Here is a 72,089-nt window from a genome sequence, read left to right on the forward strand (position 1 = left end):
TAGATCACCATTCCAAATTGTGTATGGAAGTAGCCCAAGGACTACACTAGAATTAAGGAAGATGGAGCAAGGGGAGAGGACAAGTGTCAAGGTAGAAGAATTTGTTGAAGATGTCAAGAGCCTACATGAGGAGGTCCATGCACACATTACCAAGATGAATCAACAGTATAAATCTAGGGTAGATCAGAGGAGGAGACATAAGGAGTTCCAAGTAGGGGATTTGGTTATGGTACACTTACAAAAGGAATGGTTTCCAGTGGCTACTTACAACAAGCTGAAGATGATGAAATTTGGCCCCTACAAAATTTTGAAGAAACATGACTCAGGAAATGCATATGAGGTGGAGTTCCCAGATGGGATTCACATTTCTCCTATCTTCAACATTGCAGACTTAACAGAATATCATGATGATGGTGCAGATGAGGGGTCGATGTTGGAGCCATGTCCAATTCCTACTTCTAAGAATGAGGAGATGAAGATATTCTGGATAGTCGTGTAGGTAGGAGTACCAAAAATAGGAAGTATGAAGAGTACCTGTTGAAGTGGAAAGGATGACCAATAGAGGACTCAACTTGGATATCAGCAACGGAGATTGCCCATTTGAGTTTTCCTCTACCATAAAGTGACAGGGTTACTTTTCAATCTACCCTAGGTGTCTGATGTAGGAGCATCCAGTGGTGTAAGGGCAACCCTATATCACCCAAAAATATGCTTAGAGATAGTTTTTGTTTAATGTGTTTTTATTTCTAGATACCCATTTGGGTTAAATAAAGTTTCCAACTCTCACAGTTCCACTATTAGTTTTCTAGGTTAGAGTTATTAAGCACCTTGGGATATGTGTAAATGTAGAAAAAATTTCTTTTGTAACTAAGCCAAAATTATGATGAGTTAGAGGGTTTAATTTGGAGGGATGATTATACTTGTAATTTAAAGCACTCTAGAAAAACAATCGGGTCAAAAGGTTTTACGGTTAGAAAGTTATTGCAGTTTTAATTTTTTTGGAGACCTCCTAAGAGTGCTTCAAAGTTAGATTTGGGGCACTAAATGGCCTCGTAAGGGGTTGAAAAATGGGGGTCAAGAAAAGCTGGTCCATTGGCTATAGAGCGCTTTGAGAGCTTTTCAAAAATGTAAACAATTCGTTAATTAGAGCCCTGGTTCAAAAGTTATGCCTCCCGAAAATTGGACTACCATTTCTGGATTCTTCTAAGTTTACACTGACTTCTAACATGACTTCTGGAACCTTCTTTTTTGGTGGTGGATTCCAACTAGCATATTCTAGAATGTATTCCTAACCCTAAACCATTTGGGGCTTATTTAAGAACACTTCTGGCATTGTAAAGGCAGTTCTCAGTGGAGTTAGAGAGAAGGTACTGTGTGGATAATTTCTTTCTCCAGAATCATACTACTGTAAGCCCATAGGGAATTTTTCATTGATAATAATATTTCCCTTTTCTTGTGTGTTCATTTTGGTCTTTGGTTGTGCCTCCATCATTGAGCTAGACATTTATATTCAAGTCATGGAATCTGCAAGAGACAGCTGGAATAAAGGACCTGAAAAAATTTTGGCTACTCATCAAACATGTTTTGATAAGTACAAGATAACCCCAGCAAACCCCAAGCCATAAGTGAAAAAAATAAGGGGGAAATATATTAAAGAGATTAATATCTACATGACATACATAAGAAAAGGGGAAATATAGAAGATGATGGAAATCTAAAACAAAATTATCAGATGGAATAGCATCAGAGTTTTCAAAGAAATTAAGGACATGTACATACTATATAGCAGAGATTAATTTTTTGCAGACTAAGCTACAATCTCAGGGGTAGTATTATTTTTGTAGGGGAAGTTATGTCATGAATACATGTTTTTGCCACTAATGTCAAAGGGGGAGATTGTTGATCTCTAAGCCTAATTTGCCTATTAGCTTCTAATACTTAGTCATTTCCAAGGCAGTGTTGGATGCTCATCACTATAACCAAGCCATCTAGACAAAGTTGAGCTACAAAGCACTTGTTTATTTGTCATCACATGTCAAGAAATTTAAAGTTTTTCTAGTGCCCCAATTGAGACTAAGCAAGTAGAAAACCAATTATTTCTGAGCGAATAGAATATGTTGAGTTTGTAGAAGTCAAGTGACAGCATGAATGTTAGTTATGACCAAGCATCAAAACATTCAAGTGTTGAGTAAACCAGTATTAACATATAGGTTTTTAATTGCAGAAACACTTGTGTAAATCATTCTAGCTGACCTCTACCTGACATTTAAGGATTGAAGAGATAATTAAGGAGGAGATTATATGCATTTTCAAATGGTATTAATCCCTAGTAAAGAAGATTAACCAATCAAAGAACTAGAACAGAAAATGGTAAAAGGATGAAATATGGATTGTTGATCCTAATCTAGAACTTTCAAGGATTATCTATTTAAGAAGAATTCCTACCCTAGAATCATAAGGAGGGGTATGTATGTGAGTGAAAGTGAAGTGAAAGGAGCAAACCAGCTAAGTATAGCGTGAAGGAGTTTAGACAATGCAACTAGAGAAATGAAGGATGGAACATATATATTAGATAAGGCGATTGGATTTTGATTTTGAAAAGAGGAGACCTGTAATAAGCTTCCAAAGAAAACTAAAGGGTTGGGTGAATCAGTTTTAACAAATTGAATCAGGGAAAATCTCTCAGTTGATTGCTTCTAATGTACCTATTTCAAATCTCCTAACAAAATCCTTACTTTATTGTAAGTATAAAATCCTTTAACAAGGTAAGACATAATAGTCTTAAATTCTTTTAACATAGAAGACCCCTCATTGGGTAGATCATCTGATATGATCAAAATTGTAACCCTAATAGGTTAACTTTGTTGTTACAATAGTGAAGATTTGTGGGTTTCATCCCCACCCTAGTTTTACCTTCATATTGAAGTATTTATGGGTAACCAATATCATTGTGTTATGAGTTGATGATTTTCATGGATGATTATGCTTGGATAGATTTTATTTCAGCATTACATGTTTATGTTTATATGGTATAAGATTTGAGATATGAGATGCATTAAGTGTGAATTGTTTTATCAGTGAAAAGTAATATAGATCCTGATTCACCCCCTCCCCCCTCTTAGTATCTTGTTTCCCATTAAAGATTTCCAACAAAGATACATAAATCCATGGAGGATCATGTTGATGATACATTAGCTAAATCATGGAAAAGGCTAACACATCTAATAGGCCTAGATTTTTTCATGAACCACATGGAGAAATTCAAATTGCACCACAATCCTAAGATGTGTGTGTTTAGAGTCACATCAAGAAATCGTCTTGGCTGTATCATCTCAGCTAAAGGCATTGAAGTAGATCTAGAAAAGCTTTAGGCCATAATAGAGATGTTACTGCTAAAAGCTTATAGGGATGGTTATATTCTTTTTGGAAATTCATTTTTCAAATAGTTAATAGAGCTTAGTCTTTTACAAAGACACTCTACAATGGAGAAAAATATATGGAATGGAGTATGTTATTAGAGCCTAAACTAGATCAAGTAGTATATTGCCAATCCATTGACACTTAGGCCACTAATTCAAGGAAATCTTCTCATCCTATATAGTTTAGCTACCTCATTATGGGTACTATTGGTCAATCACAATGAAAATAAAAAAGAGTATGTCATCTACTACATCAAAAAGATGTTGGTTTCTTATGAGATCAATTATAACAACAGCAAAATGATTTCCTTGTAGTCATGATCACTTCTCAAATGTTATGTCAATGTATGCTTTCACACACTTCACATTTGGTAGCTAAGATTGATCCTGTTAAGTACCTACTCAACAAAGTGACCTTTACTAGAAGGTTTAGAAAATAGATTATTATTCTATCCAAATTTGATATTTGTGTATATCAATCATGAGGCTATTAAATGAAAGGCTATTGTAGATTAGTTGGTTGATTTTTTCTACAAGATGGCACCCCTATGCAAATTGAATTCTTGAATCTTTTATCATGTACATCACATAATGTACTTGGAAGCTCTTCTTGAATGGATCCTACACACAACATGGCTCAAGTTGGGGTCCTCTTTGTCAGGCTATAATATACCTAAAGAGTATAAGTTAATTTTTCATTTTACCAATAACATTATTGAATGAGTTATTGATAAATGACTATAGAGTGGAAGATTGTGGAAATTTACATATATGGTTACTTTCATCTCATCATAAATTAAACAAATTATGAGTATCAAACTAAACATGAAAACCTTATGTTGTACAAATGGATGATCAACAACTTAAGGAAATAATCTATTTTTGTCACCTTCCGTCAAATCTTGAGGAATAAAAGAAAAGTTGTTGACATAGTGGCTACCTTAGCATCCCTCCTTCGACTACAAGAGAATGAATCCCTTTATGAGTTCCTAGTATAAGACCTACATTATCCCACCTATAATCCTACGTACTCCTACATAATTTTTGTTCTTATTGGCCATGATTCATCCAAATATACAAAAATCTACTCCTTCCTCTATGACCAAGTAATTCTTGACAACTTGTCTAGGAATGAAAAGTGGAAACTCTTTCAAAATACATCATAATACACCATCATTTCTTGTGACTTGTTTAGAAGAGGTGTACTCTACTTAGATGTTTACAATAAGAGGATTTTGAGAATGTGTTAACTAAAGTTTGTGAAGGTGTATGTGGTTCCCACTCAAATGGTCTCATGCTTGCTCAAAAATTGCTTAGAGTTGGTTACTATTGGCCAGACATATTTTCCAAAATATGCAAGTAGTGTTTGCATTGAAATATGATACATGATCCATCAAGGGACCTTATTCCTTTTATAAAAAACTAGCACTTTCAACAATGGGAATTTGACCTTGTAGGTCAAATATATCCCATCTTGTCTAGAGGGCACAAATACATAATCATGTCCATGGAGTACATGATTAAGTGGGTTTAAGTTATCCCACTCTTTGCAACAACTAGGAAGCAAGTGTCCATGTTCATACTCAACTACATCATATGTTGTTATGGCATGCCTTCCTCAATCATTACTGAAAATGGAGGAAAATTTAAGGATAAATATATATGGTGTAATTTCTTCAAGATCAAGAAATATTGGTGATAAATATATTACCCCCATGGAAATAGACAAGTTAAGGCATCTAAAAGGACCATTCTAAATATTTTGCATAGACAAGTTAGTAAGTCCAGATGACACTGTCACATCCAACTCAACCTTGCTTTATGGGTTTACAAAAAAAACATAAGGAAACCAATGGTAGAAATATAAGTGTCTTGTATCTATGAGGCCAAAGAGGTCTAGCCTATTAAGGTATAAATACCTTTTCTTCAAGTCTCCCTGAGAGGGCTTGTAATGGACATGGATTATTCCATATCTAGACTCTAGGAGCTTGAACTACTAGATGAATGTAGATAATCCACATTAAATCATCTTTTTGTCTACCAAAAGAGAATTTATAGAGGATATAACAAGAAGATACAACATAAACTTTCAAAGTTGGTGATCTGGAACTATGAGAGAATCCCAAGAATCAACAAAACTATTCTCAAAAGGGAAGTTTGAACCCAACTGGTCAGGTCCCCACATCATCACAAAAACATTTTTCTTATAAGCCCACTAACTCTCAAACCTAGAGGGAGAACACCTCCTGAAACCCATTAACATAATATACCAAAATAAGTTCTACGTCTAACATTCTTTTTCCAGGATTCTTCTATAGCATAAATTTCATGAAAAATACCAAAAACATCAAAACAAAGCCTTGAAAAAAAATATTCATAGTCAAAAACTAGCAAATAGGCACTTTGATGAATCAAAAAAATACAAAAATACAAAAATACAAAAAATTAAATAATCAAAAAAATTGAAAAAAAAAAGGGGGAAAAGAGCAAAACATTTGAAAAATTAAGAAAAGTGCCTTGATGAAAACCAGGTGAATAGGCTTCTTGGTAGAAAAAACAATAGTCATGTCAAGTAATGAAAACCTAGTAAATGTATACCACTTATAAACTTTGTACTCCATCTATTGAATCATAGATTCAACTATGACCTAGTTGACTATCACAACATTAATATGATATGGAATTGGTCTTCATCTAGGTCTTACTAGGGGGCAATTCCATTCCATGACTATCTCCAAAAAAAATAGGTGTTTCTCAACACCACCAAATTAGTGTTTCTCAACATTACCTAGGACCACCAGTATTTATTAAAACTTATCGGATAAACTATCTAAAATAACCAGGTTGATATCAAATCAAGTGTGTGTCTTGGCACTATTTACCTACCTTCTCTCTCAAGAACATGTCTCTAGAACACCTACATAAATTTCAACATAATGTTTATCTATAATTGTTGATTTATGCTTGATCATACCTCCTTCACAATAGGATGGACTATAAATCTTCTTTGTGTGTTGTCTATTCCTATTAAAAAATTTAGTACATTCACTCCTTAGTTTATTGAAGATGTCACTTGAATAGAGATTTGGGGGCATGGGGCATGATATTTTCTTTGACTTCTACTTGTGGATGTGGTTTTGACGATCTTACATGATTGATGTATCAAGTATCTATGATAAGATCTTTCATCATGATTGGGATGCCACATATAATTCAACTTCATGCACTTGAACATTTAAGTGATATTGGAGCCCTATCCTTGACTACTATTAGTGTGTTTGTTCAAAAAATTGTACTCATGATTTTCTTGGCTCTAAATGCCTTGAGGTTAGTGTAATCTTGAAATATCAACTAGAAACTTAATCAAGTTCATCTTGTCCTTATGACTTAATGTATACATTAGTTTCTACATTCTATCTAATATAGATTGTATTCATATCTTCATAGTTCCAGTGGCACCAGTGATGGTTGTATGATATTCTGATGTTCCAACACAAATCTTGATGTTGATACTAAAACAACAATGTGATGCAGGAGAATCCTAGGTTGCATTTCTATCCTACATGTTTTTCATGTTTCTCTATTGTTTGCAGTGCTTAGCATTATTAAGTTCCTATTGGTGTTGAGTTCTTAGTTTTTGTTGAGTTCTTTGTTAGTGTCGAGTTCTTAGTATGTGTCGACTTCCTATTGGTGTCGAATTCGTATATGTGCCAAGCATTGTCGAGTGCCAGTATTTACCTCTATTCTTCTTCAAATAAGTGCCTGGTTCTAATTTGAGCCGACTTTGCATGTATTTAATTTGGTATTTGTATTTAATATTTGTTGAGAGTCGACTTGTGGATTGGTTATGCATTTAATGTAAGGGTTTATTTAGTTGGTAATTTGTAACAAGCTAACTTGTGGTCATGCAAGTATTTAAAGCGATCTTGGGTAGAGTCTTAGGGAGGATTGTTTGATGAGGAAGAAGAGTCAGTAGGAGTTAGGAAGAAATTATAGTTTTGCCTAGAGAGTTAGAATGTGAACATCATCATTAAAGATCAATTCCGAATTGTATTGTTGGTCATAACCCAGAAGGCCTCACTGTTGGGCATGTACTTGGTGATTTGATGAATCAATAAATGTTTTTCTCTTCTATCTCCTTTGGTTGTTGTTCTTTGTGTTGTGTTTTTCATTGTGTTTACTCTTGCAAGTGGCTTTGGTAGTCAGGTGTGCCTTTGGCCCTAGTTCCCTTTAGTCTCATTGTGTCAGGTGGTATCAGAGCTGGAGATTAGTTCTTGTGGAGATTAGTTCTTGTGGAGATTGGATTCTCTAGAACCCTAAGTTGAGTTGGTTGTAGGGTAATAGATCTGAGGATTCGACCTACAACTTGCAGAGGGATATGATTTTAAAATAATTTGATTGTAAAGATGGTTTGAGGTAGAGGAAATGTTGATAATGTCGTATTGGATACATTGAGACAAATTCTAGCCAGATTAGATTTTGTAGAGATGGACTAGAGGAGAGGAGTACATCTTGACGATGTGAGTGATGATGAAGCAATAGCACCAAACCCTAATCCAAAACCTAAAGAAGATCAAGATGAGGCAAAATTGTTGAGAGTATTATCTAACCCACATTCAAAGCCTACTATAGAATTTGTTCCTTATGATAAAAAATTGGACACCAATGTTGTGTTGGATTGGATCTCTAATATGGAGAAGTCCTTTGAGAATGAAAACACCCCTAATAATAGGAAGGTGAAAATTGCAGTTACTAGGTTGAAGGGTTATGCCTCACTATGGTGGGAGCATTTGCAAACTGATAAACAAAGGACAAGAAAGGAGAACATCTGGACTTGGCTGAAAATGGTGAACAAGGTGAAGAACAAGTTCCTTCCTGTTGATTACCAAGTTATCTTGTTAACAAAGATGTAAAATTTGAGACAAAGGGACATGACTGTGAAGGAGTATATCAAGGAATTTTATAGATTGGACATCAGATCTAGAATGTGGATGATGATGTGGAGAAAATTGTAAGGTACATAAATGGATTGAGATTTGGGGTTCAAGATGAAATAAGTTTTGTGAAATTGGAAAGTGTGGAGGAAGCATATCTTGACGAAGAAGCATGAACAAAGACAAAGAGGTAGAGATGGTAGATTTCAGAGAGGCAAAGGTAGATCTTATGAAGAAGGTGGTAGATCTGATAATTTTGTGCAAGATAGGGCAAATATGAATGGAAGAATGATGATAAAGGCAAGACTAAGTGGAAAGGTGGTGATTCTTACCAAGGAGGTACTATTTCTTACCAAGGAAGAGGTAATTCTTATTCTAGAGGTGATTTTCATGATAATTGTTTCAAATGTGGTAAAGAAGGACATAGATCCTTTTGAGTGTAGATCCTCTAAAAATGGGCAAGGTAACACAAATGTTATGGTTCAAGGAGACACTGAGGGTTCACCAAGTGGACTTGAGGTTGAAGAAAATATGATGGTGAGAAGAACCTTATGTAATAAGTGAAGTGATGAGGAACATGTTCTAAGGAGAAGTCTTGTCAAGACTAGATGTAAGATGGCTGGAAAATGTTGCAAGGTGATCATTGACAGTGGGAGTTCTACAAATTTGGCATCAGAAGAGTTGGTTATAAAGTTACAGTTGTAGAGGCTGAAGCATCCTAAACCCTATCATGGTTCATGAACCAAAGATGAGCATAAGATATTGGTAAGTGAACAATGTATTGTGAAGTTCAAGATTGGACATTATTTTGATGAAGTTTTGTGCAATATTATACCCATGGATTGTTGTCATATTTTGTTGGGTAGACCTTGGAAATATGATAGATATTCTATACATGATGGAAGGTTGAATCAATATACTCTTTGTGTGAATGGAAGAAAATAAATATTGTTGCCTTTGATTGAAAGTCCTAATGAGGTTAATTGTACTACTGTGAGAATTTGCATTGTTAATGGGAAACAATTTGAAAATGAAGTGAAGAAGAATCAAGTATATTGTACTATGATTCCTAAAAGGCTGAGATGTACCAATAGTAGTCGAGTGACATAAAATAGCGGTGACCAAGTAATAGCTAGTAATGACCGAGCAGTAGAAATTAGTAGAGGTCGAGTACCAACAGAAATTGAAAATTATTGAATGAGTATAGAGATATTGTTGCAGAAGATATTCTCGATGGTTTACTGCCAGTAAGAAGTATGTCATTGTATGGACCTAATTCATGGAGCTAGTTTGTCGAATAAAGCACCATATAGATTGACACCTACGAAAAATGAAGAACTCAACTGAAAAGTGCATGAGTTGTTGCAGAAAGGTTTGATCAGAGAAAGTTTGAGTCCATATGTTGTACCTGTTGTATTAGCACCTAAGAAGAATGGAGAATGGAGAATGTGTATTAATTCCAGAGCTATTAACAAGATCACAGTGAAATATAGGTTTCCTATGTCGAGAATGGATGACATAATGAATTGTTTGAGTGGAGCAAATTATTTTACCAAGATTGATTTGAAGAGCGGTTATCATCATATCAGAATCAAAGAAGGTAATGAATGGAAGACTACTTTCAAGGAAAAAGATGGTTTGTATGAATGGTTAGTAATGCCTTTTGGTTTGACTAATGCAACTAGTACTTTCATGAGGTTGATTAATGAGGTCCTAAAGAGATGTTTGGGTAAGTTTGTGATTGTTTATTTGGATGATATTTTGACATTCAGTAAGACTAAGGAAGAAAATGTTGAGCATGTCAAACAAGTATTGCAAAGATTAAAAAGGGAGAAGTTGATGATAAACTTGAAAACTGTTTCTTTTATGCAAGAGGAAATTGTGTATTAACTAATGGTTTGAGAATGGACCCTGAGAAGGTTAAGGTAATTTTAGAATGGCCTACACTTGAGAATGTGAGTGAGGTAAAATCATTTCATGGTTTGGCTAGTTTTTACATGAAGTTTATAAAGAATTTCAATATGTTTGTAATGTTATGACTAAGACAATTAGAGGAGATAAAAAGGATTTCACGTGGACGCATGGAGCTAATAAGAGTTTTGAGAGTTTAGAAAAAAAAGGTTCTTGAGTTACCTATATTGGCTTTGCCTAATTTCAATAAGGTATTTCAAGTTGAATGTGATGCAAGTGGTAGTGCAATAGGAGTTGTACTGAGTCAAAAAGGTAAACCTGTTGCTTTATTTAGTGAGAAGTTGAATGATGCTAGAAGGAAGTATTATGTGTATGATCAAGAGTTTTATGCAATTATTCAAGCCTTGAAGAAGTGGAGACATTATTTGATTCCTAAGGAGTTTGTGTTGTATACTAATCATAAAAGCTTTACAGTACTTGGGAAGTCAACATAAATTGAATCAGAGACATATGAAGTGGATCACATACTTGCAGAGTTTCACATTTGTGATTAAGCATAAAAGTGGAGTCACTAATTGAGTTGTCAATGCATTAAATAGAAGACATTCTTTATTGACCAAGATGAAGGTTGAAGTTCTTGGCTTTGATGAAATGAAAGTGTTATATGATATTGACCCTGATTTTTCAAAGGCATGGAGAGAGTGTAGAGCACCAAATCTATTAGATCACATGAGTAAGTCTAAAGAGTATTTTATTCAAGAAGGTATGTTGTTCAAAGGAATTTAGTTGTGTATCCCTGTAAGTTCTATGAGAGTTAATTTGACTAAGGAAAAGCATAGTGTTGGATTGGTTGGATATTTCAAAATTGATAAGATGTTGAGTTTGTTGAAGAAGAAGTATTATTGGCCACAAATGTATAAGGATGCTTAGAAGTTTGTAAAGAGTTGTGGAGTTTGTCAAGTTGCAAAAGGAGTAAGATAGAATATTGGTTTGTATACACCTATTTTTGTTCTTGAGAAACTTTGGAGTGACATTAGTATGGATTTTATTTTTAACTAAGACAGTAAAGGGGTATGATTCTATATTTTTTGTTGTGGATAGATTTTCTAAGATGGCTATTTCATACCATGTAAGAAGACATCATATGTTGAGCATGTTGCTGAAATTTTTTTCAAAGAGATTATTAGATTGCATGGATTACCAAAAAGTATTATTTCTGACAGAGACAGTAAGTTTATTGGTTACTTTTGGAGAACTTTACGGAAGAAGATGGGTACTGAGTTGAAGTTTAGTTCTACATTCCATCCATAGACAAATGGACACACAGAGGTTGTAAATAGAAGCTTGGATAATTTGTTGAGATGTTTAGTTGGAGATAAACCACATAATTGGGAGTCGGTGTTGGCTCAAGCTAAGTTTGCATATAATAATTTTGTGAATAGGAGTACAGGGAAAACACATTTTGAGATTGTTACTAGAATGCAGCCTAGAGGAATATTAGATTTTAGGGATGTTGCTGGTGAAGAAAAGAGAAGTGTTGTAGGGGAAGAATTTGTTGATTTTATGGATTCTTTGCATACGAAAGTGAAGTTGAGGTTGGAACAAAGTAATTAGAAGTATAAGGAGAATGTTGATAACTCTAGAAGACATGATGATTTTGAAGTTGGTGATGAGGTGATGGTTCATTTGAAGAAATATAGATTTCCTAGTGGAACATATAGTAAGCTAAAGATGAAGAAGTTTCAACCTTGTAAGATCTTGAGGAAATTTCACAGTGGTAATGCTTATGAAGTTAATTTACCTAATAACATTGTTAATGTTTTATAGTGTTAGTCAGATAAAAGATATAGTGTTAACCTAAAGGACATCTCCTTGATTAAATGTTATTGTAGATATAGATATAGATATATATAGATTGCATAGATACATATATTAAATATATTGATATGTAATCACAAACAAATATATGACTTATATGTTGGTTTATCATCATGTGGTCCCTTCCCTTGATTTAGCAGATGTCCTTATCATCTTTCTGAAATTCATTAACCACCGCTGGCATGTGTGCAAGTCTTATTCCACGTGATTGTGACAAGCTATCTTCACGGGCTCCTCCTTACTATGTATTGATAGCTTAATGTTATCGGGTATGTTAACCCATCCTTACTTTAGCAAGATCCTTTAACGCATTTAAAAAAAAGTCTTCATCATTATCATGTTAAGGTTGACCATTATCGGTTTAATTGCATTGCATGTGATCTTGGTAGGCCTATGCCTATGTCTATGCCTTTATCCTTCTTAAGTAGTCATCTTAACATATCGAGATATGTCTATGTTCGGATGTAAACTATTGTTAATGGGCAACATTAACAATTGGTTTCATGCTAGTAGGTTGCATTCAATGAGATGTGCCCCTTGGTAAAGGTTATGTTCATATCCCCCTTCAAATATATTTATAGGAGTAAGAACCCGCCTTTGAAACACACATAATATAAAAGTGCTATTACAAAGTGGGGTTCTAAGTGTAAGGTTTTTAGTTCATACAAAATCTAATTTATAAATCTAATCAAACTTTAACATGGTATGAGAGCGCACCGATTAAATAAATCTAATCTAAATTGTCTCTTAAACCGGCTCTTTTTGGTATGTATATTTATACAAGTCTCATAGGTTTAACCGACTAAGTTGACATTCAAATGTCAAATGAGTCTACATTCAAATATCAAATCATTTGATATTCAAAGTCAAATGAGTTGACTTTAAAATGTCAAATGAGTTGACATTTGCCAAATGAGTTGGCATTGAATAAACTGGGAAGTCAAATGAGTTGACATTCCAGAAACCATTTTAACATTAAGGTCTTATGTTATTCATATTGTGTATGAATCGTGTTCACCCTCCCTAGCTAAGAGGGAGTGTTAATGTTTTATAGCATCAGTCGGATAAAACATATCAAGATCTGTCTATGTTCGGATGTAAACCATTGTCAATGGGCAGTATTAACGATTGGTTTCATGCCGATAGGTTGCATTTAATGAGATGTGTCCCTTGGTTAAAGTTATGTTCATATATATATATATATATATATATATATATATATATATATATATATATATATATAGGAGTAAGAACCCACCTTTGAAACACACATAATATAAAAGTGCTATTACAAAGTGGGGTTCTAAGTGTAAGGTTTTTAGTTCACACAAAATCTAAATTTATAAATCTAATCAAACTTTAACAGACATAGATATATCTCCTATATTCAATGTTGTTGATTTGTATAAGTATCATGAGTCAGATGATGAAGTTGCTATATTAGATGATTACCCTAAGAAGCAGATTGAAGAGGTTGAACAAATATTGGAGCAGAGAGTTGGTAAAAGCACAAGAGGAAAAGATTACTGAGTATTTGGTGAAGTGAAAGAACAGACCAGTTGAAGATACTACATGGATTTCTCAATCTGATTTGGATTCAGCACAGGTTGTGACACTTGCATGATACAGGAGAATCATTTCTTTCAACCTTGATTGTCTGATGCAAGAGCATCTCGGTTGCATTGCTATCCTGCATGTTTTTCATGTTTCTCTATTGTTACCAAGTTGCAGTGCTTGCATTGTCGAGTTCCTGCAGGTGTCGAGTTCTTAATTGTTGTCGAGTTCTTTCTTGGTGTCGAGTTCATGTATGTGTTGAGCATTGTTGAGTGCCAGTATTTACCTTGGTCCTTCTTTGATTGAGTTGTTTGTGTCTAGTTCCAATTTGAGCCAACTTTGTGTGTATTTAATTTGGTATTTGTATTTAACATTTGTTGAGAGTCGACTTGTGGCTTGGTTATGCATTTAATGAAAGGGTTTATTTAGTTGATAATTTGAAACAAGTTGACTTGTGGTCGTGCAAGTATTTAAAGGGGTCTTGGGTAATGTCTTAGGGAGGATTGTTCGATGAGGAAGAAGAGTCGGTAGCAATTAGGAGGAAAGGATAGTTTTTACTGAAGAGTTAGAATGCAAAGATCATCATTGAAGATCAAAGTCTGAATTGTATTGTTGGTCATAACTCGAAAGGCCTTATAGTCGGGCGTGTACTTGGTAATTTAATGAATCAATAAGTGTTTTGCTTTTCTATCTCCTTTGGTTGTTATTCTTCGTGTTGTGTTTTCTGTTGTGTTTACTCTTGCAGGTGGCTTTGGTAGCTGGGTGTGCCTTTGGCCCTAGTTCCCTTTAGCCTTCTTCCATCACAATAAGACTAGTCCCAAAGTTAGCATTTTCACTTTTATCCTAGGCTTGCATACTAGTCTTTGCATATTGCATGAACTAAGGTATGCCTTCATCTTGGCACATTGAACCAAATGTGAATCTTGTCACCTCTAAGCATTCAACTACATTAATCACCTCTCAATTCCTATCCAATCAAATCTTTCATTGAATCTTCAACCCCGTCTCCTTGATTTGCAAATCAAGGGGATAGTCATCATATCATTACATCATCTATCAAGTGCTAATTTTTTTAATTATTTGCACAATATCATATCATATCTCATTAAATGTCATAAGTACAATAATGATCAAATAAGTGTTATATACATACATCACATGGTACTAGAAAGGAAAGAATATGTCTATAAACATTACATATGTAGAAAAGAGAGGTACAAAAATTAAGGTACATCTATAGCATATACAAAGAATACAAACAAATAGGTACACAAGAACACAATGAATCAAATTGAGACATCTCATATATATAATCAAATAAGTAAAAGGTACAATAAGACCCAAAATCTCAATATTGTCAAAAATGTCTTGAGTATATCTAATATATCATGTATACATAATGATACCAAAAATTAAGATACAAATTATCAAAATCCCAAATATAAACTACAAAATAGGATCTCATGACTTGCTGCATCCCACTTGATTAGGAAGTGGGAGAGGAGCATGTACTCTTTTAGGTGTCGGTATTGTGCCTCCAGACTGAGATAGGAAGCTAGGAATATGAGGGAGATCTCTATCATTGAGGTACCACTACAATATAAGTATCATTATAATATGTTGCTCAAGCACCATGATGTTGCACCTTTTGGTGAGCCTAATCTCTCTCGTGAATCTATATACACTCTCATTGATCTTTCTCCCTTACGAAATCATTAATCCATTAATTATGTAGAGCTATCATAATCTGTGCTTGATCCAACTTTACTCAGTGTCTAGATCTTCTACCTTTGTCAAGCAATTATATAGGATGTGGGCTACTTGTGTTCTCTTCTACTTCTTATCCATTGGTGAATCCTCGGCCCTCTATAATTATGGACCTCTCTCTATGTGGTGCAATACTAGTTTCTCCCCCATCTCCTTAAGGGCATCATCATCCATCACTATAACTATCCCAATGGAGCCTAGTGCCCTGATGTCATCATGTTTTCATTATTGTCTCTATATGGGAACCAAATTATTACTAGCTCCTAATGTTCATCCTTTATATTTTTTGTGGGAGCATCCCTCTTAACACTATCCACCTCCACCTCTTCCTCTACCTCCACCTTTACCTCTTGCGGCATCATAATGTTGGGGCACCCTTTCTACAAGATCCCTAAAGCTCAAGAATGGATGACTATGTAGATATCTCTAATACTCAATTATCATCCTATTATCTAAGACATCTAGTAGGTAATCCCAATGTATTGGTTGTAGTGCCTTCATCTCCTATAAATCCTCTTCATAGGATAGTATGGATCCCCATCCTAGAGCCTCCTCATTAGCATATCTAGCATGTTGTAATATTTCTATAAGGATTCAAATGTGTAATTTTTTTAGTCAAATTCATCAACCCATAGTTGACATCTACTTAGCATATCTATCATTGAGTGCATACTTTTTGTTTACACCCTGTTGTCTCCCAAACTATCGCCATACCTGGGTGATAAATATCTCTACCAAACCAAAATGCTTTCCTACCAAGGACCTACTACAAACCATGTAAGATAGATCCATCTTATCTCCTCCCAACTACTTTGTCTAAACATATGGATGTCATATCACTAAGGTCAAATCATCTAAATTATGCCTCTAATATGGGGTCTTCCACAACTAGGGTTGATGAATATAATTTGTATGTCTATCAATCTATGATTGCAAGTTAAATAAGTGTGAAATTTGTGTGGCACACATAATAATACTAATACCAAAAGTTGCTCATACTTATAATACTAGATGAAATGAATAACTTGATGGTCAGTTTGCTTCTTTACTACCTTCTCAACCAAGCCTTCCTCGAACACATAAACCCCCAATCAGGGGACCATGTGAATACAATCTTATTGTTCTCTTTAGATTAGGAATGGTAATATGCACAAGAGGATCCCAAGAGACACGAGGTTCTATATTTGTTTTCTCTTTTCCTTGGGTTGCTTCTATTTCAATTGAGATTGTAGTCATTCAAGAGTTGCAAAATCATTAGATGCGTCCTAATGTGGTGAAAAAGAAAGAGAGCATTCAAGTTGATTATCTTCTTTCTTTACTATTTTTCCACCTAGATCTCATATCTCTTAATCTAGCTTAGATTCAATTAGTTATTCGTTTAAAGTATCAAGCCTTATTTTACCATTATTGCACAAAAAGAAAATGCATTAAATAAATAATTCATCCAATTTTAGTATCTTTAAGCTTTCCTCAAACTTATGACATATTAGTTTTTTGCACATCATAAATATCATCTTTGGAGAAATCCCTAAGCCTTATTATATGAATTTGTTGAATCACGTTGAGCTTTTGAGATCATATGAATCTTGCAAAAACTCAATAAAGGTTTGGATGTATCCTAACTTCAAAAAAATTGTAACTAATCTTGCAAAATCAGATTTTTCGAGTCATTTTTTTTAACTCAACCCTGAATCAAGGTTTGAACTCCAAGGTCCAAACAAAGTTACGAAAAAATAATTTTACGAAGATTAATTAAGTTGGATTAATTTTCGTAACATTTATTCCGCAATGAAATGCTACCTTCACCTTCTGCTACTTTGCAATACATGCGAGCAATGGTGCTAGGTATTTGCTCGTACAGACAAGATAAAATCAGTAGTATGCCTACCTTAATGTAATATTAACCTCGTCTACATGGTTGAATACTGGGCCCATGCACACATTACAGTGTTTACATCTGATGACACTGCAAAAAAGTGGACTTGCTCCCGAGGAGCTTGTTCCAACGCACTGAGAATGTGATATCATGAAATGTTTGGTTCGTGATCAATTAACTCCTCAACTCCTTTAGCATTAACGCAGACAAAGCGGTTACGTACAACACACTGGGAATTACGACACTAAAAAATATTGTCTCTGGCCGTCGCATCTTATTAAAGAGATGCTGCACAACCAGAAGATAAGACTCCAAGAAATTTGATGGAACCATATATTGTAGCCCTCCATGTAGTGGTCTTCAATTTGCAAGGTGACCCAGTTTCCAAAGGTATCTAGACTGCAAACCATTCAAACTATTATTCCTTCTGCATTAGACTTCTTGCCTACAGGCACTTGAAACAATCTAATGCTGAAAATTCCAACGGTCATTTTCAAATCCCCAAAACTGTATTCCGTGGAATCCAGATAATAAGCGATTCCATGAAGAGAGATTATTGCGAGAGAAAATTAAAAATAAGAGCGATGGGAAAACACGAGGGAGCACAAGAATGAAAAAAGTCATAAAGACAAATATTTATGTGAAGACATTACCATCGAACTATACTTCATCAGAGACAACTTAACCGGGAAAAAGTCACTCGAGGATGCACCACTAACTGCCATGTAACTTTTTCCCTTATGTGATGGTCAGGGATCCCTTACTCCATCAGCAATTGTTTTGCACATACAATATCTCTGATAGATTCAGGAGTTGTTTTTCACATTTAATCTCTGATAAAATTCATTGTACATTAATACTTATTAATAAATATTCAAATTCAAATTATGGCGAACTTACAGAACTAGCAGAATTATTAATAGTTGAGACAAAAATGAAATGAAAATGTCCATGATTACGATGTGTAGACAAGAAAGAATTTGCATTTGATTTAGATAGAGTTCTATGCATCTTTCGCCATTTAACACAAAAATAATGAGCGTAATAAACAAATTTAAACCATCGATCACCCAACAATACAAATCAAATCAGGGTAAGTTTTTTATTTCACCGTAGCTTTTTAACAGGGAGTATAGCTAAAAATATTAAAACAACCACTGGAACCAAATATCGTATAGAACATTTCACAGACTGAAAACCACAGTTCATTAAATACGCTTGCTTTTCATGCACATTTGATTGACATCAGAATTCAAAGGTCAATTCATAACATCTCACAAAAGTGATACGGAGGTTCTATTCATGGGATTTAATCCAATTCAGTAACACCTGCATTTACTTGAGTGCATCCTGTGTCAAGAAAAGGAGGATTCTATATGATAGTCCCACTTTCCATATTTGTGTTAGGTTCTACATCTCCTGGCCTGAATGTGGGTAAACCTGAAGTATATACATAAAACAATATGTTAGTATTTACAAGGTAATGCACAATATATTGGCTACCAATTATTTCCAAGATGGATCACTCAGGGTAACAAATGTGGACTGGATTCTGCAATGAGCAGGTCTGTAGTCTGTACACTGGCAAAGGTTTTTGTACAATCAGACACATGCAACATGTAGAAGCTCCAAAAATAAATTGAATTTTCCTTTGATTAAACAACAAAGATTACAATCACTGCAAAACCACTGCTGTTGTAGCTATCAAAACACTTTCCGACTTCCACCACTACTTTCAAGCATTCCTTGTTTATTTGCAAGACGGCGTTTATATCGCTTCAAAACCGAAGCCAAATTTTCTTTTCCTTTGGGAAAAGCAACGTCTCCAGCAGCAGTCCCTGTACGCCCCTTGCGCGAAGCCACTGCTGATTCCACATCTTTGATTATTTCTAAAAATACACTTGCACTTGCACCCTTCCCCTGGACATTACCAGATCGCGTCTGGGAGATGCTCTGACATGTATTGGCAGACCTTCCAGACATATCTGCAGGAAATGGCATATCGAGGCAAAAACATCGAGGAAGCACATGTCGAGGCCTGAAAAATGCACTGTCTAGAATTCCCTGCAAAAATTATTAAATGGCCAAAATAAGTCCTACAAAAAACCTCTTATCATGAAGACAGAGAAAAGTATAGCAAACATCTTACAACAAAGATTCATCACTATATATTTTCCCGTGTTCAATGGCACATTTTCTTCAATGGCTCATTGCATCTCAGACAATTTGGAATGTACTCAAAGTTACAATCATACTATTTTTAAATCGCATTGTATCTACATTTTATTGTATAGAAAGAAGCAAATTACTTAAAAAGTGAATATTAATTCTTTAACAAGGATTGTGACTAAATACGATTAAAAGAAATGCATTGCAGCTAAAAACTCAAGATAATATTTTCTTCCAAGTGTTGTATAATTAAGTGCTTTCAATAGGTTTCAATAGTTTCCTTCAGCAAATTACTATGTTCCATTCAATTTCAGAAGGTAGGTCAGGAAGACTGGACCAAAACTTGGGGACAGGGAATGGCAGTGCAAATGTAATATAGTACTTGAAAAATCAGTCATTAAAAAATGTAAAAGAAATTGCAATCAAAAATAAATATAATTTATCAATTGAAATTTGAAATACTCTATAGTTCTTAACAACACCCATTGATGTCATGCAACTTAGAAGGTACATAGTTATTCTAAAGCATATAATCATGCACCGACTAAACTGAGGTTCATTTAGATGCTGTACATATTTTAATTATGTTAATTACTAATATATATTATCTTACAAACATATCATTAGAATAAATGCATCATCAAAAGTATCCATTTTTAGTATTAAATCATCAGCATTTACAATTGTTTGATTTGTGCAGTTACAATTGTTGTCAACTTTGAGTTAAAGAGCATATAGTGCTGGGTGCATGTCATTATTGATGAACCCAAAAAGTAATGAGATCGGTTTAATGATTGTCTGCAACAGAAGCTTTAAGTGTTAAGGAAGACATTATACATCAAAAAAGGCAATGTACCATGTAACATATAGGAGAGGAAAGAGATCTGCTCAATTGCTGAACAAAAATCACCCAAAAAATTATTTATATATTTTTTAAATAATTTAGAGGCCTGTTGGGGTGCGAGAACTTTCAACCATCCCTGCAACAATCAATTGGAGCCCAGGAATTCCCTAGCCATCCCAGGGATGGCTGGGAGTTCTCAAGTTGTCCCCTACTTGGTGGAGTGTATTTTGTTCCCATCCCCATGTCTTAGGGGAGTCCTTGTCTAAGAAACACCATAATTTTGAGGGGAGGGGTGGGGGCTGATGAATCCCTGTTGAATACTAACAAATTATAAGAAACATAAACACAAGCAATGTATGAACAACAGTATTTAAGGTTCACAAGTTTTTCCACTAGCAATAATATTTTATTTGACGTACTTTTGGCATCAGATATACATAAGCAGACTTGGTTACCCAAATATTAGCAGGACATTATAGAACAGTGAAATAAAGCAGTACCGCAATGCGATTAAAATAAAATAGCCAGCAACTCAAAGCCAACAAAGTAACTCTGTAAATGTCATCTTACATGGAAAAAACACAAATATGCATATAGACAAACCTGTAGACGATTCAAAACATATGTGTACTTGCCCCACAGTTCTGGCCTGCTCTCCATAAGAGACAACTCCAGGATCCTGTGAATACACCAAACACCAAAACTAACAACAAGGCCTGATTCCCATACACAACCCTCACCACAATGAGGAACTGAAGATTCGGTACTACTGGAATCATATATATGGTTCAGACACTGATTCTGAGCATCACTGTTGTACAGTCTGTAAGATTCAGAGACATCCGCATCACGAAGGAATATTTCCCTAGAAGCAACTAAACCAATAAGCTCCTCATCTAATCCACCATTCTGATGGAATCCGAATAACCATTCTGATCCATCCAACTTGAGAAGTTTTGCAATACAGAGGCGAAGATTTTGAAGCATCTCAACCTCAGAATCCACAGAAGGTATGGTTCTGGTTGAAATATTCCTAGAATTTGAACTTCTATCAGAATCATAAAGCCCTCCACTTCCAGTCCGCGGCATACCAAATAGCTGTTCAAAAGGTTGTCTTGACCACAGAGAGTTATTTTCTGCATTTGAATTTGACTGAAGTGAGAAAGCATCTTTGTGAAGCTGGGATGGAGAAAGCTCATCAAAGGCCAAAGGAGTTTGTCTATCCCAGGGATCTTTTCCATAATTATAAGGTGCAGTACGAGAAACTGGCATCTGCTTGAAGCCTCTCCTATGAGATGGATTTCCTAGACCATACCTCATATCCAGTTCCCCTGTGAGCCTGCTTACTAAAGGATTCCATTGATCTCCTTTTTGGCCTATGAGAGGATTGCATTGAGATATGCCACGATCATATATATCTGGCAGACTATGGTACTTCTTTGTTTGGCTTGTATGTGAAGAATTTTCATGTGATCTTAGCAATGATCTGCTAGAGATGGACTTGTCATAAGCCGATTGCGCTCCCTGTAAAGCATGTGATTTGTATCCAGTGTTTGGAATGTGTGATCCCCAGAATTCATCAATTCCAGATCCAACTGTCACATTATTCATAGAATTGTCAACACATGTTGGATAGCAAGATCCAGCTCCAGCCTGGGGTTCAGAATTAGAACATATTGTATCATCACCTTCCATTAGAGTTCCACTTTGACCCATATAGGATGCCATTTGATAGCCATGTATGGTAACTGGTTGGTAATCAACTTCTTTACGATAAGCTGGAAGATGCAAACTTGAGTAGCGTCTCTCACTTAAAGATGGGATCGCTTGGCTTGTACAGGGATCTTGTGAAAGTGTAGGAGGCCAAGCTGCTGATGAAACCCCACGCATGCTATTTCCCATAGATGAATGCATACCACTAAAGTGCTCACCTCTTTGCATGCAGGAGTCTGCATGACTTGAGCACTCACTCATGTTGCCTTTTTGCCAAAGCATCCTTTGTTGTTCACGGATATAATTGGGTTCTCTTGCAAGTGGTACACTTGAACTGACATTTTCCCTAGGCTGGCTAGCCTTCATACCCAAGGCCAAATCCAACCTCTTCAATATTGCCTGCTTTGTCGGCTTTCCGTGGAAGTCAAATAACTTTCCCCAGAACTCATCCAGAATAGACGCAAACTGTCGCCTTGCTGCACGACCCAGCCCAGATAATCTTGAAAGGCTACCATTTCCACTGCCCCCGTCATCACTCCTACCACCAACACTTCTACCCGATCCAGGTTCTTCATAAGTCACTGATGATACACTTTCAGATATATCCATAAGGACATCTTCATGTTCCCACACATCATCATCATCATCCTTTTCCAGCTCTATATCAGCTTCCATCTCAACTTCTTTGAAAGTAGACATCTCTGAAGCCCCTGTTGAAGATTTGACCACATTTGACAAAATTTCAGTTGACAGACTGTCTGAGGTGGCTCCAAGTATCTTCACGGAAGATGATTCAATTCCAACAGAATTTGAGGATGCTGAAGAATCAGGCAATAGAAATTCTGTGTTACTTCTCGCATCAGACGGTTGGAGCAAATCTATCTTTGGAACATGCTCTGAAGAAGAAATTCTACCCTCTAGGACTGGAGCAACATTTTCCTCAGAAGAGATCCTAAAATCTGTCTCAACCAAAGGCTCATCACTTCTGGATTCCTTATTCACTGACAACTCAAGTGCCCGTGAGACGTCTTCAGATTTTGTAGCCTCTGTGTCTGTATGCTTTAAACTAAGATGCTCAAAGTGTTCATGCAAAATTATTGATTCATCACTTGAAGGGTGATTCTCTGGTTTTTCATTTGCAGACTTTAATGGTGTTGTAATAAGCCATAACATAAGCACAAATGACATACCAGCAACCATAAGAACAAGCGTGAAAGGAACCACTCTGCCAGTTCCAATATTCCATCTCAAAGACCAAATCCAGTCACTATCCCAAAAACACATCTCTAAGACAAGAGATAGATTAAGGATAAGCATAAAAAAGAATGATAACCAGGCCATGACTTCTACTGCAAAAGGCACTCTGTGGGTGCCCATTATTGAACTTGATGATGCCACTCTAAATAGAGGTATGACAGCAGATGGAAGCTGCATAGCTAACATGACCTGAGAGAATATCAGCAGCTGATAAATACCTGCTGCATCTGTATTCCAAATGCAAAGCATGGCCAGCACAACAGCACCTACTTTGATTAAAACACGGTGAACCAAAATACGTGGATGAACACCAAGAAAACCTTCCAAAGCAACTTGTGCCCCAACGGTTCCAGTTACTGTGGACAACTGGCTGGCACAATATATGCCTACAAAAAATACTACAAGAGGAATTGGACTTTTGAATACCTGCTACATTACAAGAAGAAATGTCATGGATTACTTCTTTTTTTTAAAGGCTAATCCAGATACTAGCAAATATACAACATCACTTCTGCTCAAAACATTAGTAATACATGAAGGCCAAACACAACATTACTTTGTGTGTGACAGAATATAATTGCAAAGTTATATAAAATAGCCGCAATGCAATTAACAGGGGAAAGAAAACTAAGTTCATAATAATAAGATTTGTGTGAATGGTTCAAAATATTGTCTTTACTTCATGAAATAGAAAGGAATTCAGATATTTTTAGAGGGCCTTTTACCCTAGTGCAAACATTTTGATTTTACACCTTTCGCAATAAGGGAAAGGTGGGTTGGATATCGTGCAACATGTATAAAGAAGCCTTACAGCGTAGTGTACTGGAGTGTTATCGGGTAAGGAAGAGATAAATGTTTAAACAGGCATATTCTTCACAAGGAAAGATCACATAATAATAGTATGGTACAAAAATTGTTCCTGCTATGGAGTCTGGTGAAAGAAAATATACTGATAATTAATGTACAAGAATAAGCCAATACAACAAATAATAACTACATGTAGAAGGCTTGTTCTCCAACCTTGAAAAAGATGAATTCTACTTATCTTTCGAAATCCAGCTTAGAATATGTATGAACTGGCACCTTGCAACGGATCATACACGGAAGCAAGATGATCTAGACCCTTTCAGTACCATCTCTGACTTCAAATTTTAAAGCCATAAAGCAGTATTTGTTAATTTTTGCTGACAAACCCTATTTCTCTAGGCACATCTTCATAAATGTCTCTGAACAGTGAAAACATTTAGAGATTATTGTTGAAATCCTAAACATAACATTAAACAACCATGGGATAGATAGTAGACCAAGCAACCCCAACAAGAATTCAATCTTTAAATATGCTTGTAAGTGGAACTAGAAAACTATTCCTCATCCTCTTATAACCAAAATTACAGCACAGTTAGCTGCTTCAATGACTTATTAAAATAGGTGTGTTAGATTAATGAGCTGTGAACCACGGCTGGCACAAAGACACAATTACATTTATAACCTAGGTCACAAGATTCCTCTTTCATGTTCAAGTTCAATGAAGATGAAATTCAGAACAAGTACATCAAGTGGTAAAATTTGTGATTAAATTTGAATAATTAAAATCATAAATTGTTAGTTTTACACTGACAAGAGTTCCCTTACTAAGGAGTAATAGTTCAACTAAATTCATTTATGGTAGAGATTAGGTCTATCACCATCAAACAAATATTGATCATACGATGTTCAATATCTACATGACATGTTAATGGGCCCTTGGTCTACCGGTTAAGTGGAAAGGTTCTTAAAGAGCCCAACAGGGATCAAGTCTCACTGAGTGCGTGGCTTCGACATTGAAAAGGATGAAGCCAAAATCATGTCCTAGGTGAGTTTGGTAGAATGGACAAGGATCCCCAATGTGCCTCGAACACATCCCCAACTGCGCAAACCATAAGTCCACAAATCCAAGCCTAATGCTCCTGCATACAAGATTGCTCGCTACCCTAGGATGCTCTTGCATCATTAAGTTGGTGTTGGTGGCTTGGTTGGCTAGTATAGGCCGACTAAGGGATTTGACATTTGTCATAGTTTAGGATCGGTGTTACAGGGGGGACTCGTCTCCCCCCCAGGAGACATGTCTTTGAGAAGGAGACGTGTCTCTGGAGACATTAAAAAAGGTTGGAGATTTCATCACTAAGTCTCACGAAGTCTCTGAGTCTTTGAATCCAAAAAGTGAAGTCTTCCCGGAGTTCCCTGATTTAAAGATAAATGAAAAATATAATATTAATTTATTTTATGTATTTTGGCCCTCATTTTAATGTTCTTTAATGCAAAAATTACTACCAATGCTACTTTAAATGATTTAATCATTTCACTATTTTATTCAATAACTTAAAAAATATTAGAAAAACTTCTAATTTTATTTTTTTTATTCCAAAATGTGCCAGAATCATGTCCCTGTACACTCCCCTCCTTGGATGATCATGTGTTAGTTTGAGTTGGCATGGCATGAAGAGGTTACACATGGAATCAAATTTGAGCTCTAGCAAATTGCAATCGAGAGTAGTGGTGGTATCAAGGTGAATTGTGGTTGGAGCTAATAGCTGATCTTGTGTTGCTCCTATTTATGTGATGCAGTGCAAGGGAGGAGAATCCCCAAAGGAGATGTCCTAGCCCCCAACAAACAACCACTTAGTGGAAGATAAACAATAACACAGAGATTTAGGATCCAAAACAATGCCAATTCTCATAATAGAACTATAAGATTTACATCCAACATGCCGGGTTGTAAGTCCTTCTAGGTTATAGCCAAATACGAAGCAATTACAATATCTTCCACTAAGTGGTTGTTTGTTGGGGGCTAGGACATCTCCTTTGGGGATTCTCCTCCCTTGCACTGCATCACATAAATAGGAGCAACACAAGATCAGCTATTAGATCCAACCACAATTCACCTTGATACCACCACTACTCTCGATTGCAATTTGCTAGAGCTCAAATTTGATTCCATGTGTAACCTCTTCATGCCATGCCAACTCAAACTAACACGTGATCATCCAAGGAGGGGAGTGTACAGGGACATGATTCTGGCACATTTTGGAATTAAAAAAATAAAATTAGAAGTTTTTCTAATATTTTTTAAGTCGCAAGCACCAAACTCTTAGCTAGCCCAGACCCACAATTTCGTAGAAACTCCAAGAAGACTCTAAACTTGTCCTCGCAAGCCACCAACCTTCTTGTTTTCCAAAACCACACTTAGCTACTAGCTCTGCTAAACTTCACTCCTCTCAGGTGATTCGTGCTAAACTGAATAATCTACTGATGTCTCAAGATAAGACAAGACCCTCTACTTATACTAAACCAAGCCATAGATCAGCCTAGCAAGTTACATTAAATAAACCCTCAAGCCACAAGTGGGCTTGGCAATAGACATTAAATATAGGAAATAACTAATATACTTAGGACAAGCCCTAAGTTTACAATGCCTAACTAGCTCATAGGACTAAATAAGAGTACGCGCTCTTAGACATAGGTCCACGAGCCATCCAACGATCCAAATCCAAGAGCTTACACACCAACTCCCACGGATCGAAGCACGTGAAAACAATCTCCAAAGTTTGTTTAGGAAATCAAAAATACACTACCCACAACCATCAAAAATGGCTATAACTCCAACACGATTAATCCAAACTTTATGTGCACTTACGACAAGGTTCCCCAATGTGCCACGAACACATCCCCAACTGTGCAAACTATAAGTCCACAAATCCAAGCCTAATGCTCCTACATATGGGATTGTTCACTACCCTATGATGCTCCTACATCGTTAAGTTGGTGTTGGTGGCTTGGTTGGCTACTATGGGCTGACTAAGGGCTTTGACATTTGTCATAGTTTAGGATCGATGTTACAAGGGGAACTCGTCCCCCTGCCCCAAGAGACATGTCTTGGAGAAGGAGACGAATCTCAGAGACTTTTTGCATCTCCAAAGACCTTAAAAAAGGTTGGAGACTTCATGACTAAGTCTCACAATCTCCGAATCTCTGAATCCAAAAATTGATGTCTCCCCGGAGTTTCCTAATTTAAAGATAAATTAAAAATATTATATTAATTTATTTTATATTTTTTGGCCCTCACTTTAATGTTTTTTAATGCAAATATTACTACCAATGCTACTTTAAATGATTTAATCATTTCAATGTTTTATTTAATAACTTAAGAAATATTAGAAACACTTTTAATTTTATTTTTTTTATTCCAAAATCCAACTCGACCAGCAATAATTAGAAATATTTAAAATTTTATTTAGATAATAACATGGAATCCAACATGGAGAGTGATGATTTTTTGGGCAGCATGATAGTTGAAGACCATGAGATGGATAGTCACAACCTTGGTGAGTAGATGATAGTATCGTCATCATACTAGATACTTAATAGATTTCTGATTTGTTTACAGTACTAAGTTTTCTCATTTTTATTTCCATATCAACGATTTAGCATCAAACTATATTTTTTTGAATTTAAAAATTTGAATATGTAATGATAATCTCAGCAATTATTACTCTGACATGACAATGATCATATACGGTATTCAGAAATCAGATATGACAATGAGATACAATAATGTGGTTATGTGAATTTTGAACTACTTGACTCTATATTAATGTGACATTACGAGTAGTATTTACCATAGTTGGAAAACTCTCACTCGTCAACAACTCGCCAAGCCCCAAAAAGTTCATTCAGGAAAAAATCGGCCAGTTTTTCAAAAAACACTCGAGAAAAGTTGGGAACCTAAAAAACCGCTTAACTTTAATTAAAAATACATTTTTTTAACAAAATTCAACAAGAAGATGCATGTAATGAGTTAATTAAAGAGAACACAAAAGAAACAAGTAGAGTTTAGATATATATAAATGCATAGTGGGTAAAAAATCACATTCTAGTCGCTGATGGTAGGAAGCAAAATAATAAATAGTTTGTGTCAAACTAGAAGTAAATACATCATTACAATCACATCCTCCTCTTCCCAACTCTACTAGCATACTATAATTCTCTATTTTATATAATTTATATAGGCTTTTTGCCTTTTTCTTTTAACCAAAAAAAAAAAGTTTAAATCTTAATTTTTTAAGATTTTTTTTTTAATTTAAATTTTTAAAAAGAGTTTTTTTGAGAAACTTGCCTATTTTTGGCAAAGACTCGGTGATTATTTGGTGATTTTTTCACAATAACTCGGCAATTTTTTCACCGGTCGACTCGCACTTAAATCTAGGAAAAACTCGTCAGTCAGAAAGACTCAACAATTAGTAGAAACTCGCCAATTTTTTGGCGATTATGCCAACTTTGGTATTTACTATAGTCTTATAGATTTACGGTTTTACTATATTGTATTTAGTATTAGACCCTTTAAACAATTTTAAAAAAAATTGTCGTCTCCAAGTATCTGTCTCCTATTTTTGAAATATAACCGTACCGATACCAGTACCAATACTGGCAACCTCCAAGTCTCCCCATCTCCCAATAACCTTGTTTAGGATGGATTGTGATGCTTTAGCTAGTGTTTGCCTCCTTGTGCATAGAAGCTTTAATGTTTTTACGCTTTACCTATAGTAGCTTATGTATCCCTACAAAACCCTTGCAAATAAATCAAAAAAATAGAATAAATGGATCAATGGATCAAAATTTAAAGAATTTATTTGAAATTTAAAATCTTGATTACATATTTTCGTATGCATCTGAGCATATAGAAAGAATCCTTATCCTATCCTGGTATTTGCTCTTTACTCTTTGGTAATTTCTCTTACGAAGATTAATAGAAATTAGAGCAAAATCATATCACCCCCGGCCAACCTGTGGAAGTAGGTGCATAATTGTCTTGTTAATTGGTCATCGTCCATATTCTCTGCAAATAAGAGGAACCATTCCTAGACAGGTTCCACTCAACTATCTTATGAACTTGTAAGTGGTGCTCCCACAACTCTACCCTCGTTCTATAGGGCTCTAAACACAAACCACTGGCTGATTAGAATATTAATTTGAATAGAGTATTATATAGACAAACATTTTGTATTTTCTGTAGTTTAGGTGTTACTACTAGTATGGTTTTTCTGGCTCTAGGTTTGGAGAATTTTGCTTGTGGTACTCTAGCGAGTGTTCATCTTCCCTTGCACATAGCTTTATTGTTTTTATAATCTACATATAGTAGCTTAGATATGTTTCCTCTACATAAATTAAAATATTGAATTTTAAAAATATTTAACATTTCAATGTTAAGATATGTTAAAATTTATATTTTTAAAATTTAGGTTATTAGATTAAAAAATGATAAAATCTTAATTTTAAAATATTAATATATTTAATAAAAACAATCATACTCCATTATGATCAAACACAAATCATAACTCCATAAAGAGGCAACACAAAATGTACAGGGTAGGGCCAGAACTTACAAAAGCACTGCTATGCCCTATAATTGTGGCTTCAGCAACTTCACCTGTTTTTTGGCTAGACTCTTGAGGTAGTCAGAGATTGAAATATCGCTGATATATCTGCAATAAGTTAACTTATCGCGATTTATCGTCCTCTCTGACAAACTACATTACATTCATGCAATTTATTTATCACAAAGAAACTTAAGTTCAAAAGCTATCGCACTACTCTACAAAACTTATCATCCACACCTGATATACATAGTCGACAGAGATAAGTTTGTACGAAATGCAAGCTTTGAAAAACGTCATAATCTAATATATATTTTTATTTTTGATAAAATAACATATTATATTTTCCCATTGGCTTAAGCTGCAACTTTGCAACTGATTATGAATTTGGCCCTGTCGCTGTTTGCAGCATATTTAATCTAAGTTATTGTATTCACTCGTTGACCCCCAAATTTGATAGTCGACTTAGTCCTCATTCAAAATCAATTTCAATCTGAAGCATATTTGATTTTTTCTGATGAATTCGTTGGAAAAGCGCTGGGCGGGATTCTAGTTGAATGACCGAGGAATTTGATCGACTTTTTCATTTTCCTATCGACTTGGAGACGAATGTTTGTGTTCAAGTAAATTTTATTGTTTGATTGGATTTTTTGGTGATGTGGATTTTTTGGTTTGACCCGAAACTGACCAAAGTGAGCACCCTCGTTAGTTTCAAGTCTGCTCATTCATTCGTGAGTAGCAACTTGGGCACGCCTTTCTTCTGCGAACAAATCCACTGATTTCTTCAACTTCTTTTGTAATATGTGTTTGTTCAAGTGGAAATCAAATGTGTAGCAATTCGCAACGAGCCAGAGGAGAGCAAACTTCACCTCATCAACTTGCATATCACCGTAGATTGGGCAGAGCTGAAGAATTCGCAGCGGCAACTTTCTGTCTAGTTTAGGTTTTTTTTAATACATTTTTGCTCTCAAGTTTAATATGTCTTAGAATTTTTTAAAGCTATATTTTTAGGTTTAATATTTTTTATAAAATTGAGTACTTTGTTTTTGTAAATAATGTTTGGAAAATTGACAATACTTCATTTAAATAAAAAAAATAAAAAATTAGCATTAAATTGTTTTAGACTTAATATTACTTATTTTCATTTAACATTAATATTTATTATTAAATTTAATTTAATATAATTTTAGTATATTTTAAATATTCAAAATAAATTTTGGTATATTATGTTTTTAAAATATAGTTTATAATCATTTTCACTTTGCTTTTAAAGTTAAAAATAAAAAATTTTAAAGTTTAAAAATAAAATATATATATTTTTTGTTTTAATGCTCTTTTTAACATTGAGAGATGTTTTAAATACTAACTATTATTTTTCTTTTAATACTTTTGGAGATATAAGGCAAATTTAATTTTGATACTATTAATACTTGTCGGATTTCATCTGAATGTCGAACACGAACTAGAATTCGAACCTTGTGACTTAGATTTGTGGTATAGTTGTTTTTTAAGTTTTTAACCACTAACGAAAAAGAACAATGAAATTAAATGCATTGAAGAATATGTGATATGGTAAAACATGTCAATCTTAGGAAATTAGGGTGAACCACAACCAAGTACACAAGCTTTATTTTCTGACATTACTATTTTTGAGCTGAAAATTTGATATGATTGTGTATTTTTACATTTTGTCATGCTATTCCAACTAAATCGTTAATATATGTGGTGCTGTATTTTGCTAAATTGCTCTAATATTAGCATAGTTGTGTATGAACTTATTTGCTGCAGCATATTTTTACATATATAAATATTTTTTAAAAAAACTTGTAGGGATGAACCAAACCCAAAAAAAAATTGAGTGAATTTTGAACCCCAATGTCAAACCCACATACGAACCAAAATCCACATGGGAAACTTAGTAATGATAGATAATGAGAGGAAAGAATTCAAAGAACAGATTTCTAATTAAATTTAGGCAATACATTTCTAATTAAATTTAAGAAATATTTCAAGTCTCATCCGACTTATCTCCGATATTTCCCAATATCTTTCATTTCACTCTAGGCAATAAATTGCCAATAACAATATTTTGAACTATGGTCTGCACTATCACAATGCCCCTCAGTAAAGTTACATGGCATCACCATAAGCCATATTCTTCTCCGTCATAAACATTCAAGCAATGGCCCATTATAAATTTACAATAGCATCAATGCATACCTCTAGAGTTACAATTCAGTTGTTCCCTGCTGATCATCCTTCCATCCATTTAGACTGCTCAAGATGCAAAATTTAACTTTATATCATTGTGTCTTGGATTATGTTGGAGGTAATAAAAGGTAGGTGCCCATTTGATATCTAACTTAACAATTTTGCATCCACGTATACACTAATACCCTTCTTCTAGTTAATTATGTAAATGATTTGATCCTCACTCGTAGTTCGGCATCTTTGATTCAGGGAATCAAACAAAATTTATGTCAGTCTTTTGATATGGCTGACCTTGGGCTCATGCATTATTACCCAAGTGTTGAGGTTTGACAACAACCTTATGGTATATTCATCTCCTAGTCCAAATATGTCAGGGCTTTGTTAGACAAATTTCATATGCAAAATTGCAAGCCTGCATCTACACCCATGGAGAAAGGTCTCAAGTTATCAGCCAAGTCTGATTCTCCTCCCATTGATGATAATACATACAGGCAACTAGTAGGCAACCTCATCTACCTCTTTGCTACTAGGGCTGATATCAGCTTCTCAGTCAGCTATATATCACGCTTTATGACAGCTCCTAAGGCTAATCATTGGATGGCAACAAAGCATGTGCTTCGTTATGTGAAGGGCACTTCAGATTATGGACTCCTTTACTCTCGAAGTTCTAATCCTAGACTCAGTGGGTTCACAGATTCAGATTGAACAAGCTCTGTTGACAATAAAAAATCAACTTCTTGATATGTATTCAGTTTGGGATCCGGTATCGTCAAATGGACCAGTAAGAAGCAACAGGGAGTTTCTCTCTCCTCTACTGGGGCTGAATACAGACGGACTGTTAAGGCAAGATGTGAAGTTGCTTGGCTTCATCAAATGCTTGGGGATATGCAAATGTCACCAGTAGGACCGACTACTCTGTTTGTTGATAACGAAGGCGTTATCAAGTTAGCCTGAAATCCAGTCTTCCATGAACGAACCAAGCATGTGGATGCTCACTGTCACTACATACGATAGCTGGTTGAAGACGAGACAATAGATTTGTAATATGTTCCTACCACAGATCAGACTGCAAGCATTCTCACCAAACCTCTTGATCATGATAAGTTTGTCAAATTCAGAGGACAACTTGGTGTTGTGGATAGATTAACCATTAAGAAAGGGTATTACGATAATAGATCATCGTCTATTACTAGTTAATGGTGATCTATTTGTAATCTATTGTAAATATTAGAATGTTTCTACTATTTAGTTAGTTTTAGTTATCTGCTGGCTTTTTTAGCTTTCTTTTAGCTAGAATAGAATGTTTCTATTCTTTACGATCGCTTTCCAAGGAAACATCATTTTATTCTTTTGTATATATAGACCTCTCGGTCTCTATTAAAAACAAGCAAATATTTTCCAATTACTTCGTAGTAGTGGGACAATCCCCTAGAGTTTCCCGGTCTTAGGGATGTCCACATTTCAGAAACATGGCCCTTTCCAGGGGAACACGTCTCCCTTGAACTGGGACTTCTAAATAGTGAACATGCTGAGAGGCAAATCAAAGCTGATAAAATATTTACAAGCGAAGCACATCAAAGGGTCATTAGCCAACACTAGTGGAACCTTCGAAAGAAAATAAGGATTTCTATATATTCAAAGAGTTCAGCAAACTGTTTTTGGATTCATATTAACAAACTTGTGTACTCAGGATCAACTGCCATGGAACTAAAATCCTAAAAAGTTTGGAAAAACTATTTGGCTATCACGCAGTCAGCTTCAGTGCACAGGAAAAATAAGCAAAAATCAATGTCAAAGACACAGGTCAGAAGTGACTAAAAAACATTGATAATTACTGGATCACGCAGCAGATAGAGTTAAAACACCTACAACACAATGATTTAAATTTTACTAGTGGGTTTAGAAGTACAAACTTAAAACAACAATTACAGCTCATGCTTCAAATAACATATATGAGCCTCCCAGCTAAATGCAACAATGTTGAAGGCCAAACAAACCTGTTCAATTAGTGGTTGTGCATCCTGATAAGTTAAAACTTCAAGCCCTGCAATATGAAATGTTGTTGCTGCAGAACTCAACAATGCAAGATTGACTAACAAAATTCCACTCAATGCGACTGCAATCTCCAAGAAATTGTAGTGACACAAAGTCCCAATGGGTATCGTTTCCAACTTTTGCTCCTGCAAAATATAACAGTGCCAAACCAGTGAGGAATTGAAAGGGTGGCATTAACTTTTAGCTTTTCAACATGACATAATTTTCAAATAAAATTTAATTCACTTAAATCAGAATTAAAACAAAAAATCCTTTCTATTACATTCCTAGTTCAATATACTTTCAATTTTATTTGTCAGAAGACATCTATCTCTAGAACTGTGAACCCATGACAAACCTGCTAGAGATTGTGGAAGGTTAACAGGCACTTCAATTTAAAAAATGTAACAGTGCACTCTCAGTCTGATAATTTTGCTTGGAAACTACACATACAGATAGGGCAATTAATTGTATCTGACATCAATACTGTTGGTACTCAGCTTGCCTAGTAAGATAAAGGGAATCCAGGAACTAAACACGTAGAGAGAGAGAGAATCAATTGTTGGACTAACCACCAAAGTTCCCCTTCAGAATTTGTGACATGGCTTAACTGCTTCCTGTGTTCAATAAGTTTAGTGGTTGTATTGGGCATTGACAGGTTGATCTTTTGGTGCAACAGCAACCCTAGCTTGTAACGTTAATCTCTATGAACAACCAAAGTTTGTCCATGGAACTTATAAGAACAACCCATAACAATAGAAAGCAAGTAAAAGATGAGCTCCGAAATCCACAATAAACAAGAGGGTACAAACTATTAATGTCCATGAATGAACAAAGTTTGTCTATGGAACTTAAAGAACAGCCCATAACAAAAAAAAAAATTATAAAAAATGGCCTCCAAAATCTACAAGAAACAAGAGGTTACAAACTAAAAACATGAAAAAGATAAAGGGAATCTGTTTACTACACGCATTGACAAAGAAATAGAGAGAGAGAGAGAGTGCATGAGCATTAATGTACATGAATGCCCAAAGTTGGTACATGGAAACTTGAAAGAACAACCCATAACGATAGAACACAAAAACAATATCCTAATAACACAAAAACAATATCCTATCTTTATATTATTAAATTGAAATATATAAAGGTAAAAGTGAGGCTACAGGAAAAGTTTCTCCCTCGGTTAACACAAAAAAATCATGATATGAGGAATCTTGTCAGCAATGCAGTTCAAGTGACTGATATAATCAGAACTGTTTATGTAATATAGCAGCATAACGCCAGGTTAGATAGACATCGTTATCAAACAAGACACACATATCAGAGTAGCTGAAGCCTGAAAATGCAACACAGAATGAAACTTGTTATTCATCACATTGAGACATGAGCTCTCCAATGAACTGCTAGAGACTTTGAGAAGTTGTTTTCTTGGATCTAGTTGTCCATTCATAGGCCAGGGGAACATATAGGAAACAATGGATCTGATGAAGACCCCTTTTGCCATGTTGGGATGATAGGTTGGCAGCATAGAAACCACTTTTTGCTACTTCAGTAGAGGCATGGTGTTTTCACTGATTTATTTTGCAATGCCCCTAGTAGTTGTGTGACGACACCCTTGATACCCTTGAAGGTGGTTACTTCTGACTAAAAACAGACTATAACTACATGGTTGAACCCAAAACACGTGAACACCAAATATGTCACACATAGAGACTTAAGTATCCACAAATTCTAGTATTTAATAAAATAATAAGAAAATCACATAAAACTTTTTCTGAGTAAATTAATGCTCAGATATCCATCAATCTCACAATCAGGAAATTGAATCGTACTTGAACAACAGAAGAATGAAGATAAAAATTGTGAGGCATGATGCTTGCACCAAGAAGGCCAACGCCCATATACAGACTTTCACGCCTCACTATAGGAAGCATTCCATTCATGATGAAAGCAACATTCTGCTCAGTGGATATAGTGTCAAGGACAAAGAAGATGAGCATCAATCCTGCTATTATTACAGCCAATACTTCTGCACGACGTTTTCCCTGCAAAATCCCCAACCATCAAGGGAAAATGGTCAGATTAGATAGAGTCATATACAAACTCACAGTTTTACACACCCACGCAGCTAGTTGAAATGATTGGCGTCAAATAGTATACCAAGTGTGGAAGAAGTATAGGAAAGAGAAATATATCAACTGTGCTCAATATTACACACGCACGCATATCCATATCCAATAGAAGATTGAACACAATAGCAGTTCCCAAAATCTGCCACATTTAGAAAAGAGATGTCATACATTAGCGAATAGTGAATTCAATTGGTAGTGACTTGGTAAAAAGTTCTATTTATCATTTCCTTGACCATTTATAACCTATTCTACTCATGATAACTAGTTGTAACTTGTAAGCATTAAAAGCTTTCTGAAACAACAGTTTACAGCTGCTAAGAATACAATGCTATCGACAAGACATTGCTCAAGTAGTGAGAGGATTGTACCATTGTCAAATTCAAAGCCAAAACCGATGCCTCGCATTGTAGCCACAGTAATAGACACACAGGTCGAGGATACTCTTCAGCACAGATCTTTTCCATGTGATATGCCAAAAGAAATGCACCAATTGTAAGACATACTTAAGCAAAAATTTAAAAAATCATAACAAAGAAATAAACCTGCATATATTAACACAAATTATTTGAAATTTAAGCCACCCAAAACAATAAATTTACTTGAATCATTTAGAACAAAACAGCAAAATTAAAGCCAGTTTCTTGTGCCTCAGTGGTTACATCAAAGTAATAATGGCCCAGAAGTTCACCAAAGATAAGCTTTCCTATAAAGTTACTAACGCTCACAAAAGCACATTGGCTTAAAATCTACATTTGCTAAGAAAATGCATCTGTGACAATATAAGAGGAAAGCAAATTTCTAGATCTCAATGCCAATAATTTTTACTCTACAGACTTCCAAATGATTAGGGAATGATATTTTTCCAAATAATTTTCATTCAGAAAAAACGCACTGCCAACAACTAAAAATATTTCATCCACATTTAATAGGAAATCATACAAAAGGCAAGTTCATCTACTAAATGAAAGTTAGATTTAGTCTGCCTGAACAAGAGATGAAAAAAATGTGATACTGATAAGTATTTATTCAAACTTCTACTACCTGCATTCACCTTTTTAAAATCAGAATATTCCATTCCTACATTAAACATAATTCCAATACATTAAGTTGCCACAAGCCCACAATAAATCATACTTAGCAGGCCTTTTGATAGAATACTATTCAGCCAATGAAATGAGCAACAATTATATAATCATATTTGTGAAAAGTCTGGATAAATGTAATGAAACAACAAATCACATATTACCAAAAGTTAACTATAATATCCACATCTTTCATAGCCAAATGTAACATACTAATATGTAATGAAATGTTAACGCAGTGGGGATCTCCCCATGCTATCCTATGAAAAGGAAACCATTGGAAATGTTTCTATTGTATCCCCCTTCCCGTTTCCTCTATGGACCTCACTCAAAAAATATAAGAAATTAAACATTAGAAGTTAGAACATCAGTAATCCAATGAAGAGAATTTTCTTAAATCATCCTCCTGTCCTATTCAAAAATGATAAAATAATATTGAATGTATCAAATCTATTAGATTGCCACAATCCATACAAATGCTATATCAGTTTCTGGATTTGATTGTGTAGAGTTTTTTGTCTTCAACTTTTCACATCAAACTACATGATCCATCACCAGGACGCAAGAGAGCAAAAGGAACATGTAGTGTGATCTGAAACATTGGTGCCAAACAAGTTAAAAACCCTACACAATCAAATCCAGAAATTGATATAGCAATATTGAGTGCATAGAAAGAAAAAAAATTACTTCACAAAAATCATCCTTCCTTTTAATCTCAAGCTTTGAAATTTTTAGCTTTGCCACAAACTTCAATTCATCTCGAGGTTAAAGGATAATATAAACCATAGTTTAAAAATTCAGTATTGGCAATATCTCAGCTGGCCCAAAAAATTTTAAAAACTCGGAATCGGCAAAAACTCGGCGAAAAATTCGGCAATAAATCGGCACTTTTATTGAACATTTGAAAATATACAATTTCTTAAAATATTCTTTAAAATGCATACATACACACCAAATTTGTACAACATATAATGATTTGAGATATCTAACCATATATCAAGCAAAGTTTTGAGTTAAACAATAATTCATAGCAACTAAAACTATTAAAATATATAATTATTAATTATTAATCTGTAAAAAAATACTGTTAACTTATTATAAACTAACGGTTTCTAAAAATGAAAATAAAACAATATTATAACACAGTAAATTTAAATTAAAATTACTTCAAATTTACTGTACATTAAATTTACAATAAATACTAAATACTAAATACTTAAAAATTATTATATTTAAAACTAAGTCTTAATTTTCTTAAAGACTTAAACAACTTTCTATGTAATGTAATTTATATATTTTGATTTTTTTTTAAATTTAGTATTACACAGTTTACTTTTTTAAATGTCAATTTTTCTTTAAAAAAAAGAAATCAAATTTTTAAATAATGCAGAAATTAAGTTTGCATAAAATTTACCAAATAGAATAAATTGTACCGGAAGTCATTCATGCACACAATAGAGAGTCGTATGTTGAATCGAAATTTAAACTAGAAGTCTTGTCGTCACAAGATGCGATCCAAGAGTGCAGAAGCAAGGTCATTGTCTTTGTCTAAGAGAATGCACGAAGCAAGGTCGTCCATGAGTGCAGTTGGCGCCGGTGGAATGAGGGCAAAAACACAACATAGCTACCGAGGTTCAAATGGAGCAAAATGTTGAAACAAAAATAAGTCGTTTCCTGTTGACCATGCAATCAATGAAAAATGGTGTCGTTATTTTGTTTTTAGTGTGACCTTAACCCCCAAAAATCGCAGCGAGTATTTGAAGTTATCGGCAATGATATATGGTGCATTTATTTCATTTACAAGGTGGACTCATGATTTTTGCGATACATTGCAATGTTTTGAAACTATGATATAAACCATACTCACAAAGAGACGGGGATACTTTTGAACAACAAGGACTGGTATTGGTACCAGTACGGCTAATTTTCAAAAATAGGATATATGGGTACTTCATGAGATGGAACTTTGAAATCAAGAATAGCAAATCAATTGGACAAGAAAAATAAATAGTATAGGCAATCTCTTGATAAGTAGGAGATATTTTCCACAGCAAGTCAAATTGTGATATTGCTATAAGATTAAACTGAGTAGGTTTTTAGTCAAACTCATTGACCCATGTTTTACGAGTAGTGATTCACAAGAATCCCTCTCTCATGAGAATAAATGGAACACTTAAAACTCATTGGATCTAGGTGATGCTCATAGAGGTGAAGCATCAAGACTTCCCAAGAGGTCACCCATACAAGTACTACTCTAGCTTGAGCGTGCTTAACTACGAAGTTTCCTCCATGGTTGAGCCCACTCTGCTTGCAACCTCATTTGCAAAACCTTCACCAAGTGTTGTCCCTTATGAACCATTCATTAGAAAGCCCCTTAACCTCATCAAGGGATAACTAGCTCATCAATTGATAACTAGGAGATAACTATAGGCTTTCTAATAAATGGTTCATAAGGGACAATACTTGGTGAAGGTTTGGTAAATGAGGTTGCAAGCAGAGTGTATTTAACCATGAAGGAAACTCAATAGTTAAGCGTGCTCAAATTGGACTAGTATTGGGATGGGTGACCTCCCGAGAAGTCTCGATGCTTCACCACTAAGAGCATCACCTAGATCTAATGAGTTTCAAGTGTTCCATCTATTCTCATGAGAGATGGATTTGTGTGAATCGCTATTCGTGAAACATGGGTCAATGAGTTTGACTCAAAAACTACACAGTTAAATCCTGATAGCAATATCACAATTTGACTTGTTGTGGAACATATCTCCTACTTATCAATTGATGAGCTTTAGGGGCTTCCAAATGAATGGTTCATAAGAGACAACTCTTGGTGAAGGTTTTGCAAATGAGGTTGCAAGCAAAGTGGGTTTAACCATGGATGAAACTCCGTAGTTAAGTGCACTCATGCTGGAGTAGTATTGGGATGGGTGACCTCCCAGGAAGTCTCGATGCTTCACCTTTGTGAGCATCAACTAGATCCAATGAGTTTCAAGTGTTCCATTTATTCTCGTGAGAGATGGATTCGTATGAATCACTACTCGTGAAACATGGGTCAATGAGCTTGACTCAAAAACAACACAGTTAAATCCTGATAGTAATCCAACAGAAATGCCTATTAACAGTTATAATTATAAAGGGACATTACATCTGATTAGAGCAGAATATAAAACCCTACAAATATTTAGATATTAATCCTTATAAAATATCACATAATTGAACCTGTTTAAGTGGATGCAATGATTTGGCAGGATGTCTTCAAGTGTTTTGACATTGGAGTCCAACATGCTACTTATCTTTTATGCTCTTTAAATTCATTGCAATGTTAGTTAAAGATGAATAACACATTTCAGTTTTAGATTCAAATTAGCTCCCTTTGTGTGTAGTCATTCAGAACCTCCTCTTTGAGAAGTTATTTACAGTTAGCTGATCATGATAACTTCGACAATTTAATATTTATGGATGGGTCATTATCAGATTTCCAAAATACTGGGAAATAATGCATTTAAGTTGAAGACTCTGACAGGTGAGAAAGTGCCATTGCTTGTTAATGAATACTTCCTCGAGCATTACTTCCAATAATAGGTTTCCTTCCCGAGAACTACCTTGTTAATAGTTGGTTTAGGTTTCCATTCTATTCCTGCTTTGGTTTGACATTTCAGTATTAGATTCAAAATGAATTAGCTCTCTGTGTTTAGTCATTCAGAACCTCCTCCTTGAGGTGTCAATTACAGTTAGGTGATCGTGATAAGTTTGACAATTTAATATTTATTATTTATGGATGGGTCCTTGTCAGACTTCCAAAATACTGGAAGATAATGCATTTAAGTCTAAGACTCTGACAGGTGAGAAAGTTCCATTGCCTGTAAATGAATTCTTCCTCAAGCATTACTTCCATCCATAGTTTTCCTTCAGAGGCCTACCTTGTACATAGTTGTTTTAGGTTTCCCTTCTATTCCTGCTTTGGTTTCCTGTTTTGGTTTTCTCATTTTGGTTCGTTCCCTTTTGGTTTTGTCTCTATTCCCTCTATGAGATTTTGGTTTGCTCTCATAGTTAGGTTGGTTTTGGTTTTGTTAGTTTGGGGTTGTACTTTTCATGAGCCGGTTAACTCAACTGGTCTTGATTTCTCTTCTTTTTAGTTTTCGTTGTTCCAAATAGACTCAAAGAATATGACATAAGTCCTCTTGCGATACCAGCTATCACATTTACCATGAGCATATCCAGCCTATAAGGAGTATCGGAAAATTTAATTACCCATGTGGTCTTACTTACTATCTAAGCATACCTTGTGAGGACTTACCCACTCCCCTTAGACAACACCAACCTATCCTCTTAAGGTGCTATAGCGATCGATTAAGCAATAGGATAGAGAATACTAATATCTCCTATATTATGGAATATATATTGTTAGCATGAATGTTGAGACTATTCTTTTGGGGAGTCCATTGGTATGTTTGGAGAGATAATTGAGTGCTTATGTACTGCATTCGTGACTTGGTTTGTCATTGATGTCAACATATTGGCTTTTTGAATGGAACAGTCAGAGTTGCAGAGAGAGTTTTGTTAAGCACACTCAGAGGATGTAGAGCTATGTTCTGCGGGGTTAGAGTCATGTTCGGCGATATGTCTTTATAATATATCTATGTTCGCACAAAGAGTTATGATGATTGTAGTGAGTTATGGCAATTTTACGGAAGACTGGTTGCAGGCACATGTGCAGGAAACAGTATGCTGGTAATAGAGTTGTATCTATTCAGCAAGGTTGAAGCTTGTTCAGCGGGCTTAGATTTCAGTTGGAGACATGCCCGTGGTGATGTTTCGAGGTAGCAGAATCAGAAGATTGTTCTATAATGGTCGTTGAAATGTAATGTGTCATATGTTCACTGTCAGGCTGACTGTTGTTATGAATGATGTATTATGTATTGTAATGTGTGGAACTTAATTGTTGTAATATCTTATGATGGTCCTATATTATTAATTGTACATTGGGGGAGCCTCAAGGCCAACTCAATTAGTGGTTTTAGGACTTTGTATAAAGGAAAGATGTTTTCCGTGGTTGTAATCATCATATGTATCATGTGTATGATCATCTTTTTATGCGAGTTTTGGATGTGAACTTGATGAGATCAGAGCAAAGGATGATGTGTTGAGAACTTCAAAGGAACTGTATTGACAAGATAAGTTGTTGCACTGGTCAGTTCACCCTTGGATATGTTATCCTGAGAATTGTTTAGTGAAGACAGTTGACTTCCTATTAGCTCCTCACAGGGTTGACGCAACTCCTAATAGGGTTGGAATCTTCTAGCAGGGATTCAAAGTCTCCTAACATGGACTACATGTACTAATTATATTTAATTGGCTCCTAAGAGAGTCTTATCCTTTCAAAAGGGACTTTTATATTAGTACATCATCTTGTGGGCATCACTCCTACCGGGGCTTTCCCGTTGATCAAGGGTTTCTCTAGTGAACATGTCTTGTGTCATTGTGCATGGTTATCATTTTATGCTTATGGCCTAAGTAGCCATATTCACTCAGAAATAATGAAATTCGATATTTGATTCGTTCCTAGTTCAAAGTCTGTTCAAATCCGACGCTTATTCGCCTGTTGCAGTCGAAATTGCCTGCGGATTCGTTGTTTTGAACCCTAGTCAAATTTCAAGTGACTATTGATCAAATTTGTGTGATGTGACGTAACCTAGGATGAATATGAACCGAATTTGAGTGCCATGTCGTTTTGTTGACTTTTCAAATTTGATTTTTAGTGCTTTTTGACATTGGTGAAACCTAAAACGACATCGTCAATGCATATTTGAACCCACGTTTGGGATTTCTGATTTTTCTCAACGGCAGTTTGTGATTTTTTATTTTTGACGACGGCAGGTTTGTGTTAATCGTTTGGTTCTTCAGTGGAAGCAAGGTTGTTTGGAGGCAAGGTTGTTTGCGTTCACTAAGTCGTGAGCCTCTACAATCAATTTCTATAGTCAGCCTCTAAACTGCTACAGGTATTACTATTTTAAATTTTTAATGTTTTGTTAAATTTTTATTTGTTTTTAAATTTTTTAATTTTATTTAATTTATTATAATCATGTTATAATATAGTCATACTGTATAGCAGTAAGCCTGCAAATTTATGATAAAAGTCAACACTAATTAGCAGAGAATTCAATTCTCTGCTAATTAGTGTTCAGTGTAATCTATTTAAAGTGTCTGTCATTATTTGTAGGTATAATATGACTATCACTGTTGTCTATAGGTATTTACTCTAATTAGTGTTCAGTGTTATCTATTTGAAATGCTTGTCGTTATCTATAGGTATAATACAACTATTATTGTTGTCTATAAGTATTTACTAATTACTATTATTGTATTAGTCTTTAGACTATTTCAATGTGTGTTCACTGTTATCTATTTGAAGTGCTTGCCATTATCTTCTCATTGTTGTAACTTGTTTTTTTTGTTTGTAGATTCTATAATGGTTGCAAGTGCTTCTATTGCCAATAACCCTCACTTTAAAATCAACAAATGGTCCCCGTTATGGAAATATGCGGAAATACTTCAACCAATGTCGGGTGGAGGAGGTTGTGTATAGATTTGCAACCATTACAAAGAGGAATCAAGTAGTTCCTATGGTAGAGTGAAAACACGTTTGTGCTTTATTCCTCAGAAAGGCATTAAATTTTGTACAGGGAAACCGAGAGTAAACAGAAAACTACCTAAAACCCTCCTTCCAAATCACATTGTGAACAAATACATTCAAGAACAAAAGCAAGCAGATGAAGTTGTTGGGAGGGCAAGTATTGCTCATCAGTTGCAAAGCAGTAGGCCTTTAAAGAAAAGGAAAATGTCATCTATGTCTTCAACTTTCGTTACCAATCAACCACCGACTGAGGGTCATCCATTCTTACGTTCTCCTCCACAACAACTTGTAAGTAAGAAAGCAATGGGACCATTGGAAGCACCATTTCAAAATGATGCTAGAGACATTGTCGATCAAGCCATAGCGAGATGTGTATATGCAAATGGATTATAATTTAATGTTGTTCGCTCACCATATTGGCAATACATGGTAAGAGCAGTTAATGATGCTCCAAAGGGGTTTAAAGGCCCTAGTTATGAGAAGATATGCACCACTTTACTTGATGACGAGGTGGCCCATATAGACATTGCCATGCTGCCCATCTAGGATTCATGGACCGAAACAGGTGTCACAATAGTATCAGATGGATGGAAAGATGCAAGGAACCTTCCTCTGGTGAATGTTATTGCAGTGTCTACAAAAGGTGCAGTATTTTGAGAGCTATGGATTGTGAAGGTCAAGGTAAAGGACGGTCCTTTCATTGCAAACATTCTCATCCAAGCCATTGAGCAAGTTGGCCTTTAAGATGTTGTTCAAGTAGTAACCGACAATGCAAAGAATTGTAGGGCTGCCGACTTATTGGTTAAGGAGCGGTACGAACACATTTTTTGGACACCTTGTTTTGTGCACTCACTCAACCTAATGCTGCAAAAAATTGGCACTAAGGTTGAGTGGATTAAAAATTTGTATAAAGAGGCACAAGATATCCAAATGTTTGTCACAAAATTTAGACAATTTTCAAAATTGGAGCTCTTGAAGGTAAGTTCAATTGTTTAAAATTTAAACACGTTTAGAAATCTAGTCACATTAGTTTAGTAAACTTTTTATGTTTTTAACTTTAAATAGATTAGTTGATTTTAAATTTTTAATCTACTATTCTTTTGAATCTTGATCTTAAAATAGGTTGCTGAGAACCGCTTCACCTCCAACACTATTGTTTTGAGACGCCTTATCAAAGTGAAAGAGGCATTGTCTAGAATGGTAACCAGTACTACTTGGAGTGTATGGAGGCAATCTAATAGTGAAAGGGCAATTGTCATTAAGGAAAGGAAAATACGAGACTCTTGGTGGGATCGTGCTAAGTACCTTCTGAAGTTCACTGAGGCTATATTGAGCATGATCCAATACACTGACATAGATAGGCCTTGCTTGGGTGAGGTATATGATGGCATTGACTCCATGATTGAAGATATTAGAGCCAACATAAATGAAAAAGAGCAAGACCCTAATGAAAAGTTCTTCAAGGAGCTAAAAGTAATCATGGAACAGAGATGGAATAAAATGACTACCCCTTTACATCTACTTGCCTTTGCATTGACCCCCAGGTTCTATAGCCAAGATGTCCTCAAGGGGAACAGCACTAGAGTTGCTCCATATAGAGATCCTGAAGTTGCTGAAGGGTACAAGGCAGCCGTCTGAAGACTCTCTCTAGAGCACCTACGATCAGCAATGAAGTCTGAATTTATGAGCTTTGCGAGCACCGATAATTGTGGTCTTGATGCTCTTGAAGACAAAAGCAATGGTGATGCTCATCAATGGTGGTACTTCCATGGACAAAAGTACTAACTCTTGCAGCCTGTTGCCATCAAAATTTTATCATAGGTAAGTTCTTTAATCTTAAGATTCTAGTATGTAATTTCTTGTTCATAAATATTCAAAACTCTTCACTCTCTAATTTCAAATTTGTAAATCTTGATAGGTTGCTAGTTCATCATCATTTGAGAGAAATTGGAGCACATATTCCTTTATCCACTCAATAAGACGCAACCTACTAAACTCTAAGAAGGCAAATAACTTGGTCTTTGTGCATTCTAACTTGAGGCTCACAACTCACAAAGAGAACACCTACAAAAAAGGGGAGGCAAAACAATGGGATGTTGAACTAGAGTCTACAGAGTTGGAAGCCCACTTTGATGCACTAGCAATTGATGATGGTCATGGTGAAAATAATGATGAGATACATAATGATGTTGAAGCTGATCTTGAAGCTACAGCTGAGACTACTGATGCTAGTGGCACTAATTGTGCTTCTAATCTACAACTTCCTAATGATGAGGAATTCTTTGATGATTTTTTATCACATGACTAATAGTGATTACTAATTACAGTGATTATTGATTAATAATGTTGGCATTATTGTTTTTGAATTGAAACATTGATATAGTGGTGTGTACGAACGAACCCAAAATGAACTGAACCCAGCCCAAAAAAAAAATCAAGCGAATGTCGAACCCGAATATCAAATCCACATACAAACTAGAATCCAAACCGGCAACTTAACTTATTGCATCTATTGGTTATATGTCTCAGATTTGATAAAGTTAATTTAACTTGTTTAAACTGCATAACTGAGAAACATAATCTTTTGTTGATGGATTGAAACATAATCTTTTGTTGATGGATTGAAACATAATCTTTTAAGTGTTGGACAGCTTGTTGATAAGGGATACTGGTTGCAATTCATAGAGAAGACTTGTATTATTAAAGACAAAAATGATAAATTGATTGGAACAGGTACAAGGACTAGAGGTAATGTATTTCAATTAAATTCTACTGAGATGACATGTTTGGTCGCTAAAGTTGATGACAATTGGTTATGGCATAAGAGATTTTGTCACATTATCTTTAACAACATTATAAAGATCAGTACAACACATGCAGTAAGAGATTCACCTAAGATTGTGAAACCTTCTAACATGGTTTGCAAAGAATGTGTGATGGCAAAAGAGGAGACGAATTCATTTCCAAGTAAGATATTTACTACATCAGTAAAGTTGGAGATTGGGCACATAGATTTGAGTGGTCCTACAAGAACTACAGCATTCTATGGTGAAAGGTACTTTATGCTTTTCATTGATAATTTTGCGAGGATGATGTGGGTAGCATTTCCTAGAGAGAAATAGCATTTCCTAAAGAGAAATCTGAAGCTTTTGAGAAATTCAAGTTATTCAGAAGTAGAGTAGAGAATGAATCAGAATTGAAGATAAAATGCTTAAGATCAAATAGAGGAGGAGAATTCATTTCAAATAAGTTTAACATCTTTTGTGAAGATAATAGAATTAAGAGACAACTTTCAGCTCCTAAGACACCACAACAAAATGGGATAGCAAAAAGAAGGAATAGATCAATTAGTGAGGCAGCTAGAGTTATGACATTTGAAAATAATGTCACATACTTTTTGGAGAGAAGCAATGAACACCGCAGTATATACAATAAAAAAAGTGCAGATCACACAAAGTGTGGTAAGACGCCCTATGAACTTTTGTTTGAACATACACATAATGTGAAATACTTTAGAGTCCTTGGAAGTAAGTGTTATATGAAAAGAGAAGATGATATTGGCAAATTTGATCCTAGAAGTGATGAAAGTATGTTTCTGGATATTCTTAAAAAAGCAAAGCATATAGATGTTTTAATCAGAGATTGAAGCCTATTGTTGAAAGTACTAATGTGAAAGTTGAATGTTTCTGAATATTCTTTAAAAAGCAAAGCATATAGATGTTTTGATCAGAGATTGAAGCCTATTGTTGAAAGTACTAATGTGAAAGTTGAATGAGAAGTTTAGAATTTAGGAAATGATACTTGATTATGATTCAGATGAGGATACTAATTAGAGGCCTAACAATCAGAATGTTTAGCAAGTACTATTTTATGAAACTAACAATGATTTGCAGGCAGAAGAACCAAGAGAGGAACCAAGAACTAAACCTAGGGCAAAAGTCAGAACAAAGCAAGGAACACCAGAGTATGCAAGGAATCGCCCTATGAGTCAAATCATTGGAAATGTAAAAAAGGAGTGATGACAAGAAATAAGGTAAGTGAAGAATTATGTTTGCTATCACATATCGAACCTAAGATTGACTACAGATGAAGCTTGTAAGGATGAGTTTTAGATAAAGGCTATGAAAGAAAACTTGAGCAAATTGAAAAGAACAAGACATGGGAATAAGTCCATAGACCTAGAGACAAGAACATTTTTAGAACTAAGTGGGTATTCATAAACAAGACAAATGAGCAAGGAGAAGTGGTAAGAAACTAAGTAAGGTTAGTAAGCAAAGGTTATTCACAACAAGAATGAAATGACTTTAAGGATACTTTTGCCCATGTCGGTAGACTTGAAGCAGTAAGAATGTTTTTGGCTTATGCATCTAACAAGAATTTCAAGGTATATCTTATGGATGTTAAGTCAACTTTTCTTAATGGAAAACTTGAGTAAGAGGTTTACATTGAACAACCTGATGGTTTTCCACTAACTGAAGATAAAGACATGGTTTGTAGACTAAGGAAAGCATTGCATGGATTGAAGCAAGCACCTAGAGCTTGGTATGCAAGATTGGATAAGCATTTGCAAAATTTGTGATTTAAAAAAGGTAATGCACAGAGTAACATGTACTTGAGAACAAATGTAGAAGGATTATTTAATATTGTAGTATTTGTTGATGACATTATCTTTGGAGGAAATGATGAACCTGGTGAGAAATTTTTAGAAGAAATGAAGAATGAATTTGAGATGAGCATGATTGGTGATATTTCTTGGGATTGCGAATAACTCAAGGATTTGTTGAAAAGGTTTGGTTTGGAGAAATCCAAATCAGTTGGAAAACCTATGGTTACAATATGCAAATTATAAAGTAAAGATGAGTCTCCTAGTGCAATACAAACAAGATACAGATCTATGATTGGAGGATTGCAATATTTGAGTCAGACATGACCAGAATACTGTAGAAACAAAATTGCATATCAAACAATTTACGGCAGAAGTAGAGTATGTTGCAGCAGAAAACATTTGTAATCAGATTATTTGGTTGAAGCAAATGTTGCAAGACATTGGTACCGAGTTCCCAAAACCTATTATCAATCATTGTGATAACACAAGTACAATTAGTATGTCAAAGAATCCAGTGTTACATTCAAAGACGAAGCACATTGCAATAAAGTATCACTTTTTGAGAGAGAAGGTAACAGAGAAGAAAATCAGATTGGAGTATGTTAGCACAAATAATTAAATAGCACACATATTTACTAAACCTTTGGGTAAGGACATTTTTGAGTGCTTGAAGGAGATGCTTAAGGTTATGCCCCAACCTTCTTCAAAGTGGTTGATGCAAGATTGCATCACTCCAATATATTCAGAGCTTTCTCTTACATCTGGACTGTATGCTTGTTGATACTTCCTTTGGAGGAGTAGTCACTTTTTGGACAGAATTACTGAGAACTCATTGACAATGTCATGTATAACAGTGTCTTTTAGCACTTGGCAAGCTTTTTTAGAACATTTTGTAGATGACTGAACTTTGAGAATTGGCATAATGACACCTTTGTCATTGATGTCAATAGAGGAGAGTAGTACATGAAAAACATTATACATGAATGGGGGAGAATAATTCATAAAGAACCTTATACACCTATGAAGGAGAGCAATGAATATTGATGTATGGGGGAGATTATTTGAAGATGATGAGTATTCAATTTCTGTTGATGTCAGTAAACACTTATTGATGTCAATAGGAAGTTTGGTATTCTTGACACTTGATGTTTTTTATCATGTTGTCATCAATGCCAAGGGGGAAATCATTAGCATGAATGCTGACACTATTCTTTTGGGGAGTCTATTGGTATGTTAGGAGAGATGATTGAGCGATTATGTGTTGCATTCATGATTTGGTTTGTCAGTGATGTCAACATATTGGCTTTCTAGATGGAACGGTCAAAGTTGTAGATAGAGTTTTGGTTGGCACAGTCATAGGATGCAAAGTTATGTTCTGCAGGGATCATGTTTGCTGATATGTCTATGATGTATCTATGTTCGCGAGAAGAGTTATGACGTTTGTAGTGAGTTATGGCAGTTTCATGGGAGACTGGTTGCAAGCCAGTGTGCAGGCAACAATATGCTAGTAATGAAGTTATATCTAGGTTGAAGTTTGTTCAGCGGGCTTGGATTTCGATTGGAGACATGTTCATGGTAATGTGTTCAAGGTAGCATAATCAAAAGATTATTTTGTTTTGGTTGCTGAAATGTAACATGTCATATGTTCACAGTCAAGCAAACTGTTGTTATGAATTGATGTATTCTGTATTGTAGCATGTGGAACTTAATTGTTTATCTTATGATAGTCCTATATTATTCAGTGTACATTTGGGAAGCCTTGAGGCTAACTCAGTGAGTTGTTTTAGGACTTGGTATAAAGGAAAAAAAATTTCCTTGGTTGTAATCATCAGATGTATCATGTGTATGATCATTGTATAATGCAAGCTTTGGATGCAACCTTGATGAGATCAGAGCAGAGGATGATTTTGATGATGTGTTGAGAACTTCAAAGGAACTATATTGGTAAAATAAGTTGTTGTATTGGTCAGTTCACCCTTGGATATGGTATCCTAAGAATTGTTTAGTGAAGATAGTTCTGAAGCAATTTGGATAGTGAGTTCAGTTGACTTCCTATTAACTCCTACTAGAGTTGAAGCAGCTCCTAACAAGGTCGGAATCTTCTAGAAGGGATTCAAAGTCTCCTAGCAGGGACTATATGTACTGATTGTATTTAGCTAACTCTTAACAAAGTCTTAACCTTTCACAAGGAACTTTTATATTAGCACATCATCTTGTGAGCATCATTTCCACCAAGGTTTTCCCTCTAATCAAGGGTTTCCCTAGTTATCATATCCTGTGCCATTGTGCATGGTTATCATCTTATGGTTGTTGCATCAGTTATATCTTTCAGATTTGATTAAGTTAATTTAAGTTGTTTAAAGTGCATAACTGATTATGCCCCCCCCCCCACCCCCCGCCTCTCAATTATATTGGTGGATTTTACTTTCTAACATAAATATATATATATATATATATAACAGTAGCAAAATGTAATATTCTACTTCCTAATAAATGAGAGACCAGTCATAGTCAGCCAAACCCTTATGTATTTGCTCGTGAAGGCTTTGCCCTTTTGTTTAGGGGCTTTTTAAGTAGGTTGGTGAGTGGATTAGGGGCAGAGGTGCCCTCATCCTTCTCGTTCCAAAATGATGTTCACACCATCTAATCAAGTGGTGTTAACTCCAAGACATTATCACCACTTATGTGGGATTTTGTTGATTTTAACTTGTGTGTCTTAGGGAGGATTAGAGATTTCTTATTACCTCATCCTTACTTGGTCCTTATTGCAAGAGTATGCATTCATGGGTTAGCACGCAATCATTGTTTGGGTGTCGCTTTCCACTCATAAGTTCATCATCAAGGTTTAATCCCACAATTCATAGTGCTAGCTTTCTTATATAAATGATGAGATCATTTGTGCAGTTAGTGTCCTTGTGTTGATGTGTGAACATGACAACACTTGTTAAAGGATGTCATAAAAGAGTTTGGACCATCTAATGCATGAAAGGGGTAAAGCATATAAAAGTGATAACCAATTTAACCCATATACCAGAGTTAGTTAGCACTGTGGTAGTTGGCTTTGTGTTGGAGGGCAATTACGAGAACATTTTCTAGAACCCATGTTGCGTTCACGCGCTGAACACATTGCAAAGATAGATTGGATGAAGACAATAATGACGAGTTAAAGATAGATAAATGTTCATTTACAGCTATCATACCTCATTTTCTCAAGACTTCTCAAAGGAATTCCTCAAGCTCTCATTGGTACAAGATACTAAGGCACAAGAACCTATATAGTTAATAGTGGCTAATCTAGAGCGTTGTACATGGCCAAATGCATGAATTAACCAAGGAAAAATGTGCAATAAAAGATCCCTTACAACAATTGTTGGTTCGCAATGAACTAAGAAATTGTTAAAACTATTGTCAATTGTCAATTTATTATTTTCTAACTTGCAAATTATGTTCATTCTTTATAAAGTCACTCACTTTGTTATTTCATTTTTTATTTTTTATTTTTATTTCTGGCAATTGTTTATGGATATGTTTGCCCATTCATGCCACTTGTTGTGTAAGATTAGGTTTCTAAGTAAAATGGGGAAACACATTTCATTATCACACAACAGTTTTAAGATAAATAATCAGTTTACTAAGTGTCAACTTATATTAGAAAGAAAATGCATCAGTCTCATGAAATAACAATGTAAAACTCAAAAAAAGACAGTAAACTAGGATGATATTAATACCTGTGCAAGATGTTTCCCAGTTACCAACCCAATGCGAGCAGCAAGGGATTGACATAAAATTGAAACTACATTGGAGAGAATCAGCAACCAAACAAGCTCAAACCCAAATCGTGACCCTCCCTCAATCACTGTTGCCCACTTTGCAAGATCAATATAACCCATTGAAATTAGAAATGCTGATCCTAGATACGGATAAATTCTGCCTGGAACACCTTCCATTAATGATGTGCTGACCATCTCAGTACTCATATTTATAAGCAATCCTTCATAACAAGTTGAACAGAATAACCCTTTGCTCAAAACCTACATTACCAACATATTACCATTGGTTTCAAGCAATGCTTTAACCTGGTTCTGAGCTGTAGAATACTACAAGAATCATCAAGCATATTCATTGCAAGAAACCATATAAGACTGTTCATTGACAAAAGTCTGTTGACTATTCACAGTCTCACATTTATGTCTGCCAAGAGTACTTGTCATCAGGAACAGAAGCATACCTATGCATGCCTTAGCACCCCAGGGAGATACAAAATACATTCAACTATATCTGATGGATGTATCCTCTGGAAAACAGATAATTACTCAGTATCTCACAGGATTGCAGTACTTAAATATACAGAAGATTTCCAGTCACAAATTTGTAGCATCAAAACCCAGTGCTACCTCCGGTAGTCATGGTGGTACATTAAACCAGGAATCAAAAGCTATAACCAATGACCAAGAAGGGAGAACTTCAAATTTAGATCTTTGTGAACCAGTACTCTTCTAATGTAGCACATTGAAAAGCTGGATCACCAACAGAAGGTCCACGTAATTCTGCCATCCTATACACTTTACATGTGCTACACTGAAATCCAGGCTCAATTTAATCTCAAGGAACCCTACAATCCACAGCTGCTCACCACAAACATGGATAATCCTATTGCCAAATCTGCCTGTATCCATGCATTCATTGAACCTGAACACATATAAATTACAGCAAACAGGTCAAATTAAACTCGTAAAGCCAGTTTTCCTGCCCCAAAAAACAAAAGTACAGTATTTAGATAAGACAAAAAGTCAAATTAAACTCAAAATACCAGCTTAATCCATGACTCGCTATTTTTCTCTTGTTCCAAGTACAATGCAGATTGAAACCCTAGTTGAAGTATCAAACATTATAGCATATCATTAAACCCTTAAATTCTGTGCATTTTACAACATAAAAAAAACAACCTAAAAAAATTAAAATCAGTTAGCTTAAAACATTGAAGGGCAATTTCTTCTACAATTATTAGAAATTTTATCTGGTTTCACTTACAGTACACACTGAAACACTACTTAAAAAGTCTAACTTATAATTCCATGACACCCTTTAAATTCTATACAGTTAACTTGTGGACATCATAACAAAAAGTAAACAGAAGCTTTTGAAATACAACATGCAGGTTAAAACAATCTCGAAAGACCAATTATTTCCATTAGACGAAGCTCAGATTAATCTTCAAAGAAAATTTCTTTCCACAACTGATATTTCCGAAGGGCCAGCTTTTCCCACAACAACGTGATTCTTGAAATAATTTTGAATGAAAGAATTACTACTACACAAGGGTCAATTAATTTCAAAAGCCCAATTCTTTTCAATGCTGACGTCCAGTTCTTTTCAATGCTGACAGATATTGAAAGACCAATTCTTTCTAGAACTGACGTATTTCTGGAAGGCCACTTCTTTCCACAACTAAGGTTTTTTTCAAATGGCCAATTCTTCACAGCTAACAGCTTCTTTAAACGTTTTTAAAATTAATCTCGGAAGGCAAATTCTTTCAACAACTACTGGATTGCTTTCTTGTTCACAGTTAAATGCACGGTCTATCCCTGGCTAGAGCATTCTAAACCTTTTCTCCTCCACAACTCCCCATAAAGGTGTGAAATTTTAGGGAAACAAATGAAGCAGACTCATATTTCTGAATGTCAATTTAGACTCGAAAAACAACATTTCGAAAGAATTGTATTTTGGTACTAACACTACAATACAGAGTGGAACCCTAGGAAGAACATCAAAAGTTACCAATTTAAGACTTCTACTTCAAATCCCACCGAAAATCTAAACAAGATTTAAGTTCGAAAACAAAAAGACAAGAGAATAAATTCAAAAGTCTATTATAGTACGTACCTTTCTTCTGCCAACAGCCGGGAAATTTGTACAAATTCAGTCCCAAACCCTTGGAATTCCTGCAACACGTATTTCAGTGCCTGAAAACCTTTTCCCAGACACTTTTCAAGCGTTTATCAATGCCTCATTAAAGGCAAACACATAAGTCGGTGATATACACACAGTATCTCCTGAGCAAATATATATACACAAAGTACCCCCTCTCTCTGTTGCTGCCTGAAACAAGTCGTCGCTCTGTGTAAATATAAAATAAGGGTTTTGCTCAACTCCGCCGAGCAAAAGAAGGCAAACTCACATGGGGAGCTAACGAATTCATTTATACGTGATGGATGGATATACATTGAGTATACATCCAGAATAGCGTTTGTATGTTTTAATTGAACGGCATATTTTTAGTGTATTATGTTTGGGCCCCACCGAGCCGATGCCCTCACGGGCCGCCCTCGCTATGCATGTGGAGAATTTTTTATGCTTTGGGTTTAATGTTAATTTTATGTTTTTTCAAACATAGTAATACTAGCACTTGTACTTCAAGGTCCAAGGGTTAAGGCCATTGCTAAATATCTATTGTTTATGGATTATGACACTTAGGTGCCCTTCACATTCAAATCATTTAACCAGCATTGTTTAAAATATAGTCAATCTAGGAATTTTGAATGTAACCATTCTTTACAAATATAAATGTTAAAAGTTATTCACTTTGAATTTTCTTTCAGTTATTACATTACACAGCTTTATTGTCCAAAATAAATAGTTGTCCAAATTAAAGGCAGAAACCTACAGTTGCCATGCCAAGATAAGAGTTATAGTTTGTTGGCAGCAGAGTCGTTTAGCTGCAGCCTTCCTGTTGTTCATCTCAGATTGGTTTTGACAATTGAGTGTCAACACACTTAAGCTTTTTACTAAGTTCATTCCGAGCTAGCGACAGATGTCGAGTATAATATATATAGATGCTGAGTTGCAATGAGTGTCGAGTCACTCATGTGTCGAGTAAATCAAGTGTTGAGTAAATAGACAGTGCCAATCAGTTCAAGTGCTAAGTGAACAGTAGATGCCAAGCAAGTTCAAGTGTCGAGCCAGACAAAATTATAGTAAGTGTCGAGCATCAGTATTAACAAGTGTCGAGTAACATAGAATGGACCTAGTTGTTTGTGATGGCACAAACAACTATGTAAACCATTTTTTAGCCGACTTATGGATAGATCTCGAAGCTTTGATGATAAGATCGAATCTATTTGGATTCCCTATGTGATCAACATGCAACCAATCAAAAAAATGGAAGGAATTGAGCAGGAAAAATGAATAAAACTCAATAGTAGATTCATACCTAACCCTAAGCCACCAAAGTCTTTTTAAAGGGAGACGAAGCCTCATAATTCAGAATGAGAGAAGAGTATGAATGAATGTATGTGAGGAGGTGATGCTAGCGAAGATTTGAAGGAAATGAAAGGGGTGAATTGATCAGTATACATTCAAGGTGACTTAGAAGAAGGACTGAATTGCAAAACAGAGGATCAAGAATAGAGCAATTTCATATCAAATCAGAAAGGATCAAGATGGACTGAACTGAGATATGAAATCAGCAATACCAGATTGTAAGTAGTCAAATCAAACATTCTATTGTACCTTCTAACAATTGTATCAGTAGGATGAAATCATTTATATTAAGGTTGACTTAACAGTCATAGTGAAATCTTTTAACAGGGTGACATTCCAAGTGAGTGTTCTAAAGTCCTTTAGCCAGGCACACTTTTAACAGGATGTTAAAATCCTTTTATAGGGTGGAATCTAACAATCCGTTGTAAGTCTTTAACAGAGCATGCCTTTCACAAGGCAGATCATGACGATGGTCAAACTATGTAACCTTAACAGGTGAACTTTATTGCTACAGTAGTGAAAAATTGTGGATGTCATCTCCACCCTAGTTTTACCTTCTTATTGGAGGGTTTTTGGGTAATCATATTTGGTGTCAAGTATTTATGTGAATGCATTTACTTTACATGTTATTTCAATATGTTTATGCATCATTCTTTTAAAGTTAAAAGTTTTATTGGTTAGAGATTAGTACTTCTGATTCCCCCCCCCTCATAAGTATACATTTTCCATTTGTATTTCCAACAATTGGTATTAGAGTTGGGTTCTCATCAGGAGAAGCCTTACAGCTTGGAGAAAAGATCTTGAGATGGAAGTTTACAAGTTGGGAAAGACCGTTGAGAATCAAGAGATTGAGATACAACTCTTACTACAACAACTAAATGAAGCCAGAGATGCATTGAGAAGTTCACTAAAGAAAAGGAAAGAGATTGCTATAGCAAAAAATGACACACAATATAGAGAGATTGACACCACAAAATTATTTGCAGATGGTAAATCCTGTGAATTCGATGCAACAATTACAGATCTCATGGATACGAACAGAGCACAAGCTAAAGAGATTAGAAATCTCGAGTTGGAACAAGAATCACAAGCTATATTGCTATGTGAGGTAACTGAGCAAAAGAAGAAAGCTATAGAAGACAAAGCCATGATTGAAGAAGGCAAAAGAATTTTGGAAAACATATTGGTAAAGAAGTCAACTGAGCTATCCAGGATCTCAAACATGCAATTGGACACCCTAAGATAAATGATGAGTGCCCATCATGAGTTGAATGTCAAGGACATTGAGATAACTACGTTGAAGTTACAGAATGAGCAATTGTAGAGTGACCTAAAAAGAGAAAAGGAGTTTGTTGAAAGTTTCAACAAGCCAAATGAAGCCATCAAGTACTTTGAGCAACTACTGAATTCCCCTAAATCCAGTAAAGACACATCAAGATTGGGCTACACAAGCACTGAAGAAAGAGAATCATCCAAAGCTGCTGAGGAAAGAAATAATAAAGGTAATTATTCTAAACCTACTTGTCATCATTGTGGTAAGAAAGGACATACAACTAATGTTTGCAGGAGTAAGAATGCTAAGCCAAAGAACATGATTCATTGTCACAAGCGCAACAAACAAGGTCATCAAGCACATGAATGCAGAACCGAAACCATGCATGCACCAAAATTTGAAGGGCATTGCTAAAATTGTCAGAAGTTTGGACACAGAGCTTTTGAATGTAGATCCAAGTCCACATGGTCATCAAACAAGTCAACAAAGGGAAGAAGCTATGAAAATACTTATAACTAGGATTACAATACAAGACATAGTTGTCATTTTTGTCAAGAGTATGGACACATCCATGAAAATTGCATAAGAACACACTTTAGTAGTAGCTACAACAGATGGTTGAGTCAAACCACATGCTTTAGCTGTTTGAAGACTAGTCATATCAGCAAGCACTGCCCAACAAGGACAAAGACACCTAACTTAGAGTTCAACAAGGGAAAAGGCAAGGTAGATGTTGAGCACATTAGAGGAGAGATGAACAAAACATGGAAGAAGAAAGATGGATGCAGCACATCAAATAAAGGGATCACTTCACCCAAAAGGTCAAGTGATCACATCTCAACAAACTAAGCAAAAAGAGGTATGAGGGACTGATACTTAAAAGCTTCATCATACATCAGTTCCAAGATAAGTTAGTACTAAAATAGATGAATTAGCATGAAGAAAGACACAAGATAAAAAAGAAAAAACAAGGTTAAATCTTTTAAGTTTTAATCTTACTATCGAGTGTGAAAACTCCTCTTCAACTGTAGAGTAAATTCTAGTGTGTGCCAAGCTGACAACCAAAGCCAGTCGAAGCCAAGTCAGTAGTAGTTGCCAAGTGAAGGAAAATTCTATAGAAGCCGAGTAAGGGTAATTCTTATAGCTACCAAGCGATGGGAAAACCAATGGATGCTGAGTGAAATAGAAATTGCATAGAAATCGAGTTTACAGCTGTACATGCACCATGCATTAAATGCTATATTTTGAAGGGTATAAGGTCAATTTTCGCTCATTTTTCGTCATTACAAATATAGAGCAAGAGCGAACAAGAGTGAAGAAGCAATCTATGAGCAGGATTGAAGTATTTTCATAGATTCCAGCAATGATCAAGCATCATTCCATTGATCTAAAGGTATTCTTCACGTGCCGAGTTACACAGTTTTATATTTATTGAAACCCTAGTTTGCAAAATGGCCTCTAGTTCTAAGAATCCAAAGGATAAGGAACCATGTGAAGTTCAACTAATTAGTAATGAGGTAAAGCAACCAGATTTTAGGGCTATTCCAGAGGTTGCATACAAGAATGACCTAGCAAATGCATTATCAGTTATTCCACCCAAGGTTGTAATGGTACAAGACGTGAGGAAGTGTTATAACTACAAGGTTGGAGGAATTGAAGACATGGAAATTTGTCAAGCTTATGATAAATTATGTGAAAATGGAATGTTAAAGGAAGAGTTCAAGATTGTTGAGAGAAAGGGACTAGACCGTGCTCTAGATTTCCCCATCATTTTCAAGACAGAATGGATCAAATTGTCTTAAGCAGAATCCATGATGGATGCCTGTGGTTAGAAGGTGGACCCATAAAACTTTCAAAGAGAAAAGTACATAAGGTTACAAGATACCCAACCATAGTGTTGTGGTTTCAGAACGCATGCCCCATTTTGCCTAGAAATGGGGGACCCCTTCTTTATTTTTGGCTTTTCGAAACCTTAGTCTGGGGTCCAAGTCTTTCTCTAGTGTTTTTGATCAAGTTTGGGTCCTGACTTGAAAACCCAATTTCCAAAAATTGGAATTTTGTAGGGAGATGTTTGTTTTGTAAACAAAAGAGAGAGGTGCACTAGCACACCTCCCTAGGTGTGCTCGTGCGTCCAAGCACTTAAGAAAGACATCTTACTTGTTTGCTTCTTCTTCGCTCAGTGACCTACACCAGCATAGCTCCTTTGATGTGCATCTCTGCCCCTTTGCCTCCACCTACATAGATAAAAAAACATTCAAACACTAAGATTAAGGTATGCAGCTACACACCTAGCTAGGTGCACTGTTACACACCCTTAAATGAAGAAACACCCTTTTTGTATTTCATTAAATGTATATGAGGTGCACTGATGCACACCCTCATATAAAAGGTTTTTCTAAAAGATTAAGGTGCACCTAGCGCACCTCTAAGATTCACTAGGTGCGCCCTTTTTTGCATTTAAGGGGTGAAAATAGGTTTTTTGATTTTTTTAATAGTTTTGAGAGTCGAGGCTTCTGGGTTGTGCTTTTTTCATATCTAGGGTTTGTTCAAATTAAGTTTTTTAGCTTTCCAGACTAATGTATTTATGTTTGCTTCTTTGTTCAGGTAAAAAAAGGCATCATTAACTTGTCAGGGTTGTAACTTTTGACTTAGAGCTCTTCCAAAGAGAATAGTACATAGGGTTACAGGATACCCAACCCTAGTGTTGTGGTTTCACAATGCACGCCCCATTTTTCCTAGAAATGGGGACCCCCTTCTTTATTTTTGGCTTTTTAAAACCCTAGTTTTGGGTCCGAGTCTTTTTCTAATATTTTTTTATCAAGTTTGGATCCTGCCTTGAAAACCCAATTTCTGAAAATCAAAATTTTGGAGGGAGAAGTTTGTTTTGTAAACAAAAGAGAGAGGTGCACCAGCACACCTCCCCAGGTGCGCTGGTGCACCCAAGCACTTAAGAAAGATATCTTACTTGTTTGCTTCTTCTTCGCTTAGCAACCCATAATGGCGCAACTCCTTTGATGCACATCTCTGCCCCTTTGCCTTCACCTACATAGATAAAAAAACATTCAAACACTAAGATTAAGGTGCGCAGCTGCGTACCTCACTAAGTGTGCTACTACGCACCCTTAAATGAAGAAACACCCATTTTGTATTATGCTTAGTGTATATAGGGTGCACATTAGCGCACTCCATGAGGTACGTTGATGTGCACCCTCGTATAAAAGGTTTTTTCAAAAGATTAAGGCACACCTAGCGCACCTCTGAGATGCGCCAGGTGCGCCCTTTTTTGCATTTAAGGGGTGAAAATAGGTTTTGATGTTTTTTAATAGTTTTGAGAGTCAGGGCTTCTAGGTTGTGCTTTTTTCATATCTAGGATTTGTTCAAATTAAGTTTTTTAGCTTCCCAGACTAATGTATTTATGTTTGCTTCTTTGTGCAGGTAAAAAAGGCATCCTTAACTTGTCAGGGTCATAACTTTTGACTTAGAGCTCAGAATTCAAAACTGTTTACACCATTGGAAAGAAGAACTAAAGATCTAATTTCAATCCCTAAAATAGTGAGCCTTTGGCTACCCAATTTTAGGGATCACTGAAATTTTAAACCTGATATTTTGAGCAGAAGACCTCCGAAAAAGCCAGTTAAAAGGACATAGAAAAACTTGTAAAAAAGTATGAAAAAGTTTCAAACATTTGATTGTTTTGGATAATCTAGATCACTTGGTCTCTGATTGGGAAGGATCAGGTAGTCAAATAGAAGAAAGAATCAAGCAATTTACACTGAAGATCAAAGATACAGAGGTTGGATATGTGAACCAGAACAGGTTCTTCATCTTATGCAACCATTAATGACAAGATTCAGCACAGGTGCCTTGGGATTAAAGAAGTAGAAGGAGTTCGGATCTATGAAATTTTTTTGCTATAAAGAGGGTATAAATCATCAAAAGGATCAAAGTAAGTACACAAAAGTGATCTAAAACCCCATTTGAGCAAAACCCAGAAACCGTTTTCAAAACCAAGAATTTTGATTTTTCAGTGATTTGAGCACCTTGCACAAATTTCATTAAGGTGCACAGGCGTGCATTTTCAATGTTTTGGAAGATTTGAAGAATTTAGAGGTGGATAGGTGCATAGGTATGCAGGTGCACAGGTGATTTGGTGCACTTTTCTACAGGTGCGCTAATAATTAACTGCTAGTTCCAAAAACAGAGTTTTCCATGCATCAAAAATGCATTTTGACAATAGTTTAACTCTGAAAGATGCCCAATGAAGGATCAGATTCTATTTTTGACACTTCCACACACTTCTACTTCCACTGAAGGCTTTCTTAGTCTTTCTCCTCTCATAAATTCTTTGTTCTTTGACATGTAAAGGCTCATGCGTCCAATTAATGAATATAAAATGGATGGAGTCCTACTAAGCATTAGTTAGATTGTTAGTTTGTATATAATTAGTTTGTTTTATTAAATTAAAAGCATTTTATTGCATGAAGATATCTCTCACTCTCAACACAAATTGAGGAGACAATTTCTTATAAATACTCCATTGCAATATGTAATTGGGGCCGCTATTATTTTGCAATAAAATTATGTTTTTGGTGCTCACATTTGGAGTGTAGTGATTATTGCCTAAATGTGTCATTGTTTTGTGAATTTATGTTCCTAGAATTGTGATTGAGCCAAAGGTTTATTTCGTTGTTTCTGGTTGTGCGATCTTTTAATTTTGGTGTTTGCTACAATTTTACGAATTCTGCTGACGTATCTAGCTCGAGAAGAAATCACCAAATTGTACCTACATAACTCTTTGTCTCGCATGAGTGCACTTTCCATGGCCTTGTGATTTGATGAAGAGTGAAACATCTTACGATTATTAAAGTTTCCCATTGACGATTGCATCAGTGGAATCAAGGAAGCATTGCTCCTATTTTCATTGGTTACCCATTGATTTCTTTGAAAGCTTAACTCACAGACGTGTTGTTTCTATAGCTTATGTCCATTGGGATTTTAATTTCACATTATTTGGTTTAAAGTACTTGTTATTTGCTTTACTAACCCCTTGTTAAATTAGGAATTCATACTAGTTGCATTGTTAAAATTGCATTCATTATAACTAGAAAAACATATCTGTTTCGTGGTTAATTTTGATACAACAAGCAAATTAGTCATTTGATCTGAAATTGGTTCAAACCAACAAGGGCCACTTCATGAACAAACACATTTATCTTCAACTAAGCAGATTTTAGTAGGTTGCAAGATCGTTGAGAACCTTGGAGTTGATTCATAAGATTGACTTTTTAAGAGAGGAGTTTGAAAGAATTCCTATTGTTAAGCATCATGCAAAATGACAACTCAACAGAAGTGGCACTAGAAGGAGGGCCTAAAAACCATTCGGCTCAAAAAACCCAAGTTGTTGTTTGAAAATTCTACAATTTTCAAAAAAAAAAAAAATGTAACTCAGGAAAATTCTAAAAATTCTGAAGTTGAAAAAAAAACAAACTCTGGAAAATTCTAAAGTTGGAAAAAAAAAATCAACTCTGGAAAATTCTGAAGTTGGAAAAAAAAAATCTAACTTTGGAAAATTCAGAAGTTAAAAAAAAATCTAACTTTGGAAAATTCTGAAGTTGGAAAAAAATTCTAACTCTGGAAAATTCTCACATGGAAGAATTTTTGGATTTTTGGGTCTTGTCATCAAGGTGCACTATTTTGAGAAAGTGTTCTTCTTCAAAGGCGCGCTTTTCCAGAATAAACACAAGTTCCTAGAACTCAATCACTTTTACAAGCATCATAGTGATAAAAGGATACCAAGAACTCCACCTATTTGCATTGCATATTCCATAATCATCATCCGCTCTCCATTCTACTTCACACATTCCCATCATTATGCACCATGTCTTTCTTCAATGCCCAAAGTTCACCTTTGAATCTAATTGGTCTATTGCATGACTTGCCCAAAAATCCTGAAAAGTTTTGCCCACAATTCATCTATGGAGAATCATGAGTAGCAGAAGATCATATTAAAGTTTTCAAGGAGATATATAATCAAAACCAGATTCATCACATGAACGTGGTATGCCACCTTTTTCTTTACACTTTGGGAGAAATGGCGTTCAATTGGTAAATTGATTTGCCACTAGCATCAATAAGGGATTGGAACTCTTTTGAGAGCAAGTTTATGGAATAATTCAAGATCTATATCGATCTAACTCTCTTACATCACTAGTTCATCTCAATTAAGAGGTATCCCCATGAGACTATTTCACGGTTTAATCATCGCTTCTATAGGATGTATCAAAGAATGTAGCTTTCATACACTTGTTGGAATTAAAGATAAAGTAACTGAGAGGGGGGGTGAATCAGTTACTTACAAAAATTAATCCACAAATCCCTTAGATGTCTTAATGAACTAGTTACTGTTGATAGTATTGGTAAACAAATGCTGCAACTCGATAAATTAAGCTATTACTTATCTTTAAGCATTCATACATGTAACTGAAAACAAAATGAACACAAGAGACACCAGATTTAACGTGAAAACCCAATACGGGAAAAACCACCCAAGTAACTAGTCACCAATTTTCACTCTTCTGAAGTGAGCCCTGTTAGGAGCCAACCTTGTTAAAGGTTACAATACACACTGTTAGGTGTGACCTTGTTAGAGGATTTAATCACCCTGTTAGGAGTGGCCTTGCTAGAGGTCTTTACAACAATTCAACTGAATTGTCACCTTGTTAGAGGATTTACAAATGGTTGTTAAACCAACTTTGTTAAGAGATTTGAAATCACTGCTACAATGGTTAGAAAGCAACAATGAATTGACTTGAACAATATGCAATTGAATTTGTTGGATACAGGTCTCTGTTCAGCATCATTAGATCCTCCTTGATCAAATATGACTCTACTGCTCCTTAATGATCTCTGATCATTCTTCAAATTCACTTCCACAATAATCAGTCTTCATATCATATCGACTTCTCATTTCTTCTCATTATTGAATTCGCAACTTGACTTCTTACTTATACCATTCAGGTTGTCAAGTCGGCCCATTTACATGTTATATTTACCAATAAACCATTTATCAATTGGCTACAGATATTATTCTTAAACAAATAAACGTCCTTTATTGTCTGACCCTACTCGGTAAATATTGCTTCCAGGAATATCCAGAGTTAACTTTCTTGACTCGGTTAACATTACAAAATCTTAAAATCTTTTGGCCACCGAGTTTACTCGGTAAGAACTGCTTTTACCAAATTACCTTTGATGACCGAGTGAACTCGGTAAGAACTATTTCTATCATATTTTCTTCGATTACCGAGTGAGCTCGGTAAGAACTGCTTTTGTTATATTTTCTTCGATTACCAAGTGAGCTCAGTAAGAACTAAATTTCTTTGATTACCTTGAAGGCTCGGTAACCAATTGTCTACTTGGTAGACACTGCAAGCTATCTTTACTAACCTTTTTGGGCTCGGTAGACACTGTCTATTGCCTTGCTGACCTTCTGAGCTTGGTAGGCATTGTCTGTTGCCTTGCTAACCTTCTGAGCTTGGTAGGCATTGTCTATTGTCTTGCCGACCTTCTGAGCTCGGTAGACACTATTTGATGAATAATGTGACATTTGTGTGACATCAAAGACAACACACAATTGAACAATTGTATTCAACATTGTATCACAAGAGGCTGCCATCCAGATCTATTTTGGAACAATGGACTCATTAGCTTCTATTTTTCTAAGAAGGCTCCCAACTAGAGACATTGATACCGTTGAAAAGGTCTTCAAAGAGGCTATTGCATTCACGAAGCAGGTTATTGCTGCTCCAATGCCAACAATTACCTATTCAAGGTATGAGTCCCAAAAGACTGCTTTCTTTGAGCAGAAGATAGCTGCATCCGCTGAAGCAAAAAGCAATATGGCTAGAGAATTTAAGGCCATGAAGGAGATGATGTGCCTTTTATATAATGAAATCACCAAAATAAAGTTGAATTCCTCAAGAAATCAAGGCAATCATCCAAGACAACTTGCTGCCCAAGACAATTATTCTCAAAATCAAAGCAGAAAATAATATGGCCCCGATGATAACATCAACAATGAGAATAATGGTATTAGAGGTATGAGACTAAGTGAAAATAGAAATGGGTACAATCATGTTTTGGATCAGCCTCCCCAAATCATAGAGGAACAACCTTTGCAGTTTAGTGCAATGGTGTTTGAATCATATGATAAATTTGTAGGAGGACAAAATGATGAAGATGATCAAGAGGAGTTTGTGTTCCCATTCAATGAAGAAATTCTTCCAAGTTTTGATGTTTCAATAAGTGTGGACATGCCAAGAAATTTTGAGGATGCAGAAAACTTTGAAGTTCCAAAACTCCATGAAGTTGCAAAAAGTGATGGAAATGCAGAAGATCCTGAGGTTAGTGAGATTTTTGAATCAGAAAGTCATCAAGAAGAAGATGCCAATTCTTCCTACTATGATATTGATTCCTCATTGGATAATGATAAGATACCTCCCTCAAAATGAGATTTGTCATTAGAAGAGATGGATAGAGTGCTCAATTTAGTCTCAAGCTTAACTAAGGAAATGTCTATTTGTGGGTATTCTACACGTATATCAAACCATGTAATAACTGAGTCATGTAGAATCCATCCATTTGGGTTCCATTCATAAGAAAGTTTTCTTGATTTCTTGTTAGCTTGGGAGATTGCAATGGAGGGAAAGTATGATTTTGAATAGGCTTCTTTGAGATATGAGGTAGAAAACATCTTGATCGATGATGTTAATGAATCCTATCATTCAAAAGGAATGTTGATGATTAAGTTTTCTAGTCTGAATGAGCCTAAAGCAGAGCCAAAAGTGTTTCCTTGTGCACATGGAGTTGTGTACCATGAGATAAGACCACCAAAAGGAGAAATTACAATGTGTGAGTGTACCCCTATGGTGGGAGACTCGCTAGATCAGGTGATATATTTCCATTATCCCTCTCAGTTCGATGATTTTCAATTTGAATATGATGCTAAAGGTAAGAGAACTTGTTTCTGGATTAATCATGGTCATGGAGAGTTATCGCAGCTCCTGATTTTGTGTGATTTTGTGCTCAGAATTTGAACCAAGATCGTCCAATTTTATTTTTTTTGAGTACAAAGACAAAACAGCTTTTCTTAGGACTATATGGGGTGGTTCATTAGTATTGCACATCATGAGAAATATACTAACCACCCCACGTTCTTATTATTCAAGGTTTTCTGTAGATAAGTTTTTGTTTTTGTTTTTCTTAGTCTTTTAGCCTTTCTAGTTAGGTGTTAGTTTGCTGTGAGTTGAGTCTTTTTGTTTGGGTTTCATTTCTTTTTGTTTCTTTTTCTTTCAAAGTTGCATCAGTCAGGGGGTTAGGTGCACTCAAGATTTTATCTTGACATATCTCATTAAACCACATTCTGGTTTCGACTTTTGGGGAAGAGGTATTTCTTTGTCAAAACATTTTAATGATTTTGTTTCTTATACCAACTGAGGAATGAATGTTACTTGCAATAATAGAGGACTTTCAATCTTGAATTCAGAATTATAGATTGACAAGTTTTCAACACTTTGCAAATTTAAAGGTCAACTATCCTAGGTGTTTTCAAACCAAGGTTGAAGGCAGCAAGGGATAGTCCAAACCCTACTGGATCAAATAGAAGGATCTTCTCGAAGGAATTGCTAAGATTGTTGTTTGGCATGAGAATTTCTAAAAGTTCTTAAAAGAGAAACACCAGGGATGTTCACTAAAGATTGGATCTGAGAAATGACACCAATGTCTTGGCCACATGGTCTAAGCGTGGTCAGGATATAGAAAGAAAATAAAAAAGAAAGAAAGGTGTTAAGAATGAAAGATTCTACAAAGTCTAAGAATGGTAATATGATCATAGGGATAGACACTCCAAATAAGTTATCCAGTTTCAAAATAATTGCTTCATTGAAGAATCAAAATGGCGACATTGTAAGCTATGAGAAGCTACTATTCAAAAGATTAACCAGGACTTCAAATGAAAAGTGACAACCTGTTAAGAGCCCTTAGAATTGATTCTCTCATCTAGTCAGACAAAGGATTGATAAATAGCTTTCGTGAAGATTCCTGACGAGTGGATCAGACAAAGTGGAAGATTGTTTCCAAATTGTCGAAAGTTTTGATAGACTACATTCTGAGATGTCAAAGGAAATGTATACACTAGACACACACTGAACTTGGAGATTCAAAATTCTGAGGTTTTGACTGTAAAAGGATTCAAAATACGCTTGGAATGTTCAGGATTCAATTGGTGTTCGATACATACCAAAAGGAATGTTTGCTGATGAAGAAATGCCTTTGTCATTTCTTCCTTTTTGTTGGGGCTATTTGTTGTGGTTTCACAATGCACGCCCCATATCACCTAGAAATGGGAACCCTCTTCTTTATTTTTGGCTTTTTTAGAACCCTAGTCTGGGGTATGAGTCTTTTTCTAGTGTTTTTGATCAAGTTCGAGTCCCGACTTGAAAACCCAATTTTTGAAAATTGAAATTTTGGAGGGAGAAGTTTGTTTTGTAAAAAAAGAGAGAGGCACACCAGCACACCTCCCCAGGTGTGCTAGTGCACCCAAGCACTTAAGAAAGACATCTTATTTGTTTGCTTCTTCTTTGCTCAGCGACCTACACTGACATAGCTCCTTTGATGTGCATCTTTGCCCCTTTGACTCCACCTACATAAATCAAAAAGCATTCAAACACTAAGATTAAGGTGTGCAACTATGCACCTAACTAGGTGCGCTGTTATACACCCTTAAATGAAGAAACACCCTTTTTGTATTGCGCTAAGTGTATATAGGGTGTGCATTAGCGCACCCCATGAGGTGTGCTAATGCGCACCCTCATATAAAAGGTTTTGCCAAAAGATTAAGGTGCACCTAGCACACCTCTGAGATGCGCCAGGTGTGCCCTTTTTTGCATTTAATGGGTGAAAATAGGTTTTTTGATGTTTTTTAATAGTTTTGAGAGTCAGGGCTTCTGGGTTGTGCTTTTGTCATAGCTAAGGTTTGTTCAAATTAAGTATTTTAGCTTTCTAGACTAATGTATTTATGTTTGCTTCTTTGTGCAAGTAAAAAAGGCATCCTTAACTTGTCGGGGTCGTAACTTTTGACTTAGAGCTCAAAATTCAAAATTGTTTACACCATTGGAAAGAAGAACTGAAGATCTAATTTCAATCCCTAAAATAGCGAGCCTTCAGTTGCCCAATTGTAAGGACTGATGAAAATTTCAACCTGATATTTTGAGTAGAAGACCTCCAAAAAAAGTCACTTAAAAGGACATAGAAAAACTTGTAAAAAAGTATGAAAAAGTTTCAAACATTTGATTGTTTGGATAATCTGGATCACTTGGTCTTTGATTGGGAAGGATTAGGAAATTAGAGAGAAGAAAGAATCAAGCAATTTACACTAAAGATCAAAGATACAGAGATTAGATACATGAACTAGAATAGGTTCTTCATTTATGCAACCATTAATGACAAGATTCAGCATAGGTGCCTTGGGATTTTAGAAGCAAAAGGAGTTCGGGTCTATGAAAGTTGTTGGCTATAAAGAGGGTATAAATCATTAAAAGGATCAAAGTAAGTACACAAAAGTGATCTAAAACCCCATTTGAGAAAAACCCAAAAATTGTTTTCAAAACCAAGAACTTTGATTTTTTGGTGATTTGAGCACCTTGCACAAATTTCATCGAGGTGCGCAGGTGCGTGTTTTCAATATTTTGGAAGATTTGAAGAATTCAGAGGTGCACAGGTGTGCATTTTCAATGTTTTGGAAGATTTTAAGAATTCACAGGTGGGCAAGTGTGCAAGTACGCAGGTGTGCAGGTGATCTAGTGTATTTTTCTAGAGGTGCACCGACAGTTAACTACTAGTTCCAAAAATAGAGTTTTCCATGCATCAAAAATGCATTCTAACAGTAGTTTAACTCTAATAGATGCCCAGTGAAGGTTCAACTTCTATTTTTGACACTTCCAGACACTTCTTCTTCTTTTTTATTAAAAGAGGGGTAAACGCTTTGACCTGGAGCTATGAACCAGTGAGGCCACAAACGGGGGACCTCATCCCCATGAGATTTGAACCTTGATGGCAAGGATAACAACACAACAACATAACCATCACAACATGACACTATTGGCAAACACTTCCAGACACTTCTACTTCCATTGAAGGTTTTCTTATTCTTTCTCCTCTCATAAATTCTTTGTTCTTTGACATGTAAAGGCTCATGCATCCAATTAATGAATATAAAATGGATGGAATCCTACTAAGCACTAGTTAGATTGTTAGTTTTTATATAATTAGTTTGTTTTATTAAATTAAAAGCATTTTATTTCATGAAGATATATCTCACTCTCGACACAAATTAAGGAGACAATTTCTTATAAATACTCCATTGTAATATGTAATTGGGGCCATTGTTATTTTGCAATAAAATTATGCTTTTGGTGCTCGCATTTGGAGTGCAGTGATTCTTGCCTAAATGTGTCATTGTTTTGTAAATTTATGTTCATGGAATTATGATTGAGCCAAAGGTTTATTGCTTTGTTTTTGGTTGTGCAATATTTCAATTATGGTATTTGCTATGATTTTACAAATTCCACTAACATATCTAGCTTGAGAAGAAATCACCAAATTGTACCTGCATAACTCTTTGTCTCACATGAGCGCACTTTCTATGGCCTTGAAATTTGATGAAGAGTGAAACATCTTATGATTATTAAAGTTTCCCATCGACAATTGCATCAGTGGAATCAAGGAAGCACTGCTCTTGTTTTCATTGGTTACCCATCGACTTCTTTGAAAGCTTAACTCACAGACATGTTGTTTCTATAGCTTATGTCCATTAGGATTTTACTTTCACGTTATTTGCTTTAAAGTACTTGTTATTTGCTTTACTAACCCCTTATTAAATTAGGAATTCATAGTAGTTGCATTGTTAAAATTGCATTCATTATAAATAGAAAATACCAAAAACATAACTCTTTTGGGGTTAATTTTGAAACAACAAGCAAATTGGTCATTTGATCCAAAATTGGTTTGAACCAGCAAAGGCCTCCTCATGAAAAAACACATTTATCTTCAACTAAGCGAGTTCCAGTAGGTTACAAGATCACCCAAAACCTTGGAGTTGATTCACAAGATTGACTTTTCAAGAGAGGAGTTTGAAAGGATTCCTGCCATTAAGCATTGTGCAAAATGACAATTCAACACCTAGATCAGCCCAAAACCCTACGGAGAGACTCAAAAGAAGTGATTGAGCAAAATACAGGGGCAAAGTGGAACAAGAGAGGAATGACCATTGATACTATCAAAGATCCACTTCTTGAATTTGCAGTGAGGGTCATATCACACAAATTGTATCAGTCAAACCGATTAAATAGTGTCCCATGCATAGTAGTTGATGTAGGATACAATATTGTGAAGAAAGATCATACTTATTATCTTGTAGAGCTACAGTTGTAGCAAATAATGAAGAACCTAGGAGCAATAAGGAAGTCTAAAAGTGTTCAATGCAAATTTGGTTCAATTTTGGTATGCATATTCTTTTATGTTCAAAATGAATTCCCCTCTTTTGGTAGAGTAGGATGGAAGACCAATAGTTCTGTGGTTGTGCAAATAAATGAGTATATTGAACAAATGCGAGACAATTTTGAGTCAATAATGACTAGTTACTTTGAGGATTTCAAGCAATCCATGAAAAAGAGGCTAAGAATTCTTGTTTCCCGGGTGCAGAAATACTATAATGATATTTTTTTCTTGGTAGATATTGACTACACCTTCATTCAAGCTATAGTACCTAAAGTGAGATGGCTAAGGCCTTTGGGTTATGAAATCAACATAGATGAAGCATCAATTGCCATCACTACACTACTTGCAGAAGAAGTTGATAAGTCAGCAAAAATCTTTGGTAACTATGACGTTGTGAAATCTAAAGATGAGATGGAGTTGAAAAAAACCTCAAATTTGAAAAAGAAATATAAAATTGTGATGAAGTTGAAAGCTAAATTTGGTGAAGGAGTTGAAGGCAATGATGAAGAGGATGATGATGAGGAAGAAGAGGAAGAGCAAGAGCAAGGCCAAGAACCTCTTTCCCTAACCCAAGGCATGGGTGAAGATGAAGAAGAAGAAGGAAGCTCAGCCAAAGGGAAAGAAAATTGCAAAACCAAGCCCTGCAAAGCCTACTACTCCAGCAATAAGAGCCACCACTCAAAAGGCTAAGGAGCAAGTAAAGGAAAAGAAGAAGGATACTGAACAACAAGGTCTTGTGCAGAAGAAACTAAGGAGAAAATATGTTGCACAACTAGAATTAGATGATGAGAGGACCCAATCAGAAGACACAAGTCAGTTCAGAGTGGTAAGCCATGCTCTCGAGTTTGATATTGAAAACATTTGTGATAGTGTTAGGGATAATGCAGACTTAACTAGTTTGAAAAATATTGATTTTGGTAAATTGAGTGGGGAAGATCAAAATATGTGAATCAATATATGTCATAATGGCAAAATTCAAGAATACCCCTCTTGAATTTGAAAACACATTTCCCAAAGACTTATATTCAATTGTTAAGAATAAATGACATTGTTGCCTAAATATGGAGAAGGAAATAAGAGAGTCTACATTGGCACAAGTGATGCCAGAATTGTCAAAAGGCCAAATAACCAAGGCAAATAAGAAACATGATAGCAAATTTGCACCCAAGTATAGGGCATTTAGCATACATCAAAATAAGATTGAAGATGTTGTAAAGAAATCAACTCAAATGTGGAAGTTGATATATGGCTTGACTACTGTCAAGGAAGGAGAAGAGGATCCCTTTGAGGGAAGGAATAATGGAGAAGATGAGGATAATGATAAGGAAGGAGAAGTTGAGAAAGAAAAGGAAGATAACACAATGGAGGAGACACAAAAAAAGGAAGATGAAATGGCAACAACTGAGGAGCAGCAAACAGAATAGAGTGTCCATGACACACAATTGCCACCATTAAGCCCTCCACATGACACAAACACACCTACAATCACAATAAAAGTGAAAGATGTTCATGATAGCTCAACTTAGAATATTAATCCACTAACTGCAGAGGATCTAAAGAAGATCCTTGAC

At 35.4% G+C, this 72,089-nt stretch overlaps 1 protein-coding gene across 2 annotated transcripts; it reads right to left on the minus strand.

Moving 5' to 3' along the window:
• Positions 1–18,543: 18,543 nt before the first annotated feature.
• Positions 18,544–54,673, minus strand: EIN2 (NRAMP metal ion transporter family protein). 2 transcript variants are annotated; one of them, XM_089811572.1, is made up of 9 exons: positions 54,315–54,451; positions 53,242–53,300; positions 52,160–53,120; positions 36,478–36,564; positions 36,138–36,248; positions 35,810–36,022; positions 33,941–34,123; positions 20,956–23,748; positions 18,544–19,403 (listed from the first exon to the last, which is right to left on the minus strand). In XM_089811572.1, the coding sequence occupies exons 3-9, from the start codon at positions 52,406–52,408 to the stop codon at positions 19,044–19,046; spliced, it is 3,996 nt and encodes a 1,331-aa protein (XP_089667698.1). In that variant the 5' UTR covers positions 52,409–53,120; positions 53,242–53,300; positions 54,315–54,451; the 3' UTR covers positions 18,544–19,043. The 2 variants fall into 2 exon arrangements, with proteins under 2 accessions (XP_089667698.1, XP_089667699.1); XM_089811573.1 differs by lacking the exon at positions 53,242–53,300 and having other exon boundaries at positions 54,315–54,673.
• Positions 54,674–72,089: the final 17,416 nt, after the last annotated feature.

Source organism: Cupressus sempervirens, chromosome 11 (assembly GCF_028749045.1).
Source record: "Cupressus sempervirens isolate cs-2001-9-10 chromosome 11, ASM2874904v1, whole genome shotgun sequence".
Taxonomy (NCBI): Eukaryota; Viridiplantae; Streptophyta; class Pinopsida; order Cupressales; family Cupressaceae; genus Cupressus; species Cupressus sempervirens.

Coding starts and splice junctions, on each gene's coding strand:
- EIN2 (XM_089811573.1), bottom strand. CDS start 52,408: ATGAGTACTGAGATGGTCAGCACATCATTAATGGAAGGTGTTCCAGGC. Junction 36,565..52,159: donor CTGGGAAACATCTTGCACAG/GTATTAATATCA, acceptor CACATGGAAAAG/ATCTGTGCTGAAGAGTATCC. Junction 19,404..20,955: donor ATGTTTTGAATCGTCTACAG/GTTTGTCTATAT, acceptor TAATTTTTGCAG/GGAATTCTAGACAGTGCATT.